Source organism: Metopolophium dirhodum, chromosome 5 (assembly GCF_019925205.1).
Source record: "Metopolophium dirhodum isolate CAU chromosome 5, ASM1992520v1, whole genome shotgun sequence".
NCBI lineage: Eukaryota > Metazoa > Arthropoda > Insecta > Hemiptera > Aphididae > Metopolophium > Metopolophium dirhodum.
Genome location: NC_083564.1, coordinates 20220849 through 20292937, shown reverse-complemented (window position 1 = coordinate 20292937; position 72089 = coordinate 20220849). Strand labels below are relative to the sequence as shown.

General features: G+C 29.3%; 4 protein-coding genes and 1 pseudogene across 6 annotated transcripts in view; 4 read left to right on the top strand and 1 right to left on the bottom strand.

Annotated features, from left to right (window-relative positions):
* Positions 1-1262, top strand: part of LOC132945629 (zinc finger protein 260-like) — a 13538-nt gene extending 12276 nt beyond the window's left edge. Inside the window, exons 5-8 of the mRNA XM_061015400.1 lie at positions 1-170; positions 844-943; positions 1011-1093; positions 1216-1262. The exon at positions 1-170 is cut by the window's left edge and continues 103 nt beyond it. Coding sequence (XP_060871383.1) covers positions 1-170; positions 844-943; positions 1011-1093; positions 1216-1262 — 400 coding nt within the window. The remainder of the gene's footprint in view (positions 171-843; positions 944-1010; positions 1094-1215) is intronic.
* A 2935-nt stretch (positions 1263-4197) lies between these two features.
* Positions 4198-14680, top strand: LOC132945776 (zinc finger protein 239-like). 3 transcript variants are annotated; one of them, XM_061015534.1, is made up of 6 exons: positions 4198-4735; positions 4808-5009; positions 5075-5348; positions 10118-10194; positions 10263-10352; positions 13155-14680. In XM_061015534.1, exons 4-6 carry the CDS (start codon positions 10148-10150, stop codon positions 14134-14136), a joined length of 1119 nt encoding a protein of 372 aa, XP_060871517.1. In that variant the 5' UTR covers positions 4198-4735; positions 4808-5009; positions 5075-5348; positions 10118-10147; the 3' UTR covers positions 14137-14680. The 3 variants fall into 3 exon arrangements, with proteins under 3 accessions (XP_060871517.1, XP_060871516.1, XP_060871518.1); XM_061015533.1 differs by having other exon boundaries at positions 4794-5009; XM_061015535.1 differs by lacking the exon at positions 5075-5348 and having other exon boundaries at positions 4794-5009.
* Positions 14681-20512: 5832 nt separating this feature from the next.
* LOC132945779 (calphotin-like) lies at positions 20513-22989 on the top strand. Its single transcript, XM_061015536.1, is given in 2 exon segments — positions 20513-20587; positions 22299-22989. Coding segments are annotated over 2 exon segments (378 nt in total). The 5' UTR covers positions 20513-20566; the 3' UTR covers positions 22656-22989.
* Positions 22990-27916: 4927 nt separating this feature from the next.
* Positions 27917-30229, bottom strand: LOC132945777 (uncharacterized; annotated as a pseudogene).
* A 1389-nt stretch (positions 30230-31618) lies between these two features.
* LOC132945628 (zinc finger protein 271-like) lies at positions 31619-35526 on the top strand. Its single transcript, XM_061015399.1, has 4 exons — positions 31619-31665; positions 31734-31823; positions 34541-34874; positions 34918-35526. Exons 1-4 carry the CDS (start codon positions 31619-31621, stop codon positions 35524-35526), a joined length of 1080 nt encoding a protein of 359 aa, XP_060871382.1.
* Positions 35527-72089: the final 36563 nt, after the last annotated feature.

Genomic DNA, 72089 nt, shown 5'->3' with positions numbered 1-72089 from the left:
TGATTTTGAAGGGTTGAAAAAGGCTGGTGAAATTTCTAAAGAGGATTACTCACGCCTAATAGAATTCATTGAGCCATGTCGCCCAATTTGGGATCACAAAATAAATTTGAGTGATAGATCAGAAAACGTTAAGGATCGTTTCTGGAACCAAGTGTTTGTGCAGTTTGAAGGTAAATTATTCCAAATTAATTAAACTGTAGACTATAATGTAATATTTTTTTTAAATAATTTAAAATAATATGAATTAGCTATAAAACTTGGTAGGTAGTATATTGAACATTTTAAGTGAATTATACAGTCAAACATTAAAATGTTTTGGCTATGCATATGTTATCAATCTCTCATAAATACATTTTTGATGGATTCATTATCTTATATAATATTAAAAATTACAAAATAAAAAAGGGGGCAAGTGAGTACTGCTGTGCTGTACCATAGGTGTCGGAGTGGACGTGTTAAATTTGAATTCAACTTTTTAAACTACCATGTACTTTGAAAGTTTTAGTGATTTAAATGCGCAACTTAAAAATATAACAATACACATCCATAATTCACCTTGTTACCAGAAACCAACCCAGAAGTTGAAAATTAGAGCATTTTCACTGCTCTGAAAGGTGATGACAGACAGAAAAGAAAACACACATCATTGTAAAATCAATATATTCATCGCTCTGATCACATTCATAAAAGGTGGGGAAGTAGGTACCGCTCGGCTGTACGGTATAGGTTTAAGGGTGGTAGAGTGGATTTAATTATACATTTAACACTTTAAAATAATGTAATTCCAGCTTCTAATTATGACTAATTTATAATTTTTTTTACTGTCACAAAAATATACAATAGAAAAAAAACTAAAACCTAGTGGATGTGAAGGCAAAAAGAAAGAATGGATTCATCTAAAACATTTAACGTTTTTGGAAAGTATGATAGAAAATATTAAACAGTAAGTTAATGTAGATACTATAATGGTAGTCTTAATTTTAATATATTATATTTATATTATGTTTCAGTACATCTTGCAACCTTGCAAATGATGAAACAATCTTATCCACTGACTCTGATATAAGGGAAAAAAATCCAAAGCGTAAACAAAGTGAGTTAATAGGCTCTTAATTTTTATTCAATTTATCATTGTATAATATTTAAAGTGTTTCATTAGAAACTTATTGATACTTATTTTAGTACCTATTTAATTTGTGTTTGTACATATTACAGGTGAAACTTTAAATGTTACTCGTGAACTTTTGAAGAAACTTAAATAGAGTAGACCAATACCACCAGTTCTACCAGTTCAACCAAATACAGGAGAATTAAATGAAAACGAAACATTTTTTAAATATTTGTCTGTAAGAATGAACGGCTTACCAAAAGAAACAATCACTAAATTACAGGATGAATTTCTCTCAGCTGTAAAAAGAGAACAATCAAACAATGTTTAATTTTTAAAATATTGTTGTCTGTGAACCTACTACATATTTTTAAATTCATTATCAATGTTTTTCTAGAGACATAGACTGAAAAGTATTATCAATAAGATTATTAAGTATTATATTATTACTTATTGTCAGAATTTTGCAATGTTACTGTAATTTAAATGATATTTTGTTACTTTAGTTCAAAGTTTTATGTTTTATTTATTACATTAAAAAGATACATTTATATCATATTGGAAATCAAGAGCTCCTTCTCCAGAAAAGTAATTGGTAAATTTTTCTCAGACATCTTTTCCTTTGTTTGGGGGGTTATTAGATCCCATTTGTAGAACTGGCAACAATCCACTTGCTTGATTATCTCTTCTTTTTTGTCTGGTAGTTAACTTATTGTCATGAACTGATTGACAGTAATTTTCAGTTAGGTTAGGTTAGGTTAGGTTAAATATCACTTGTTTTCGAGGATGGTTTTATCTACCAGGATATGGCCGCATTAAATTTGGAAATAAAGGGAATGCCTCATCTCCTACCAGGCAATATGGAAACAACTTGATAGAAGAGCACAATTTTGTTGGACATGGAAGTTGTAGTGTATTATTTAAAAGTCCTTTCCCAATTAGACTATCTTTAAATACACCACCATCACTATACCGGCCAGGTGCTCCAATATCAACCATAATACATTTATAATTAGCATCACAGACCACCAACAGTACAGTACTATGTGAACCTTTATAATTGTAATTTAACAAACCACTATTGAGATATGCCTAAAAAAGATAAATAATTATGTAAATCAATGTTAAAATAAAAATTCTTACTCAACTTAATTAATAAACACAATGTTTTCAATCAATAGCACCAATGCAATTTCCAAAATTCCATTTCTGTTCAAATTCAAGAGCAATTTTTTCCCAGTCTTTTTGGGTAGGAATGGGTAACATCTAAAAATATAATTTTATTGTGAAGATACATAATTTATTATTATTAATAATATAGTAATTTGATACACCTACTTTTGGTGCAAGAACATCCCATAAAACTGAACAACATTGAAAACAATTAAAACAATTTTTAAGCATAATTTAACTACTTAAAAATTAACACAATCCAAAAAATTGATTTTTGTTATAAAAATATTAAAATGTATACTACTGTTAAAATATGACAAAATATACCAATATTTGTTACAGATGATAAAAATTTAAACTATGTTTGATTAAAAAAATTATTATTGTTTAACGTTACCATAAAATATTTGTTGAATGTTCATCAATTAAATCATTAGAAATTTAAGTATGTACTGAGGAGATTCACTTTTGAAGCCCATCAAATCTTGAAATTTATTTATACTTTCAATGTCATTTTGTGTATTTTTATTGTCTTGAAATAAACTATGAATACAAACAAAAAAAATTAAAAAAATAAAAATTGTAAATATCTTGTGGTATTATAAGTAAAAATATACGTTTTATTTATATCGATCAACATTAAATATTAATATTAGTCTTATAGTATAATGTATTTATAATTTTAAAAATAAATTGAATGTAAATAATTGATATAGCAAGAAAACTAAAATAATATGTAGTTAGAATTGAAAGCTTCTCCAACAAAAAAATACCCTCACCTAACCTAACCTAACCTAACCAATTTAATATATTTTTCTAAACAATAACTTGCAAAGGACTCATATCATTTATAAATTGAAAAACTATAATAAATAAGCTGAAAAGTACGTACCTTTTACTCACTAATGGTTTTGGTTCACATAGTTTTAACCAGTCATGAACGTAATTGTTCAGTTGATTTTTTTCATGATTTACTCCGACATTATCTTCCTTTAAAGATCTGAATTATTAAAAAAAATATTAATTAATATGCATGCAATACAAAAAAACTTGTTATTGATTTCAAAATCAAACTTACCGATCAACGGACACCATTTTGAATGGAAAATACTCTTTGTCTTTGTCCAAATCATATTGTTCCGAAGAAGAACTTGTTGAAGAAACTGATTTAACCGAGGATTATAATTGTTTCCTTTAAAAAAAAATGATTTTTGAAAAATGTGGACATACCTGGTTATTGCACCGAGACCTTCAATTTTGTGGTATTGACAATTGACATATCGTGATTATCTATCTATATTATATATTGGATATTTGGTTCCTCTAATGATCTAGATAATATGCAATAACAAAGGTTTTTCTGATATTTGCATCTACACATTAATATATAATTTTTTTTTCAACTACAAAGCTGTTCTTATATAGAACTATATTAATTTATCTTTCACTGAGCTGTGTCCGCAATCTAACCTACCTGATAATATGTTGTTCGCATAACCATAAGCGAAACTCACAGGCAACGCCATGCGGGATGGCTAAAAATTAAAATATAATATGATATCGCTTTCATACCTATGCAAAGCGAATTAAACTCAAATAAAGTTAATTAATCACAATTTTTTTCCGGGCAACGCCGGGTTATTCAGCTAGTAGTGTAATTAATATTTATTTTATATATTCAAAGTAACATTAGATCGTGGAGCTGATTTTCGTAGCAACTGCGTGATATTACAAATTCGGTGTAATTTAGAGCGTCGTAACTATGTTCGAGGTAAACACTGCAACCCCTATATGTCCATGCGTGGTACCCCTGACCTCTCTCTAAGCACTGCCGTTGGTTGGCACCACTGCCTGACTTGCCACGTCACCGGTCGGCGTCGCGTCAGCTCGATCCCGCGCTAGTCTCTTTACTTTTTTACTCTAGGCCGTCAACCGATACAGTTATCACGCGCGCACGGCAGCTCTCCAACGCTCACGCTCATCAACTCATCCACGGTAAGACCCGTTACACACGCAACGGCTACGACACCGCGTTCAGCGTGACACGAGTACACGACGGCCATAGTCCATCGGTTTCGTTCCTTGATTACGATCACGTCTCACCGCGACCGTCACGGTTAAGTTATCCGACTTTGTATACGCAAACCTCGTGGAATCGGCAGAACGACCTATCCCTCTGTTACTATCTGTCTTTCGCCATTTATATTTCAATTTAATAAACTTAAGCTGCTAACGCAAGCGTTGTTTTCGTTCATTCACATACTAATACGTTTGAGGCACACGATCAGTCTCGTTAACCTCTACAATATTATAAACATTAAACAGATAAAAACGCGACGACGACGACGACCGTTGTACCGACAACTCGGTCGGACGGGATTACGACGACGACGATAGGTTTAAATCCTCGACCGGAATAATCACTACGATAACAGCACTACCTAACCTATATAAGTAATAAAATAAACAACAACAATAATCACAATAATAATAACAATAATGATATTTATAGATATTATTACGCAGATCTCATCGCCATAGAATGGTATCGGAGTATTATATACCACACCTCACCGCGATCACCTCTCAAGAACGCACGTAGTCTTTCGCGTTCTTTTTCGTTCGGTCGACGTCAAGACGACGTGCCATCGCCACCGCTGCCGATTCGATAGATGAAAAACGTCATCGGCCATTGTATTTCATCACAGCAGCCGACGACCAGACACGGGTAAGTATATCTTAATTTGTTGTTCTATCTGTAAGTATTATCTAAGGTGTCAATATTTGATACAGTTATATAGGATAGGAAGCAAACGAAGGTAGAGACGGTAGAGTGGCGAGTTTCCAGTTACTGGGTATTATTTACTAGTCACTACTTATAATTCTACAACTTACAATGGTCAGTACCTAGTAGTAAGTTGACCATTGTCCCTCACTGTATATTCGCCCCGCTGCCCCTGAATCCGCCACCGACGGCACACCTGAGAATCGCTGCTCCTGAGTAATCCTGCGCCGACAACGCTGACACAGACGCAGCATACCACGTACCGCCAAGACACCCGAATAGGTAAAATTTTTATAGAGTTTGTCAAAATCATGAATATTTGCAAATCAAATTGAGTTTTTCGATAGGTACACTTGTACTGTGCTGTCTACGTAAAACTATGTACTTATCATAATATACAAATGTGTCTTTTCTGTCTCTTAAAAAAAATTAGATAAATACTATGTAACTATACTTACACAAAATGCGCTTAACATTTCAATCAAAAGTTAAAATAGTTGATTACTTTAAGAGAAAAAGAATAATAATTCTAAACTGCATAAAAAATTTACATTTTCCCCATACTTTTGGGATAAATGAAAAAAACTATTTCCAACTGCAAGTGTTTTACCGAACTCACATAAGGGGAAAATTAAAATTAATTTATTTAATCAATTAAATAGGTATTTTTTAAATTTTTTTTACATGAATTAGCACAGTTTAATGGTTACTTACTATTTCATAAGCTTTCTAAATATTTAAACAGTCTTGTTTTTATATAATATAATATTTTTTAAATTTATTTTATTTATTTTATTTAAACCATCATAAATTACATAGAATACAATCATGGGAGTAATAATTAATTATTAAGAGAACAAATTCTATTCTATAAGTAAAAAAATAAAGTGATAAATAAAATAGAAGTTAAAAAATTTTTTAATAGAGTCATCTAGTAAGTTGGTAAAATACCCAGCTCCCTATAATTTTGATTCGTAGAACCGGGGAGGAACTACTTATTTAAACAAATTCTTATTATTTAATTCTGGTTTACTTGCAATTTATTTGAACAGTATCACTTCATTATTCATTGATATGGAGCAAAATAAATAAGACGCATTGTTTGTTTAGGTACTAATCCCTTTAACTTATACCCTTTATAAGTTATTGATCGTAACTTCCCAACTAGGTTTTGAATGTGAAGATATCCACCTAGATATCATACCTAGATATCGGGTACTAGTTACTTCTTAGATCACAATTCATTTATTTATGTTGTTACAACTGGTTATACTATCGTCCACTATCGACACATCTACAAATTGTTATAGAGTTAAGAGTTGTCATTTGGAGAACTTTTATAAATTGAGTAAATCATAAACATGGTTTTTCTTCATTGAGTGTTAAATTTCTGTCACATAAACATGTCATTGATAAACTTTGTTTAACTCAACTAAAGACCGGATTTATATTCCCTTAAAATACCTAAAATATGATGCTAGTATTTTCTAATAAAACCTTCAAATATTCTCATTATAATCACTAAAATATGCAAAAATAATCATTATTTGCTTTAATATGCATTTTTAAATTGTTTTTTCAATATTTGTTTAGTAGTAAGGTATTAATAACCTTTCAAAAGGTTGCTTTTTGGGTCAGTTTCATTAAAGTCTATAATTGGTTTTTTGTTTTGAAATTTAAGACATATGCTAACGAGAAATATTTTATAATGCTATCATTTTTTAAATTGTTAACTATGTTGATAACATCAATGTTTTTATTTTTTTTAGAAAATATTTAAAATATAATTTTTTGCAGAATAATGAGAGCTTTCAGCTTATATCTTCTACATATCGATAAAAAATCTATAAAACATATTTGACACCTTTTTTAGGATCATTCTTAACATCATATTTCTGTTTATTAAAGATTACAGTTTTAACGTCATCTTTGTTATTCAAGAAAAATTATAAATGAGTTTCGAGTTAATTTTGGATTGTCTGAAACGCTCTTAAATGTATTCTCATAATTGGTCTTTTTTGCGAATCTCAAGATTTGTGTATAGTTATTTTATATTTTTTATAGCATTGGGCTTATTTAGTATTATTTTGATTTTTGAAATATTTTAGAGATAAGCACTGTTTATGGCGGATAGATCATAACAAGGCAGATGACATCTACTCTTTTAATCTGACATATTAAGAAGTTGTTTTTTTTAGAAGTGAAAGATTTATTAATTTATCATAATATTATGGTAATCGATTTAGTAGAAATTATTTTCTGAAACTCAGAATAACACTCATTCGCGTTGCATATATTGTCCATTTTTCTTCATATAGAATGTTCTTAATAGAATCATGATCAATGAGAAAAAGCAATCTACTTTTATTTGTCATTTTTTTTATAACTTTCTTAATCCTATTATTAAAAACATTAATATCAGTTGAAGGTGATCTATAAATGCATAATAAAATAATTGTCATACCTGAATTAGTAAAAGTAAGTTTAACGATAATGGTTTCAACAAAAAAATCTACATTATAATTATATATAACATAATGAAAATACCATCATTTTTTGAATCTCTAAGGTAAACAAATTTTTACCCTGTACTGCGGGGAATAGCTATAGTTTTAAAAATAAATTTTTATTGAATTTTGTAAGACTATTGTTAATATATATTTTCTCATCATTCATTCCAATTTGAGTTATTATTCAGTCATTACCTCTGGGACACCCAAGTCTATAAAGTGATGATAACAATTTAACATAAAAAAATAACAATGTACAGTAAAAATTATAAACAAAATATTTAACAAACTAACAGCCTTTTTAGTTTTTAAATATATGAATTAAAGTAAGTTTGCGAAGACCATTGATGTACTCTACAAATATAGTATTTATCTAGTTATAAAAAAGTGTCTCTTCCATTCACCCATTATTTGAAACTGCATTTTAAGTGTCATTTTCCGTTGAATACAATTGGTAGTAAATATTTTCCATTAGCAAGCCCAACACAGAAATTGATTTTCGGCCACCTGCAATACAACTTTATAGTTAACTCAATACATTTTAGTCCAGTTGCTTCAAGTTTTGATAAATCTGCAGTTTTAAAACCGCTTTCATCGAAATTGAAGACAAATGTACTGTCAAAAATATTATCATCTATGTAAGACCGTTGTAATTTATCATAAAAATAATAATATTGTATTGGGATTCCTTGAATCTTTTATTAGTTTTTGTAATTGTTCTGGTTTTTAAAACTCAGGTTGGGTGACATTTCATAAATGATTTGTACCAATCATCTCCAGGTGTATTATTTGTAAACAAGGTAAAAATGTTATTTTAACAATATATTCTCTTACAAGTTCTTTCTACTCAGTTTTGTCACAATGTCGTACCATTTGTTGTACGAGGAATGGCAATCAAACATTTTTCCGTGTGATTTTGAACATCCAACCTAACAGCACCGGAACTGTTAAGGTATTCCAAAGGAACTTCTGACAGAACTTTAGGGAATATAGAAGGAGCTCCTATTTTATTCCTTACGTATTCCTAATGTCCGCACCTACGGAATTCCATAGGGAAGTACTTAATGAATTCTGTAATGAAGTACCTAAGAAATTCCTACTTAACATTGTGTCACAATTTCACAATTTTACAAATTCTATAGTTGATATAAACATACTTTTGTTTTTCGTAATTGCGTTAATATTATACAGACTGATTTTTAAAGCATGCTCACACTATTTTCTTATTTAAATTTTACATATGTGCATGTATATAATTATACAAATTCTGATTTTTGAAAACTTTTTTATACCATTTAAGGATTATGTTGTTACAAAACAAACTTTTGTATTTCAAATCCTCTTTTTACGTTTATTATTCAGCAGATATATTTTTTTGAGAACATTGATGCATCTAAATTAAAATTTGATAAGGTATGTGCCTCGTCTACAGAGTAAGGACCCTGTAAAGTATTTAGGCATCGATATTTTGAACCGTACGCATTTTTTCTTTACAGGGCACAGATGCTTGCCTATTATAGTGTGAGCAAAGAACTATAAAAGTACAATTAGTGTCAAGTTATAAGTATAAAAAGATTTTTTGGATTAATGTCGGTACTGCAAGTTAAGTTTGGTTTTATATTTCTCCACTGCAGCGGATCCACTGTTGGATTCAATGATCATGAAAATGTTGCATACTAAAACATATTATACATATTTTACATAAACCATATTTTAAGGATTATTATCCCTAGTATACACATTTTAATAATTCAGCAACTACTTATTAGAATTTTGATTTAGATACTTCTACATTTATAAAAATATCATCTGCTAAATAATTTGCAGTAAAAAAGGAAATTCTCATTTGAAAAATAAAAGTTTGTATAGCTACAGGACACTCTTTAAATAGTAGTACAAAAAATATCGGGAATTTGAGTATATGGTCTTTAGGTATACTAAAATATTTTAAAAATCAGAATTTGAATAATTAAAGAAAAAACTTTGGTGAGCACTTTTTCACCAAAATGCCAAGTAAATTTTGTATTTTATTATAAGGGCCCCTTAAAAAAACTAATCTATGGGCCTTTGGTGTGCCAGACCGACACTGGTAATATAACTATCAGAAGAACTTACCTAGTTATTCATATTTCTCTATTATATTATAACTATATAACTATATTTTTGTTTTTTCTATTGATATATGATTTGCTATAACAAGTATATAATAATAATTACAATTTTAAATTTTGAATTTACTTTTGATTTGAGTTGAAAATGGCAGTGACAATGGTGTGGCAGCGCCAACTGTTAATGACAATATGACGTTCTATTATTTTTCAAAAAACAATTTATGTAATACATTTGTTTTTTTTTGTGTACTTGAAATAAAGTGTACAACAGGAACTTAATAATTTCAGTTTTTTAATGGTTGGTGCCAAAATGTTTGTTGACCAAAAAATACTTTTTACTAAATATTTAGCGTGTAATGTTGTGTCCCTTCCCTTACCATATGCCAATTTGATTTAAAATATACATAATTTTAATGGTTTATGTCCACAGTAATTAAGATACCCTAAGGAGGACATAATTATGGAACCATTTAGAAAGTCTATTAATGATTCTGAAATAAATTCCAAGTAAACATATACAATATTAGGTAGTGAAACATTACAAAAGTTTATAATTTATTTTTTATTCAAACTAGATGTGATGATCAAGAATTCGATAGAGTTATTAAACAAGAATTAATTGAAGATACAGACAATAATGATGATAACCAATCATCACAATTTGGGTAAGAATTGTATTTACTTCATAAAATAATATGAAATTTAATGATACTAATCAAACTGATAAACAACTATACTTAACAACTAATTTTACAGGAATTATAATAGAAATAGAAGCCTTCCAATGATGGAATTCTACTAATATTTCTAACAGTAGTTATTAATTACTTAGGTTAATTTGTGCTTAGGAGATTGTTTAAGAGATCATGGCAACAATGTCTCTTTGTTAGTCAAACTTTAATGTATGGTATTGAACAATTTGTAAAAATTAACTTAATATGACTATAAAACATATTAACTGTTTAGTAACTGCATGTTATTGAAAATAAATTTGTTATCAGGTTAGAAGTTATTTAAAAAAAAAATTATTTATTTATTTATTTATTTGCAAATAAAACAATTAAAGATAATGTTTAACATTTTTTTCCTCACCTTATTTATGCAATGTTTGTGATAGAGGTTAGGAGTACTTAAGAAGTATTATTTAATGTGAAATTAAAGACTATAGAAAAAAAAAGAAAAATGTAAAAATTGTATAAGTTGCAATCCTTTCCTAGTCTATAATCTATTATTAATCCAAGATAGTTTAATTTATTAATTTTTTCAAGTTTTACACATTGTGGGTCACATTTGATATTTAAGTTAGGTTTGGTACACAAAGCAAAAACAAATTATGCCCATATAAAACTTTATTAACAGGTGAATTAAAATAAATAAATTTAGATTTTAGTATATTTAGCTTTAACTTATTCTTAAAAAAGTGTTAGATCTATAATTTTCACATGATATTTTATTGCTTGATTTTAGTAATGAGGTTATAATACATTTTTTAAACGCTAATGGAAAATGACCAATTAAAGACTTATTAAAAATTAACAATAATGTTATAGAAATAGATTTAGAAATTTCCTTATGAATGTAATTTGTCAAACCATTCTCATAAAAATAATTATTGTTTTTAATCTTATCAATATACTCACCAATCTCTTCATTACTAGTTGGATTAAGAAAAATATTACCATTGCGTTTTCCTTTATCATTAAATTAGACTGTATCATAATTGATGTTCTATTTCTGAATTTTTTCCTACGTTTACAAAAAAATCATCAAGTCCAATACAAAATTCAGTTTTCGATTCAATGACAATACCATCTTTATCTGTAATCTTATTAATTTTATTAATATATGTTTACTCGGTTTATCCGTGATCTCAAATAACATTTTAGATTCTTTTACTGACAGATTTATGTTAATTTAATTTATTTTGACAGAATATTTATTTTGATGATCTTATTAATAAGTTTAACATACTCCTATATAATTTGTAGAATTTCCTAAATTTTAAATCAAAGGGCCTGTATCTCTGCTAATACAAAAGTTTCAAAATTTTTTATTGTTTGCTTTTATCAATAGAGCTGGATGAATATTTAATAACTTCTTCCATTTTTCAACTAAAAATATCAACCATAATGTCTACATTTGAGGATTTAAAACAAGAATGCCAGTCTTCAGTTTTAATTAATAAATCTAAATGATTTATATTTATTTTACTAATATTCAATTTTTTTAGGTATTATGATTATTACAATTCTTAAAAATTGGAAGTACTATAGCTGTTGAAAAATGATCCGTTACATCTCATTTTAATTTATATGGAGTGATTTTATTTGTATCAATGTTAATAATGAATATGTGGTCAATACGAGTTCGAGAATAAATAATGACTGATATAATTATTAATAGATCATCATGACTTATTTTAGAGTTTTTCATAATACCGATATTAATATCTCCACAGATAATATATACGTTTTCCCCACTCAATCGAGATAAGAATAATCTTAAATAATAGTTGAAAATACCTATATTATCATTGGATGATCTACAAATACAAAATTGAACGAACCAACGATTATTTATTTTAAAAGTAGATTCCCATGAATTGCAATTTTTAGTTCTTGTTTTTCCGATTATTTTTATGTCTGAGGATTCTCTAAGCAATACAGTTACACAATCATATTTAAAATATGTTCCTAATAAGTATGACCATTATTTATAACCATTAAGTTTAAATTCGAAATCATTTCGTAGCCAGGTTTCACGTAATACAATAACACTAAAACAGCCGTTTTCAACTATCCTAAAAAGTTTAAATCACGGCTAACTTCCACGAAACTTGTCCGTTTTGGCATTTCAAAGTTTTAGACTATGCCAAAATGTCGTTGACAATTTTAAAGTATTTGTAAGCACGAATTTGAAATTTGTATGTCATCCCCAATCTAATTATCCTTAAAAAGAAGTTAGCCGTGCTTTATCAAGCTTTTTGAACTTTTACTGTTCCAAATCGTCCTGCGCAATTTGTAAAGTATTTTAAAGCACGAATGGAAGGATGAATTACACATTATAATACATACTTACAAATGACTAACAAATTGTTGACAAGATTTGGAGCCAAAGTATTCACATTGTGTGGCCAACATCACGGACCTAAACTTAGATTTAAACTTTTAAGGATAATTGAAAACAGCTGTACTTACAAATTACCAAACTGTGCTTACATTAACTTACAAATGACTAACAAATTGTTGACAAGATTTGGAGCCAACGTTTTCACATTGTGCGGTCAACCTCACGGACCTATTACAAAAATAATTTTGAAAGCTATGCATTGAACTAATTTACTATATTCTCTAAAGCATGATAAAATTTAATATTAATAATTTTAAATAATAGATAATGTGCATTATTATCAAACTTTCCTATTACAATCTGCATTATAATCATTTTCGAAATTATTTTCATTTTAGAGTTAAAAGCGAATTTGAAGGAGATATAATCAAAAATCATACCAAAATAAAAATCGAAAAGGATTTGAACGATGGTTATGTATTGGAAGGAACAGTTGAAACCGAATTCAACTCTTCAGAACTAATTATTCAATTGAATTCGGACACGACATCGAAATCAATTAACTCAAATGCACTCTTCACAAGACGTCCAAATATTCATACCAGCGGAAGAAAAAACTTGTTTTTTTGTGACAAATGTAAAAAGTCGTACTTTACTAAATCATTTTTGATTAAACATATATTGCGATGTACGGGAAAGCTCTATAAAACTGATGTACATGATGAAGGTGTTTATCAAGCAAAAGATTTAATGAAGCATAAAAGCACAAGGTATACTGGATTAAAGCCTTATGTATGTAATATATGCGATAAAAATTTTCATAAACCATCACTTTTAACAGTGCATTCAAGAAAACATAGTGGAGTTAAGCCATTTGAATGTGATTCCTGCGATAAAGCGTTTTTTCATGCTGGAAATTTAAAAAGACATAAAAAGACACATACTGGATATAAACCATTTGAATGTGATTCCTGCTATAAAAGGTTTTTTCAACCAGGAGATTTAAAAAGGCACAAAATGACACACAGTGGAGATAAACCATTTAAATGTGATTCCTGCAATAAATTGTTTTCTCGAGCTGAAAATTTAAAAATTCATAAATATACACATACTGGAGTTAAGCCATTTGAATGTGATATCTGTCAGAAAAGATTTACTGGAAAAGGATATTTAAAAATACATAAAAGGACACATACTGGATACAAACCATATGAATGTGATTCCTGCGATAAAAGGTTTTATCAACTAGAAGATTTAAAAAGGCATAAAAGGACACATAGTGGAGATAAACCATATGCATGTGATTGCTGCGATAAATTGTTTTCTCAAGCTGGAAATTTAAAAGCGCATAAAAATACACATACTGGAGTTAAGCCATAAGCATGTGATATTTTTGATAAAATTTTTTCCCGAAAAAGAAATTTAAAAGGAAATAAAAGGACACAAAAAAATTAATTTTTTTCTTGGTGTAATTCTAAAATAAATAATATTAAAAATGTGAAATATTATATCAGCATTTTTTATACACTCTGAACCGTATTTAAGGGGGGCAACGGAAACATTTGCCCCAGGTAACCAATTTTTGGTACATTTATGGTGCGGCCAGACACCAATGTGTATTGTATAAAAGAAATTTTTTTTTGGTAAGTATTTGTTTGAGTACCTCGGTATGTACTATACTTGGTCTTTTTGCATTGCATGACTATGGTACGGACATATGGCGTAATTTACTATTTTTGTCATTCATTGCAAAATATTCGTTTTTGTAATTTTTTTTTTAGTTTTCAATAATAATATTGTATGTTGTACATTTTGACAATATTTAAAATAATATTTCATCACTATCCGTGTTTTTAACAAATATATTTCATGGATTAAGAATTATAACTAAACAATTAAAAAACCTACAATTTTTTATTTTATTTATAATTATTTATAAATAAATGTTTTTTTATGTCCATCATTAATTATTATTAGTATTTCTAACGAAATACAAATTATTATTATATCTTGCGTTGGATCACGTTTATTCTTTTACCAAATTTACTTGTGTGAATGTCAAATTATTATCATACTAAAAAAATTATTATTATTCACTTGTGTGAAAGTCAAATTATTATCCTACTAAAAATGTATTATTATTCACTAGTGTACCTATCTGTATTTGAATACTAAAAATATCTTTTACTAGACTGAGTTTAATAGACTCTCAGCTTAGGTTTAAATGGTGAAAAAAACAACATCAGTTTTATATTGCCGGATTCCCGGCATATAAATCATTAACAGTTGTGTTTAACATACCATAAATTTGTTGGTGAAAATTAGTACCTTCGCCTAAACGACCACCAGTATTAACAGTTTAAACTCCTACTTACCTTATAATCTATAGGTTATACCTAATGTATGTAGGTATTACAGTTTCCATTTGTGTACAAGCTATAATAGGTATATCAATAAACTAATAGACATAGAAGATGTTATGGTGGGCCGTGGCTCTCCGCTTACTAACTGTCATAATTTTATTTGTCGTATGGGTACATATTATGTTGACGCAGTTATTCTGGGATTGAATTATTCATCTCAAACTCATAAAAACTAAATACCAACGTATCTCATTGGGGGTATTAGTTCGGCACAATCGATAAATTGGTAAAATTAAATATACAAAAATGTTCATATAATATGTTATTTGTCGGTACCTAAGAATAAACGAACAAATAAATAATTAAACAATTAATTACTATCCGTAGTAATTATTATCATTCAACACAAGACATGCATTAACGAATGTACCACAACGTTGTTTCTGTTTTAATTATTGTTATAATATTCACTGGCACTGTATGCAACTCAGTTATTATGTTATAGCTTATTGGAAAAAAAATATAGATCATTGGTTAATGTTAGATATAGAACAATACCTTAAGCTCGTTTATTTAATGTACACGTGTAAATATATAATTGATCTTCGTAACTAATTTTTCACGAATTAAATGTTCTGGTTTGGCGATTGACCGCGATCGGTCTCTACTTAAAATATAGATAAGCGCGAGCGACCCGCTGTGCTGATTACGACACGGTACGTTATTGGATTTTTAGTCTGCCAATAGGTGCGACCGAAGCGTTGCCCATCGCCGAGTCCTATAAATGCGACAATAGTCAGAACAAAATTATAAATTATAAAATAAAAAAGGTTTATTTAAGATATATGTTTAATAAATTATTCAAAATTAACATGATAATTTAGCGTGTCTTTTTTATTTACTAAATTTAAATACTAATTAACAAAAGTTCAAATTACCGTTTGTTCAATTTGGTAAAGGTTACGAGTGCCGTACGGCCCGAACAGTTTGGTCCTTCGAGCCGGATCTCAAGCGCTGTTAGCCGGAGTACGTGAACAATATTGGCCATTGGACGGAAGAAATATCGCCAGAAAAACCGTCCACAAGTGTGTTCAGTGCTTTCGTACAAAACCCGTAATTTGTCAACCCATTTGTGGTGACTTGCCAAAGGACAGAGTAGAACCGAGAAGACCGTTTGAAGTTTGTGGCGTAGACTATGCGGGACCAATCCTAGTAAAAACAAGTTTACGACGAAATGCACTAGCGACAAAAGGCTATATTTGTGTTTTTATTTGTTTAGCCACTAAAGCTGTGCATCTCGAATAGGTTAGGTTATTCTAACATAATTTTACTGCTCATAATGAAATACTTAATACATATAACCGTTTTAATAATATTGGCAGACACAAAAAGATATTACCCACCAGTGATAGAATCACAGGGAACTGCCTTACTCTTACATAGCGATATTGGCCAGAGCCTTACAATCATAAAATATATAAGTGGCGCCTAAACCAGAGTGGCTTAATATAATATAGTCAGCGCATAATATGCCTATTGTGCATATTATGATGCTTAAAAAATAAAAGTAATGATGTTACACTTATATCATGGAATGTTTTTATTTTGTGTATCTCATATTCTCAATATCATATTGAAGTATACTGCTCATAAAAAACATAACAAAAAACACAAAATACATGATTTTATAGCAAAAATTATAGCTAGGCACTGGTAGAATTATTTTAGCTTAAGTTGGAACTATGTTTGATTAAAATAAATTATAATTGTAATTTGTAGTATAATATTACCTTGAAACGTTTGTTGAATGTTCATCAATTAAACCATAAGAAATGTGAGTATGTACTTTCTGAGGAGATTCACTTTTAGAGTCCATCCAATATTGTAACTCGTTTATACTTTCAATATCATTTTGTGAATCTCTAGAGCAGTGGTGGGCAAAGTACGGCCCGCGGGCCAACTCCGGCCCACGAAAGAATTTAATCCGGCCCGCCGAGGGTCCATCGACACGGATAATATATGGCCCGTATAGTTTAAAGCTTTAACACATAATGTATTTTTTCTATAATTCTAGCCCTCCTATACGAATTTCTTAAACAATGTGGCCCCCCGTTAAAAAAGTTTGCCCACCACTGCTCTAGAGTCTTGAAGTAAACTAGGAATACAAAAACAAAACAATTTTTAAGCATAATTTAACTACTTAAAAATTAACACAATCCAACAAATTGATTTTTGTAATAAAAATATTAAAATGTATACTACTGTTAAAATATGACAAAATATACCAATATTTGTTACAGATGATAAAAATTTAAACTATGTTTGATTCAAAAAAATTATTATTGTTTAACGTTACCATAAAATATTTGTTGAATGTTCATCAATTAAATCATTAGAAATTTAAGTATGTACTTACTGAGGAGATTCACTTTTGAAGCCCATCAAATCTTGAAATTTATTTATACTTTCAATGTCATTTTGTGTATTTTTACACAATTCATGTGACACATAAATTAATACTGTATCTATGTGTGAGTAGTAAATGAACATTAGTGTGCGTAATCCGTTATCGCGTTGGTCGCGCGAATTCTGCTAATTGCTAATTGTGTCTTCCCAGTTAGCAGTCTTTGTTATCATTCATACACGAGTATTCATAACAAAATAATAATGTAAATAATAATAATATTATGTTGTTTGAGGTTTGTCTGTGTCTTTCGCTTTTTTACTTCACTGTTTATTTAAACATTAATTATTACTACCTATATTATTTTATTGCAATGAAGACTGCTACAGTACGGTATGGAATTAAATGCATTGTAACCTTATGTAATAATAAGATGTCAAAAAACCTGAATTTTTATAATTTTTTAACTACAATGAATAATTTTCGAGATTTTGATAAATTCTGTCAAAAGTCGAATTTTAAATGCTTATATTTTTCAACTATTATTGTCACAATATATCGAGAGTATTGTATTAATTTTCCAACCTTTTTGACCCAACAAATAAAATTTTATCGATATTTATAGAAAAAAAAACTAAATAATTGAAATTTTGAAACTTTAAAATGTCAATAAACAGCTCAAAAAGAGTCAAATTATTTTCAAAGTTGTATGGAGTATAGAAAATGCTAATATAAACATTCAGTGAAATTTTCAAGTATCTACAGTAACTATGATACTTATTCTTGATAATACGCACATTTGTATATGAATTTTTATTATGTAATTTATATTTTTTTTTTGCATTTTTGGTAATTTTTAAAGAATTGTTCATGTTGTAGCTTTTATTCAAAATTATAAAAATTTTAATACAACTTATATATTTTTATGAAAGGAAAAAAAGTCCGAGAAAAAATTATATAATACATATTAATAACTAAATAGAAATAAAAATATTTAATTAAAATTAATTCGTAAAAAATTATAAAACAAAAATATTTTATTATTAAATAGTAATTTTTTCAAATAATATGTTTTAATTGCTCTGTGCCTCTGTATACTCAAATTTACTTACTATAGGTACATGTGATAATTAACTTACATAGGTACCTATAGTAAGTTATAATAATAATAAATAGTAAAATATTTTTTTGTTAACCTTTTACTAACTCATTTTAATATAATAATTTAATATACAAGTAATTTTAAAATACAATTTATTAATTATGATAATGGTTGTGCATAATTAATAATTAGGTAATATAATATACAATATACCTTCCTAATAAATTATTTTTTCCTAGAACTATCATTTACCAATTTTACAGTGACTTATATTCAAAAACAGTTTTACTTGCCTAGTTTCAGTAGTAAGTTCTATATTATTCACATTATCTATCAAAATATTTTCGGACACTAGTTAATGTGTTTTTTCCTGTTACAATTAAAATAAAAGAATAATGAATAAGTAGTGAATAATCTTCAATTTTTTAGAATATTTATACTATTGTAATTTTTATATCTGTTTATATAATTACCTGATCATCGCAGCTTTGATCTATGTCACTTTTTTTCAATCTTGATTGTAAATTGTTCAATCGATGTTTTTTTAACCTAGGTGCACTTAACTTACACCTAGCTTTTCGCCCAAAACGCCAGTCTTTACCCATTTTGTAAATTAATGAAAAAAAAGCACAAACCACCGGAAACTCACAGGCAACTTTACTGATCAGAGTGTAGTGTTCAAATAAAATGATTCAGAGGTAGTACCTATTATATTATATGTTGGTTGTATTTAATTTTGGAAAAATATTATTATTATTATTGATTATTATTGTTGCCTATTAACTATTCTTGTATACCTATCCACTAATCCTTATCTGCTAATTGTTTCCGAGAATCGCTGTCACGTCGAGTCGGGCAACCGCGCCGGAAACTACTCTCACACGCGCACGCACATGTCAATACATCGCGAAAAATGAAATATATTCTTGTTTGCATGACTATAAAAACTACTAAAAGCGGTAGTAAATTAATCATACTTCCCGAAGTCCGATTGTAATTTCGAAAAAATGGTTGAATTTATAAACTTCTAGACTATGTTTCTTAGGAATCACTTTTTTTATTTAAAATCAGATGTGCCCAAAATAAATACAAATGTAATGCAATTATTTCATGGGATTTCTAAAAAAAAATGGTTATTTTAAGGTAATTTTAAATTGAAAATTGAAAATCGACTTCCTAAGAAACCTAGATATTTTATCAATGAATTCAAACATGTATAAGAAATTTAAATCGGACATTCCGAAGTATGTGTAATTTACCACCGCTTATTGGTCTAAAACGTATGAAAAATACGTGAGCTGCAGCCCCCTTAAGAGGTTCCGACCGAGTGATAGACATTACGCAAACAGTGCCGGATCTTGAACTCTGAGGGCCCCAGTGCAAAAAAAATATATAGCGTGGTGCTTTGAAAATAAAATGTACTTAATAATCCAGTTTTATGTAGTAGATATCGGTCAATTAATATTGATGTTTTACCTGGTATTACATGCCACGTGTACGGTGTACCTATAACATACTAACTTCTATATTTACAATAGTGGTATAAGTTTTAAATTTTAAATTTTGATGTAAATGTAAAACGAATTGATATTCATAAAATATATTATGTTATCTTTACTTTAATTTCAATGTATTCTGTATACCTATACATAATAATATGGTATAAATATGCAATGATTGCGCGGTAGGGTATTTCATGAGACTATTGGCTGATTGCCGATCACTTAACTTACCTATAGTACCTACTATTCGACTATAAAATATGACATATTCTTACATACAACATACGGTTTTGTATTATAAATGTAAAATTTAGGTGGTGGTGGCATAGATATATTATGGATGAGGCCATTTGTCTTTAATATAATATATTAATATCTATGGGTTAATATCGACTTCCTTCAACTCATCAACCTACCAAACCAAATATAAAAACCAAAAATGAACGCCATCATGAAAATCGTAAGTACAAGTATTTAACAGCTGCAATTATTTATTTATAATCATATAACACAGTGGCGTCCACAGGGGGGGAGCTAACGGGCTGAAGCCCCCCCCCCCCCCATTGCCCGTATTATTATTACTTTAAAAAAAAAATATTTATCAAGTTTCAACTGTCAACTATAGTAAACAAGACGTAAATTGCATATACGTCTTACCACAATGAATTCATTTTTGAAAAAAACATTGTATTTGCATACCAATTTTCCTAAAATTATCTGTAATTTTTCAGTAAAAGTATGAACTACTTGTATGAAAGACCTTGTATTAAATTTTCTAGTCTTAGCTTATACAAATTTAATATTTTATAAGTTTTGAACTACAAATTAACTGTGGTTTTGACGAAATTTGAATTTAAATTTGCTTATAAAAAATAACCATGATGCCTATGTATTGATATTTTTTTAGCTATAATAAAAACTTACGAATTACATTTTTAAGCTTTTTGACCGGATAAATAATTTTTATTGACATTTATAGAAAAAAAAAAAAAATTAATTATCAAATACAATCCAAATGAGGACGATATTATAACCAAGCGGTTACCAAACAATTTTAATAAATTTTCATTTTTTTCCCCAATTATTTTAAAAAGCACTGAGCATTTTCAATTTTGACCTCTTAACCAACTATATCTAATTTGCTTCCAAAAACATACATCGGACATCAAAGTTTATGATCAGTGCATTTCTTCTACCAGAAAAGTTGAGAAGTTACAAACATTTTCAAATACCTCAAATAAACGTCTGAAATTATTAAACTGGACAAAATAAAAATCAAATTGTAACTAATTTTCAAGTTCCCCCATTGAAAAATCCTGCATACGCCACTGCTATAATATTCAGATACTAAAACACTATTGATCTGATTATCAAACTTGTTTTGTGAAGTAATTATTTTTTAAGACATGTTTGCGTGTATGACATTTAGAATTTAATACTAAATCCAATGGTGGTTGGTTATATAACTTACACATCACAATTCATTTTTACTAAGCAATTAATAATAAACATCGGTTAGGAAGCCTGTTGATTCATTACAGTTTTTACACATTTTGTGAATTTAATTCGCTTCTTATATTATCAAAGGAAAAAATTCATTTACGATGAGTGGTGCTTTTCAAACACATATTACATCAATAATTGTATCTGGAAACTAAATAATCAATTTATAGGAACAACATTTTAAATTATGCCATTTTTGAGAAAATAATAATACAATTTGATGACGTTAGAAATATGATGCATTTGTGCGGGTGTGCAGAGCTTATCTTTTGTTCCTTGTGAGGTGTGACAAACTCGAGTATAAATATTTTTTTGAATTGTGACCGTTACAAAATAGTAGCAATCCACTCGATCGTTACACGGTATAATAGGCACACACATCATATCATGTGTTTAAATGACAAACATTTCTGCCTTAATAAATAATGATATTGTTCTGTTGTTCGGTGGTTCTACATTCTTCGATTTCCTAGTTTTTCTTACGCGACTCGCGTAAAAGTTGCCTATACCGAATCCCTTAAACAGACCACGGTGAATCGGACGACAATGTCATAATAAATAATAATATTATTGAATTTACAAACCACGTTATTATACATATTTACACGTTCTCTTAGAACACAAAATAAATGAACACTTATGATTTTTGTACTTTGTGTTTGGCGCAGACATTAGCCGCCGTTGCAGTTTTCGCGTCTGCCATGATGACCGCTTCTGCCAAACCAACTGAACTCGTGCCCGCCGCCGCCATCGCTCCAGTGGCCGTTGCTACGCCATACGCTAGCTCGTTCACGTCACACAGCGTGGCCCACAGCGTAGCCACCCCGGTCGTACCGGCCGCTCCGTAAGTGGCCGCCGCTCCTTACGTGGCCTCTCCTTACGCCGCGGCACCATACGTCGCTTCACCTTACGCGGCCGCACCTTACGTCGCCGCGGCTCCTTACGTGGCCTCTCCTTACGCCGCGTCGCCATACGGGGCCTCTCCTTACGGTTACTACCCGTACGCCGCTCCGGCTTACCTGTAAAGGACGTTCCGAACTAAGATGACCACCGCACAGCAGTCTCCACGCGAGAGACGAGACGGACGAGAGACGACCGCAACAACAACTGCTAACGCCACTGATTCTTTTCATTTTTATAATATTTAGATCGCATTTTTTATACAAATATCGTACAGACGATATAATATTATATAATTTGTAAACATAAAAACCGTAAATGTCACGGCGACACGAACATAATGTGTATCGTGCGTGTATATACATGCAAAAATATAATGTATCAATATTATAATATAATATACCTATAATATGTACATACTATGAAATGAATATTTGTTTGTTTGTCCTCTGTAATATATTACACCTTTTTTATATTCATCTGTTTATTTGAATTAATTTGATCGGTTATGAACCAATGCAAATTAGGGTGCAAGAATAGACACGTACGAGGCAGTTATACACGTGGCTTATATTTAAATAATATTAATCTTACTATGTAAGACTTACCGATGTTTCAAGAATTTTTTTCATCGGTTAGGTATAAGTAACCAATGTTTTTGTCGTCTTCCGTACTCTAAAATTTTTATTGATTCAACAACAATTAATATTGAACACATAATTTATGCTTTTAAACTATCATAATAATTTACGGGGGACGGAGTGGCTGAGCGGACTAAGGGGTCGGCTGCGACGCAGTCGACCCGAGTTCGATTCCAAGGCCATGGGCGGCGTTTTTCTTCGGACAAGTCACGGTGTCCGGAGAACAATTGTCGCCATCCCACACCCGGGCATGGCAGATACCTACTGGTGCCCAATCAAAAATTCTGCCAAACTAAACACATACGTGTTCCTCCCCCTATCGACTTAATATCCTACAGTAAAAACTTAAAAATAGCTAATGGCCTCAGCTGCCGGGCTCAAGATCAATAAAAAAAAAATAATTTACATTTTCGCTGAACTGCACAAATAGTTAAATTAATAGTCCATCATGATGCCAATAGAAAATAGTCTTATCTGAACTTTCAAGTGCTTATAAGGCTAGGTATTTAATTCAGATATATACTTCAGTTTAAATTGTGTAAAAAAATATACTACAACATTTTTAAATAAAACCGCAAGTTACAGAAAACTTATGTCTTAATATTATATAATATATATGTTAAAACAATTTAATTATATGCTGCTGTGCCTATATAATACATTCAATATTATAGGATTATACGCATATTACGTTGGGTACAGTCAGTGGCGTGGCGAAGTGAAATATTTTATCATTTTAATTCATTTTTTGTACGACCTACCTACCTAACCTTGACTACTTGATATAATACTAATTTTTGATTTTATTATTATTATTATTAAATAGGTACCCATTATATTCAGATGAAGTTATAATCTTGTACTACAATTAACTTAAAAATTCACACCAAACATTAGTCATTACCTGAAATATTTTTTGATCGATGTGAATGCACGGTGTGCGTGTGTATATCCAGCAGGCATCTCACTGTCGGATCGGCGAAGGTGTTATTAAATATACAAAAATAAATGATAATAAAATTACAGTAGGTTGCTACCTACCACTACATACAGTAGGTACGCTTTGAATTCAACGTTTATTTAACGACGGTGAAATCCAGAGTTCACTGTAGATCGACTTTCAATGGCATTATAAGACTGCTGGAATTTTGGAGTTCTCACGTGGGCGTCCAGTTCAGTCATATAATAATATACGAATAATGAACTTACTGTTTTATTTACTTCAATTATTGCATATCGATGTGAGCGCACACATAATGTGTTGTTTCTTTATTGAACAAAATAATAAGCCCATCGGGGAAGTAAGATAATTTAATATTAAAGTGGAATATACAAAAACGAGTTTTGTACAAAAGTTCGTTAACTATCTGGGCCCTGATAATTTTAAATCTTTGCTAATAGATGTGAAAAGAAATATTTTTATTGATAATACCAACATCAAGAAATGTTTTATTTAGTGAAATAAGTCAGTGATTATGTTTATGATTCGGTATTACACAATCTAGTATAAGAAACATTTGTATATTTTTTCTTTTGTTCTTATTATTCGTATTATCATTTATTTAATTGTGTAGTTTAATTCGATCACGTGACTCGCTTCATCCACCACAAGCTTAGCTTAAAGGTGTAGGTAATTTTTATTATTTCCCTTAATACTTTGTATCATTTTTTGTTAATAACATAATATAATAAAAATCTTCTTTAATAAAAAAAAAAAAACAAATCAATAAAAAGTCAATGCCAGTACTTATACCGTGGTATAATAATATGATGTACCCGCTAGGGCGCTAGCTACACAAAACGAAATACAAAACTTTGTGCGTATTACCATGAACAAATAAACAATAATAAATTCATGGCTAAATATATATTTACAACAGTTTCATACAATGATACATAATTTTTAGATTAAATACATTTAATAATACAATATTTAATAATACATAATGTGTAGAATCATAATGCGCAGTCTCATATAATACATGGTTTTTAGACAGCAGTCTCATATAACAATACATAATTTTTAGACAACAGTCTCATTTAATAATACATAATGTGAAGAATCATAATGCGCAGTCTCATATAATACATGGTTTTTAGACAGCAGTCTCATATAACAATACATAATTTTTAGACAGCAGTCCCATATAACAATATACAATAAAACATAATTTCCAATGGATCGTGATATGACGGTGATGGACGACGGTAATTTTGACCGCCCTATTAACTGGAGAAAAGACAAATTTAATGAGGGAAAACTATAATGCAATATTGCAATGAACGATAATTACTAAACGATATTCACTAAATCACATAGGTACAACGTGGTTTGAGAGTGCTGAAACAGGAACATAAAGACGCTGACTCAGCTGCAAGAAAAAACGAAGCGAAAAGGAGCCGAAAGCTGTACAAAACTAACATATAAAAAAAATCAGGCACCGAGAACTAATACAATTTAATATTTATTCGAAGAACTGACGGAGCCCGACAAACTAAACACGCGGCGGAGAACGGCAGTGTACAATGTAATACAAAGTACGTATGCGAAAAACAGCGTGCACGAACGGACCTAAAAGCGGGGGCGAAAAACGTCGGACGGACTACTGGCGAACGCGCACAATAATTAGGTTAGGTTGAAGCTATTTTTATAGTAATTTAACGGTGTCGAACGAATAATAAATTGTCCGGCGGAAACAACAGGTGGTGCGTTTCGACCGGCCTGGCACCATCATGCGGTACGCCAAAAACTGCAGGTTGACGGGCGGCTGACGGCGGAAACTGCTGCAGGTACCACTGTGGCGTACAACGGTGATGGAAGGGGAAAACTTGGTGAACATTATTCTATGTCCACGAGGGTTTGACAGATGCAAACCCTGCGTGCCACGTTCACCAAGGATTTCCAAACGAATCTTTTCGTTCTCTTCCACGCAGACCTCCGCCGACCAACAGACCGCGCTGCAGGGTTTTCCGGGAATTCCGCGGGTACCGGCGGGTCAGACTTCACGCCGCCGTACACGGGCGACTGGATTTGCAGCTCAATAGACGACCGGAAATGTTCACGCCGCCGTATCGGTAGCTGCAGGACAGGCGTGGGAGTGATCCTACGATCGACTGCCAGGTCCAGCGCGTCAATCAATGAGATATACCCGGGTGCGTCCGTCTTTGATATCACACAAAAAGTTGCAGCAGGCTCCGATGATGGTGCAATTATAACTACGTCCTGCTGGTACACGGGTGAGTTAATTATTCTCAATTCTGGTGACGACCGGCTACTCTTCTTTGCGGCGTGTCCGCTGTGCAGTAACGATGTCTTGACCGCGGCTATGTTCATGGGGTCAACTGCCAAATCCAGAACATCTACTATGGACCGACCCTCGTTATTGGCATAATACTGTTGGCATACGACAGTTCTCGATGTGGCGTCCATCTCTGTATATATATGACGTGTAAACGGACGGGCGAACAGGATGAGAGCCAAACACTTAATGACGGGTTTCAATAAACTATTTGTTACCGAAATCAATAAACTATAGTAGTAGACAGAAGTATTATATTGTGGCCAGTATAGTTTGCTTGTGGCCAGCTAGTAAGTAGCAAATAGTTACAATTAAATCATGTACTCAAACAATATAGTTTTATCAAGTAAAACCTACGAATGTTTTAAAAATGCTACCGGTTTCGGCGTAATCGGAATCGTATTACATTTTTACATGTACCTATAATACGGCTATGCATGATTTAGATTAATGAAGTCTAGATTTAATATCTACAAACTTTTTTTAAACAATTATATTTATTATTTGTAGATATTTTAGAAGCATAATATATACGAGATATTTAATACAATTGTAAGTACGCGCCTATCAAATAATGTTGACGTGGAATGCAAATTTCTTCTCAGTAATAATACAAATATTATGTTGATACTTCAAAATTATGTATCATGATACTGACCAACTCTGAAAATTAGTAGGTAATTACTAATCGTGAGTACGCGAAAAGCAAAAAATTAATTAATATCTAGTTGAATCTATATTATACATATATGTTTACCTAATATTATATACCTATTACCTAGGTAAAATTATTGAACTCTATATACTACTCTATGTACTATATACATTGTCAACTAAATAATGTGCAGTTAATTTTTTAAACATTTGACAATTTTGCAATACATTTTGATAGATTTGCCAAAACTCAAAAGTCAAAAGTTATGAAATCTAAAGGCTACATACGCACTATGCGGTTGCCCGCAATGCGGCCAGCCGTCCGGTTGACCGCAGTTTACGGTTGGTTCAGCGGGTAGCTGTAATGCTAAAAACAACTTTTAACAACTCCATTTCAACTATGGACGTTGAAGAAGTGATTGCTGTTTATTACATATACGATCGCTACATAAAAAAGAAAAAGAAAAAAAAATACTGGATACATCCTTTCCTACAAACCAAAGATGAAACCAGGCATTTTGACATATTTTTTGAAAACCTCAAAAAATATGAAGACAAGTTTTTTGGTTACATGAGGATGAGTTTAAAATCATTTGAAGAATTATTGAGGATTTTAAGACCATCAATAACGAAGGAAAACACACGATTCCGAAAAAGTATTAAGCCTGAAGAAAAGTTAACCATTGTACTACGGTAAATAAAAAAAACCAAATTATTTTTAAATTTTATGTTATAATTTTTCAATTTTCATGATTACAAAAAAGTAGCTACACACTAATCATTATTATTATTTTAACATATTTTACTTAAGTATTATCATTATAATTAACATATCATTGTCTTATGGAATTGAATTAAAAAGGTCAATATAAGAAGTTTCACTTTCATGAGATTGGTATGTGTTCGTTGAGTCTGCATTTGAGAGAGGTGATAGTGTATTATTTATGGCAGTTTCGTGATGTGGGGTGGTTGCAGGTATAGATATGTGAATAGGCGTATGGTTGTAAGGATGGTGTCTCATTTGTGCCGAATAAGGTCCACGATGTGCATTATTTTGAGTATTCCAGTCCCATGTATTTGGATAATTTTGCCTCTGAGCGTCTTGAATGACCTTTAAAACGTCCAATTTCGTTTGCATGCGCAAGTGTTCTGGTATTTTTTTAAAGTCTTTTACCAAAGACATGAAAAAAAGACGATCTTCGTCCTCTCCAACATTTTTAGTTTCTAAATTTTTGTTTAAAATTCTTATCAACTCTCTAGTCTCTACCAATGTCATCATTTTTATTTTTTTTGTTTCGTTTTGGTACCCACGAGGAATCTGAAGGATGAGCAGCTGTACGTTGACCTTCTACAATTTCATCTTCATTATGTGTTTCTATATTGGAAGTAATATTTGAACTTGTTAAATTAACCGACACCGTATCTTTTAAAAATAAAAGGTTGTCGTAGAAAACGTAGGGGCATTTTTTTTTTGCTTCAGAACCACTTTTATTCTCCTTTGCTTTGTGGGCCTTTACAAAACAATCTCGTATATTCCGCCATTTTTTCTGAAGATTCACGCCTGATAAAAATAATTGTTTCAGATATTTGGCAACAGGTTGCTCATTTGCAGAACTACATTATGTGTTTCGGATTGGAATTAGTACTGTCGCAGAAATTGTCCGAGAAGTATGTGCTGCAATATGGTATTGTTTAAAAGAAATATGTCTACCTGAACCAAAAAAAGAAATGTGGTATCAAATTGCAAATAATTTTTTTAAGAGAGCAAATTTTCGTCACTGCATAGTTAAGTATTACAGTGCCAACTGCTATTGTAACAATAAATTAGGAGCCTTCAAGATTTTTTACCCAACAAATAAAATTTAATTGATATTTATAGAAAAAAAAACTAAAAAAATTGGAAACTTAAAATGACCGTAAACAGCTCAAAATAAATAAAAATATTTTGAAAATGTTATGGTGTGTATAAAATGCTCATATTAATATTCAGTCGAAATTGCATGTATCTACTGTCATTTATTTTAGAGTTACACAAAAAACCAAAATCGATTTTGAGTTAAATCAGTTTTGCGTAAAAATTAATACCTTAATTTTTCATTTATTTTTCACGGTGCTTTTGAAAACTATTGGGAATTTTACATGATTTTACAGTGATAGTATATTATTTTAGGTGCATGCGACGGCAAATATATTAGAATTATAGCACCTGCCAATAGTGGATCAATGTGCTATAATTACAAAGGATTTTCTCTCTAGTTTTAATGGCAATTTGTGACAGTGACCATAAATTTGTACTAATAGACGTTGGAGCGTATGGGAGATTTGGAGACTCGGCAATTTTTCAAAATTCTAATTTTTATAAAAAAATTCAGTAGTAACGACTGAACATTCCCGATCCATCACCGATTTCGTCAGATAGTACCACTTGTTTGCCGTTCGTTTTTGTTGGCGATGAAGCGTTCGCTTTAAGTACAACTATGATGCGTCCATATGCAAGAAACGATTTAAATGTTACAAAAAAAATCTATAATTATAGGCATTGCAGAGCTAGGCGTTATGTAGAATGCACATTTGGCATATTTGCTAATAAATGGCGCATATTTCATATCAATGTAAATATTGATTTAGTTAATGATATAATCAAATCTGCTTGTCTTTTGCATAATTTTGTGAGAGATAGAGATAGTTATTCTTTTGAAGACACTTTAAACAGCCCATTAACCGAAACCATTGCATCAGATAGTGTTCGAAGAAATAACAGAACTGCATTGAGATACCGTGAATTATTCGCAGAATACTTTATGACCGAGGGAAGATTAGACTGGCAAGACAATTACATTTAAATTTGTATCAAAATAACTCTAAATAATATTAATAAACTAAATACAACACAATTATCTAATGTACTATATTCTACAATAAATTAATTAAATACTAACCGAGTTTTTTCTTTTCATCCGCTGATAATTCAGCGCCGTAAATATTAACCACTTCTTCCCAATCTCTTTGTTTTTTATTTCTGTCAGAATAATCTGAGCCCTTCGTGTTCCAAAGAGATTGCTGGTTCTGGATTTCTATGATAAATTTTTCAGTATCAAACTCCATTTCAAACTCCAATTCAAAAGCGAGGACGCGAGGTACGCCGATGACGGTTTACCGCAGACTAACCACACAGTGCGTACGCAGAACGTGCGGTCAGCCGTCGAAGCGGCCGCAACGATTCAAGCGACCGGAACGATTTGCGGGTAACCGCAACGTAGTGCGAATACAATTTTTCGGATGTACAGTATTTGCTCATAGTTTATCACTTGCGGTCAACCGGACAGCTGGCCGCATTGCGGGCAACCGCATAGTGCGTATGTAGCCTAAATCAAAATTCGAACTGGTAGTTTTTAAATTTTAGGTATAACTTTGTGAACTAAAGATAATACGTATATGGAAATGAGCTTAGTATAGATTTGGTGGCTTAGATGATTTGAAAATGTTAGTAGTTAATTGTATGTACTAATGACCATTGATCTATTAAAATAAAAATTTGTAAAAATTATTAAGTAGGTATACCACTGATAGTAGTGAATAGATATGTAGTACATCTAATATTAGGTAGATATTTATAGTTTTTTATTGTAAAACCATATTTTAGAATTATTATCCTCAGTATACACATTTTAATAATTCAGCAACTACTTATTAGAATTTTGATTTAGATACATCTACATTTATTAAAATATCATCTGCTAAATAATTTGCAGTAAAAAAGGAAATTCTCATTTGCAAAATAAAAGTTTGTATAGCCACAGGACTCTCTTTAATAGTAGTACAAAAAATATAGGGAATTTGAGTATATGGTCTTTAGGTATACTAAAAAATTTAAAAAATCAGAATTTGAATAATTAAGGAAAAAACTTTGGTGAGCACTTTTTCACCAAAATGCCAAGTAAATTTTGTATTTTATTATAAGGGCCCCTTAAAAAAACTAATCTATGGGCCTTTGGTGTGCCAGACCGACACTGGTAATATAACTATCAGAAGAACTTACCTAGTTATTCATATTTCTCTATTATATTATAATTGAGTTATATATTTTTATGTGTTTCTATTGATATATGATTTGCTATAACAAGTATATAATAATAATTACAATTTTAAATTTTGAATTTACTTTTGATTTGAGTTGAAAATGGCAGTGACAATGGTGTGGCAGCGCCAACTATTAATGACAATATGACGTTCTATTATTTTTCAAAAAACAATTTATGTAATACATTTGTTTTTTTTGTGTACTTGAAATAAAGTGTACAACAGGAACTTAATAATTTCAGTTTTTTAATGGTTGGTGCCAAAATGTTTGTTGACCAAAAAATACTTTTTACTAAATATTTAGCCTGTAATGTTGTGTCCCTTCCCTTACCATATGCCAATTTGATTTAAAATATACATAATTTTAATGGTTTATGTCCACAGTAATTAAGATACCCTAAGGAGGACATAATTATGGAACCGTTTAGAAAGTCTATTAATGATTCTGGAGTAAATTCCAAGTAAGCAAATACACTATAAGGCAGTTAAACATTACAAAAGTTTATAATTTATTTACCATTCAAATTAGATCTGATGATCAAGAATTCAATAGAGTTATTAAACAAGAATTAATTGAAGATATAGACAATAATGATGATAATCAATTATCACAATTTGGGTAAGAATTGTATTTACTTCATAATATAATATGACATTTAATGATACTAACCTATCTGATAAACAACTATACTTAACAGTTAATTTTACAGAAATTGTAGGTAATAGAAATAGAAGCCTTCTAGTGATAGAATCCTTCTATTATTACTAACAGAAGTTATTAATTACCTACTTAGGTTAATTTGTGCTTGGGAGATTGTTTAAGAGATCATGGCAACAATGTCTCTTTGTTAGTCAAACTGTAATGTATAGTATTGAACAATTTTTAAAAATTAACTTAATATGACTATAAAACATATTAACTGTTTAGTAACTGCAGGTCATTGAAAATAATTTTGTTATCAGGTTAGAAGTTACTTTTTAAAAAAATATTTATTTATTTATTTATTTGCAAATAAAACAATTAAAGTTAATTTTTAACATGTTTTTCCTCACCTTATTTATGCAATGCTTGTGATAGAGGTGAGGAGTACTTAAGAAGTATTATTTAATGTAAAATTAAAGACTAAAGAAAAAAAGAAAAAATGTAAAAGTAAGTAAAGTAAGTTGCATGACTATCCCTACATATCACTACTTATTTTTGTGTTTTTCATAATACCAATATTAATATCTCCATAGATAATACATACATTTTCCCCACTGAATTGAGATAAGAATAATCCTAAATAATAGTTGAAAATATCTATGTTATCATTGGGTGATCTACAAATACAAAATTGAATGAATAAATCTTTATATATTTTAATAGTAAGTTCTCATGTTCTCTTGAATTCCAATTTTTAGTACTTGTTTTTCCGATTATTATTATGTCTGAGGATTCTCTAAGCAATACAGTTACACAATCATATTTAATTTATGTTCCTAATGAGTATGACCATTAGTTATAATTAGGGCTCGGATGTTGTTGCATTTGCAACTTTGTTTCTATTGTTCGGATTCGTTGCTAAGTAGGTTATAAATTTGTTTCAAACGAGTACCAATTAATATATAAAAATTTTAAGTGCAACTTTTTGCAATTTTTGACCTTTTTTCAATTTTATTGCAATTTTGTTGATTGTCGTCATTTTCAATACAATTTTATGTATTTTTTTGTGTTTTCACTTTTTTTTGTTAGATTATAAAGGTTTAATCTATGGTTATGTCGGGCTTTGTTGGTTGTGACTCGTGACGGCTTATTTGACCGTCGTCGTCGGCGGTAACTGGAAAAACCATTTAATATAGTAGATATCGCGGTCATCACAGTTTGAGAACCTGAAGAAGTCGTTTATACCTAGTACAGTGCAATAATTTTTAAGGTAAGGTAAAGTTTTTTAAAAATAAAAATAAAAAATAGTTTAAATAAAAAGTTTTAAATTTTGATAAAATTATTTGTAGGCTTCTGAAAAAATAAGAAGACCGGACAATTTACCAGATTTTTAATGACAACTGACGAGAATTTGAATTTGAATCTTTTTTATTATCTACTCGTTTAAAACCTACCTAATAAAACTTTATAATATTACTTAATAAAATGACTTAATCCATTTCATAAAATAATTTGTTAATATATTTTTTTAAATTTTTTGGTACAAAATATTTTTTTATTGCAATTTTTAAGTGCAATTTTGGGTTTTTTTCACAGCAATAATGCAATCAATTTTATAACATTTTTAGTGCAACAACATCCGAGCCCTAGTTATAATCATTAAGTTTAAATTCGAAATCATTTCGAAACCAAGTTTCACGTAATACAATAACACTTAAACAGATGTTATGAATAATCCTTAAAAGTTTAAATCACGGCTAACTTTCTGGAAACTTGGCCGTTTTGGCATTTCAAAGTTTTTGACTCTGCCAAAATGTCATAGACAATTTTTAAGTATTCGTAAGCACGAATTTGAAATTTGTAAGTCATCCCCAACCTAATTATCCTTAAAAAGAAGTTGGCCGAGATGTATCGAGCATTTTGAACTTTGACTGTTCCAATTTGACTGCGCAATTTGTAAATATTTTCAAGCACGAATTTAATTCATCCCCACTTAATAAACCTTAAAAAGAATTTGGTGGAAAATTGTAAAAGAAAGCCTAGTTAAATAAAAAAAATATTTATAGAATACAAAAATCTTATATTATTATTTTTTTATATTGATTATATAAATATATATTTTTTTAATTTAACTTGGCTCCTTTTATTTTAATTCGATTTTTGATTAAATTACAATTTTATCTTCTAAGGTTTTTTTAATTTAACTAACATTTTGTTATTCTTTTTATATTTTTATCCTATTAAGATGTTTTTTTTAATTAACCTAGGATTTTTTTTTATTAATTTTCAACCAACTGCTATTTAAAGATGATTAATAGGGGGATGACTTACAAATTTTAAATTCATGGTTACAAATACTTACAAATTGTCAACGACTTTTTGGCATAATCAAAAACTTTGAAATACTTAAATGGCCAAATTTCGCGGAAGTTATAGCAATGATTTAAACTTTCGAGGATTATTGAAAATAGCTGTACTTACAAATTACCAAACTGTGCTTACATAAACTTATAAATTACTTACACATTTTTAACAAAATTTGGAGCCAAAGTTATAAAGAACTAATTTAATAAATTGTCTAACGCATGATTAAATTTAATATAAATAAGTTTAAATAATAGATAATGTGTATAATTATCAAACTTTCCTTTTACTATCTGCATTAATCATTTTCGAAATTATTTTCATTTTAGAGCTAAAAGCGAATTTGAAGGAGATATAATCAAAAATTATACCAAAACAAAAATTGAAAAGGATTTGAACGAAGGCTATGTATTGGAAGGAACAGTAAAAACTGAATTAAACTCTTCGGACCTAATTTTTCAATTGAATTTTGACACGACATCGAAATCAATTAACTCAAAAGCACTCTTAACAAGACGTCAAACTATTCATACCAGCCGAAGAAAAAACTTGTTTTTTTGTGACAAGGTTGTGACAAAGTCGTACTTTACTAAATCATTTTTGATTAAACACTTATTGCGTTGTACGGGAAAGCTCTATAAAACTGATGTACATGATGAAGGTGTACTGGATATAAACCATATGAATGTGATTCCTGCGATAAAAGGTTTTTCAACCAGGAGATTTAAAAAGGCACAAAAGGACACATAGTGGAGATAAACCATATGAATGTGATTCCTGCAATAAAGTGTATTCTCGAACTGAAAATTTAAAAATTCATAAAAATACACATACTGGAGTTAAGCCATTTGAATGTGATATCTGTCAGAAAAGGTTTACTGGAAAAGGATATTTAAAAATACATAAAAGGACACATACTGGATATAAACCATATGAATGTGATTCCTGCGATAAAAGGTTTTATCAACCAGAAGATTTAAAAAGGCACAAAAGGACACATGGTGGAGATAAACCATATGCATGTGATTGCTGCGATAAATTGTTTTCTCAAGCTGGAAATTTAAAAGCGCATAAAAGGACACATACTGGTGATAAACCATGTAAATGTGGTACCTGTGATAAAGAGTTTTCTCATGTAGGAAATTTAACATTGCATTCAAGGTCACATACTGGAGTTAAGCCATTTGAATGTGATATCTGTCAGAACAGGTTTTTTCTAAAAGGAAATTTAAAAAAGCACAAGAGAACACATAGTGGAGTTAAACCATATAAATGTGATAACTGTGATAAAAGGTTTCCTCGAAAAGGAGATTAAAAAATCCATAAAAGGACACATACTGGTGATAAACCATACAAATGTGATATCTGTAAAAAAAGTTATGCTTGAAAAGGAGATTAAAAAAAGCATAAAAATAAACATACTGAAGTTAAACCATAAGCATGTGATATCTGTGACAAAAGGTTTACTCAAGCAGGAAGTTTAAAAATCCATGGAAAGAACATACCATTAAAAGGCTTTAAAAATGCACATTTCTTTGTCAGTTTTGATAAGACCATAAACTACTAATTTTTTATGTATTAAAAATAATGTAATCCAAGATAATGTAAAATAATGTAAGTATAATCATCACTCTATTTTTAAAAGATTAATTTTTGTACATTATGTTTCTCTGCTAATTCACAGTTATATTGCTTTTTTTCTCCACTAGCAGCTATTATACTACTATCTAATTTAATAATTTACACATTTTTTCGAGATATGTTTAATGTTATATTTCTGTTAAAATCTATGTATTATAATTTTAATATTAAGATTTCTACTAATAGTATTCAACAAAATATGTCTAAATAAGGAAAAATTGAAACCTTGAATGTTTAGGCTAAACCGGTTTTCGAAGAAATTGATTTTGTTCTGGGTGGAATTCTAAAATAAATTTTATTAAACACGTGAAATGTTCCCTGAATGTTTATATCACCATTTTTTATACATCCTGTACCGTATTTAAGGGAGGGGGGGATTTGTCACGGGTGGCCATTAATTGATATATTTAGGGGGCGGCCAGGCACCGGAGTATATTGTATTAATGACATTTTTTTTGTTAAGTATTTGTTTGAGTACCTTGGTATGTACTATACTTGGACTTTTTGCATTGCATTACTATGGTACGGACATATGGCGTAATTTACTAATTTTGTCAGTCAATGCTAAATATTCGTTTTTGTAATTTTTTTTCAGTTTACATTTATATTGTATGTTGTACATTTTGACAATTATTAAAATAATATTTCATCACTATCCGTGTTTTTAACATGTATTTCATAGATTAAGAATTATAACTAAACAATTAAAATACCGATAATTTTTTATTTTATTTATAATTATTAATAAATAAATGTCTTTTTATGTCCATCATTTTAAAATTTATTTCCTACCATGTGTAATATTGCAGAATTTTTGGCTTTCATTATCATTAACACACAGTCCCCGAGCATACCTTAAGTCAGAATCATCTATAGTTAAGCTTACTTATAGGGTACAATTCCCTATTATTAAAACAGGTAGCACGCGCTAATGCAGTAATGATCGCAGTATTATGTAACAAATGTCCCCCCCGACCATTATGCAGTGTTCAATGTTGGGACACAGAAGCCTACGGTCACTCGGCACCGTTCGCACCTTATGTGTCTCCCAGCGGTACACATCGACAGGGCTTACTGTTCCCCGCAAATAATTAATGAATTAAAATATTGAAAACGACGAAACTGACCAACCACTATACACAATATTCATCGTCACCTGAGCTCCATCGTCGATGGTCGAACACTTCTTTTTCAACGACTGCTGACCTAGACTAACGCCACACACCGTCACGTCTCCAAAACTTTCATTTTTAAGACACCTGCACCAATAAACCTCGTGGTCAACCGTCAAGTAGTCAACACGTACCTTGATTATCAATTTTGTTTTCAACATCGACCATCCCACAACAATTATGGGCTAAGTCGACGACGTGGGCCTATAGATGGGCAAAGCTGATTCATATCTAGCCATTTCAGTTTTCACCGAATCAAGTCAGCGTCAAATGTCGTAATATAAAATTTCTCTTGGTCCCCCTTTTTAAGCACGATTTGTAGGCGTCGCGAGACGCGGGCCCCCTCTTTTCCTTTTTCCCTTTTCTTTTCTGTCGCAAGCCCCACGCCTAGGCGGAAAACATAAATTAAATAAAAAAATGGGATGCGTTGCATGTATTACTCCCTGTAACGGTTGTAACCCTGTGAGGGCTACCACGAGCAATGTGCTGTGTCGTGAGTATTGTTAATTATTATTAGTTTTTCTAACGAAATACAAATTATTATTATGTCTTGCGACAGATCATGGTTATTCTTTTCCAAATTCTCATCTTGTGCTCGCTAATGACTTATTATATTTTGTGCTCCTGCTATGTGCCACAAAATTATTATTATTCACTTGTGTGAAAGTCAAATTATTATCTTACTAAAAATTATTATTATTCACTTGTGTACCTATCTGGTATTCTTCAGCTTGGGTGGTCAGTAATATCAAGAGCTTTTCTCCAACTTGGTGTTCGTCTGGTTCGAGAGTGTTGAAGATAGTGCGGCCATGTTTCCAAAGGTTGAGTATGAAATAGCGGACCAGTCCACCAGAGGTTAATATCCAGGGTTATCAATTATTCCTTTCGGAGTCAAGCCACGAGTGGCACAGTCTACTGGATTATGTGCAGTGGGTATATGTCTCCATGTCAGACGAGGTCATATGCTGAATTTGAACAATGCGATTCACCACAAAAGTTTTCAATCTTGCTGTTGGCATTTGGATCCATGTAACCACCACTGTGAAGTGACAACGGGCAGTGACGTTCGTGATCGGCAATGAAGTTAAATTGGTTCGTAAATATTCAAGATGCCGGGCGAGGAGTAAAGTGTCATAAAATTCAAGTCGTGGATTCAACAATTTATTTTCTGTTGCTACTTTAGACTTTTCCATAAGAAGGTAACATTGAGTGGTATTGGCTGATCGTACCAGAAGATAAACTTCTGCAGCGTATGTTATTTCTGAACTGTCACAGAACCCGTGAAGTTCATAAGTAGCTTTTTCTGTTGTCACTTGACGTGATATTTTGATTAATCCTATGAAGGGCAGCTCTTCATGATATTGGGATCATATTATGGTGGCATCATCCGGTATCTGATCATTCCACCCAACTCCAACAGACCACAAATATTTCATGAGACATTTTAGGTTAGTGATGACTGGTGTCAGCAGTCTGATCGGATAATAAACGCGCGCAATAATTTCTGCCAAGATGGCACGCTTATTAAAGCGTACTGGATTAGGTTGATACTGGTATGCTAAGATGTCGAAGTTAGGTTCCCATTTTAACCCAAGATCTTTAGTATAGTCTGATGAAGGATAGACCACCCGTACTCTTGTGTTAGTACTTCCTGGCTTCATAACAGCATGATGTGGAATATAGTATGTTGACAAAGTGGCATCGGTTGCAGTGGTTTCAACTCGATTCATGTGCCTAGAGTCGAGATAATCGTACATAGCCTCGTTATAGTCACTTCTCAATTGCGTTTATTTAGCCAAACGAGATTCTAATTTTCTAATTTTTGTCGTGGCAAGCCTAATCGTTTTCGGCAAATTCGGTAATAAAACTGGTCTGACTTCCGCTGTCTAGTAAAGCTTCTTGCTGATGTACATTAGCATCTTGAACGTAAACGATTATGGTTGACATCAGAACACTTGTATTATAAGGTCTGTTATCCAAAGATGAAAAGCATGTGGACAGGGTTGGTGGTGTGACTGGAAGGTCAACTGTCAGTTCAGGTTCAGAATCTTGCGTGTCAAAATGTAAAAGTGAATGGTGACGACCCCCCACCTTCAAAATAAAGCTTGTTATGTTTACACTGTGAGACCATGTGTTCACTGAAACACAGAAAAACGCGATTTAAATCTCTAATGGTCAAATATAGTTCTTTCGGTGTTTTCCCTTTGAAGACGGCGCAAGCGATTAATATATGGCCTGGTTTCGCCTTACAAACTTGTAAATTGACGTTGGTTCTCACTTTGGTAGTTGTGTACAGGTAATGCTGACTTATGGTGTTGTTGTGAAGTGTGTAACGTGGTCAGTTTTGGTTGGGATTTAGTGTTTGCCATCTTTTCACGCCCATTAGACTGACGGCTGGCGGATACAGCTTTGCAAAACTTTGTTAAGAACGTAATTAATTCATCCACACTAGAGTCATCATTGGTGTCTACTAGTAGTTCCCATTGAACTTGTAGCTGCCGATCAATCTTCATCTGGAACAGATGTAGTAACATGTTGTTCCATTGATCTACTGCATAACTTTGGTTCTTGAGTAAACTAATCGACTCTGAAATTATGTTCAATATCTTCCGAAAGGATTTCACATCACCAAACACTGCTTTCGGCATGTCCCACAACTAATCAAAATGACTCTGAGCAATAATACGACGGCTTGAGTAATGATTATCCAACATTTTTAAAGCTAGATTATAATTATCACCACTTAATGTCAAGTTGATGATAATCTTCAACGGTTCGCTCTCTAGGTATGCTCTTAAATAACTAAACTTAACGACTGGTCGGAAATCTGAGTTGTTGTGTACAGCTTTGTCAAATAAATTACGAAAACCCGTGTACTCTTTCACATCCCATTTAAATCGTGGTATAGACAACTTATTTAATGGTATCGACTGGGTATTGATACGAGAATAACTGGCTTCAAGAAACGTTTCATCTGCCTTGGAGTGCTGCTTGTGCGTTAGTATGTATTCGTCTGCTACAATCATGATACTGAACTAGGCCTCGTAGAATTTTTCTCGTAGTTCTTCAGGCGAGGTTTTTTCGTCAGTCGTCACCCTTCTGATCTGGTTTCCCTAGCTGCTTAATGATTATTGAAATCTGCGTTTTAAATTCCTCTTGAAGACGTAAGACTGTTGCGTACATCATCCGAAATTTCATTTTCGCTGTTTGGTTGGTAGGGGTAGTTGTCAAATCGTCTCCAGCATTACGCACTCGGTTAATACGTTTTTGTATATCCAATAAATGAATTTTTGCTTCTTCAAAAATTTCCATCGTAATATAATAAGATTTAATATTCCGAATTAAATCGATATGTAATGTATCGATAAAATTTCGCAACGAAAATAAACGGTATCCGTATCTAAAATAATCCATGGTATTGGCCCTGACCTAGTTTTTTTTTTATGTATCGGTCCCGTACTTTTGCAATCACGGCGGCACTAATTAACCTAATTAACAATAATTCAAACACACTGCGGGTCATAGTCCAATCCACTTTTACTTTATATGGGTATAAACTGAAATTCATCAGCTGAACTACCTAAAGTCCTCTGTCTCACTGCATATTGGCTACGACTTCAGAGACGTTTAGCCCACCAGCCAATGGTCTTCGGTGAAAGCAAACCACCGGGAGTAAAAGAGAAAAATGAAGCGTTACTTGCACCGTCAACTGCAGCTACCACCAAACACCACACCACCACTCCGCATAGTCAAGCATTTACCCGGTTTTTATACTGTTTTATTATTAACTATATGTACTATTTGAATTCTTCCTTGCTAAAAAACCAATTAGTTTAATCATTACCCAGTCAAACACAATTGTTTATGATTTATAATAGTAAGCCGCAAATCCGGCAATATATTGATAAAACTGATGTTGATAATTTCACCATTTAATCGTAAGCTGAGAGTCTATTAAAGATTATCTATACAGTCCACTATTCTCCGAAACAGTTACTATGTTAAATTTTTGAAGTAAAAGTATCAAAAACAACAAGTGTAGAATTTTTTATAATACATGCTTTTATTGTTTTAGATACTTGTACAATAATAATTAGTTTTACATACATTATATTATTATCTACTAATTTCAGTATTCTTTTACATTGATACTTTTGTTTTTTTTTTTATCAGCTTCTAGTACATATCTATCATAGCTCAACAATTTAAGAACTTATTGTTCAGAAGAAAACGATCTAACAAAATAATTTCAAAAATCTCAGTATCTGACAATAGGTAAATTTAATGAAAAGTACCTATAACATAGAAAATCCAGCTACTCTGGTGAGGGCTTAACGATGTTTTTCAACTGCTTGTAACAAAGTCACTTGAAAAAGAGTTTCCTTAATACCCGATAATGTAAGTTAAATCGCATTTTTGCATCAAAATTAACGTTAAATAAAATTATTCGTTTATTATTTCCGTACATATTTATAGTTAACTTCGTGTTGTAAAATATGTTGTTCTTCTATTCAATAAGTAAATAGTAAATACCATAAATTATAACATATACGATACTGTGGGTTTGCATTATTTGCATCGACGGTCCAAATTATCGCTCTGATTCCATGAATGAATAAAATTATAATAATAAGTCATAGGTACATGTTAGTTAATAATATTATTAATGATTAAGCAACGAGTAATAAGTATACAAATGTTAATAATATGTTAATGTATGTTTAATAAATTATTCATAAATAAATTAATGTATTTAAAATTCAGATTATTATTTTTTTTTATATAAAATTGATTTTTACAATAAAATAAATTAACTCATAAGTTACTGAATAATATGGAAATAATTATGTAGAAATGTGTTTTAGTCAATATAAATCTATTCTACGTACGAATCACCGGTCGTTCGTATTTGAAAATTTGAAACTACATACCACAGTAGCATGTAACAATGAAACTAATAATTAATGTAATAATAATAAATTAAGAAATGTGATAAATAATATTTCTAGAAATAATAAAAATTTGTTTTTGCATATTTTAGTAATAAAATGGATATTTTACAATTTGTTATTGCATATAATAAATTATAGCGCTAGTTATTATGGCATAGGTATGGGCAGTGTTGTAATAAATACTTTTAAGAAGTAAATTCAAATTTCAAAGTATTTAAAATACCATCTAAATACTAGAAATATTTAAGTATTTGAGTAATACGCAAATACTTTTTAGAAGTATTTGTAATATTCTTCAAAAACAAAAAAAAAATTCTTTTCAGTTCTGATATTATTTGTTATAATCAAAAATGTATTTGTTGCATTTTAAAAACATAATTAGTTTAATAACCAAAATTCTGATCAGTCATGCTACTTCTTTTTAGTGTTAGTTGCACCACAACAATGAATTTTTCTTTACAGAAAGTTATATTAAATTAATTCAAGGTGACACTGTGAATAATAAATATTAAATAAAACTATTTTTTTCTTCATCAACAACAAAAGCCATTAGTTAATTAAAACTATTGTAGTTTAGGGTAATCAAGTGAGTGTATTTTACATGTTTACATAGTATTTCAAATAAATAATATCATTTTAAAATTTGGTGGTTTTTTTTGACATTTTGGGCACACAATATTAAATTTAAATATACAATATTATATATAATAATAGTTCATAATAATAAAATATGTCAATATGGAAAATATATATTAATAATACTAATACCGGGAACATATTTTTTTGAATAATAAATTAGTAATAGCATTTTATAAAACGATAAATATTAAAGGGGAAATAGTTTAAAATTATTCAGAGGCCTAATTACAATGAAAAATTACGTTACAATATAATAATAATAATAATAATAATACAAATAAATTAAAAAAACAATAATAATAATAGTAGGTAATAATATTATAATAAATTATAAATTATGAAAGCTTATAAATTTGACAGCTACAAACACTTTAGTGACGAATACGCGTATAATATGTCTATGTCTATGTCTGTGAAACAGACTACAATACACTACATTACTCCGATATAGATACAGTTTGGAAAAATATTTACTCGGATATAAAAATATTTCAATCTAGAAACTAATCAGTCGTAACAACCATACATAAAAGAGCGTTTCTATATACACGCGTTTTTTTTTTAAATTTGGAAAGTCCAAAAAAAGTTTAAGTTGCTTAAGTGCATAATAAATAAACATGTGGTTCACCGTTCACGGCATGCATTTCGGACAGACCCCTCTAAGAGGTGGCATGCAATTCGGACATACCCCTCCAAGAGATGGCATGCAATTCGGACAAACCCCTACAAGAGACGGCATGCAATTTGGATATTTTTTTTTTTTGCCATGCAATTTGGATGCAGTTGTATTAACGGGTGTAGACCGTTAGGGTGAACCGACCCCAATTATAGCCCGTTTGGGCGAATAGATCTATACCGTTTGGGTGAAGGTTTGTTTAACAAAAACTACCGTTTGGGTGAGTGTTAATTCTACTAAAACTACTGTTATTGGAGGTTTGTGCGAATAAGGTTTAAACAGGTTTATAAGTAAATTAATTATATATATTATATAGTAATGTAGTACATAATTATTCATAGTATTATTATTCAGTATTATTATTAATTATAAAAAATAAATAATAATTAAAATAACATATTATGTCATACCTATAATATTATAATAAGGTTGAATTGGCTTATAAATAAAATTATTAATATTAAAAGCGATTACTAATGATTAGCAACGATATCATACTGATCTAGATTTTTACCTCGAGCGGGTAAAAAAAATTCCACTTGTCCAAACGGTATAAATGATATTCACCCAAACGGACCATTAATTTGTTGGTAAAAATTATTATCTTCGCCCAAACGACCACCGCCCTAACCGTATTAACAGTTTAAACTCGTACCTACCTTATAGCCTATATAGGTTATACCTAATGTATGTAGGTATTACCATTTCCGTTTGTGTACAAACTTTAATAGGTATATTAATTAACTTATAATGGACATATGAATATCAATAAATATTCATTTTATTTAAATCAATGAATTTGTATTATAAGCTACATACCATATAATAATATTATTACTTCATTTTACATTATAATTTGTACATGATTCTAGAACATCGGTTTATTTTAAAAATCTATACAAGATTACACACAATTTATTATTTTTGCATAGATATTAATGATATTTGAACAATTAATACACTTATCATGATAAATAACTTGAACGAATTTTGTCTAGCTACAAAAATCTAACCTATCACTAATCACTGTTATACTCACTGCAGTGGTGGCACCAGATATTTTTATCTGGGTGGGCCAAGCTGGGGCCACTGATTTAAAGGGAGGGCCAATGACATAACAAAATTCGCCTTACCTATCGGGTGCAGGTAACAACTTACAATATTACATGTTAATAAGAAATAAAGGTTACTAACGAGTGTAATACCAGCTAATTATTATTATCATACATGGTGAGCCAGCCGGGGGCCGAGAAGATTGTATGGTGGGCCACGACCCACCCTGGCCCACCCCTATCGCCACCACTGACTCACTGTCATAATTTTATCAATCGTATGGGTACATATAATGTTAACACAGTTATTGTGGGATTGAATTATTCATCTCCAACTCATAAAAACTAAATGCCAACGTATCATTAGGGGGTATAATTTCGGCACAATCGATAATTGCTAAAATTCAATTTGCAAAAATGTACCTACATATAATATGTAATTTGTCGGTACATAAGAATAAACGAACAAATAAATAACTAAGCAATTAATTTCTATCCGTAAACCGAATTAGGGTAAGATTCCTTACATTCAACACAAGCTCTTTTCTGACATGCATCAATGAATGTACCACATCGTTGTTTCTGTTGTAAGTATTGTCATAATATTCACTGGAATTGTCTGCCATTCATTCTGCTTATAGGTAATACGCAATAGGTATAATAGATCGTTGATTAATTGTAGATGTAGAACAACACCTAAAGTTCTTTTATTTAATGTACACGTGTAATTTATTGATCTGCGTAATTAATTTTTTACGAATTAAAATTATATAGCTTACTAAACAATATTAATATTTAATGATTTATAATAATAATTTAAGTACAACAACAATAACAATATCTATAAATGTTTAATAATAATCTAGTTAACGCTAGTTGAAAAATAACAAACAAATAGTTTTATCATATATTTTAATAAATAATTTAAAAATTTAAATCAATCGATGTATATTTTGATGCGAAAATACAAGTAAACTCAAATTGGCGCGTGATACGGAAGCGGTTTTTCGGGTGACTATATGTTACCAGTAGTTGAAAAACAAGTAACAACACAATCAGACAACATTCACATATTTTAATGTACATCAGTACCTGCATCACATAACACGATACTGTACGGCTTATGCATAATTATTACGCATTTCGAGTTTTTCGAACGCAAATGATAATGATGTAATAATATAATGTACCTATTTATATATTACAATATTATCAATACGATAACACGACACTGTTAAATATGCCACCATGCTAAATTACGGTGCAGGGGGGGGGGGGGTGGACTGTGAATCGAGCACGGCTGGTGGCAAAGGCCGAACTCTAACTCTACGCTTTCCGTTCCAATCCGTTAACGTTACCACTGCTTTTGTACCGTCATACGATCTTCCTCGTTTTGTGAACCAAAGTCGAAGTAACACAGCTATATCACATTTTTCATTTACAAAAATCTGGTTGTGTTTTTTCCAACGGATTAAGCTCGGTCTTCGGTCATCGCCTGATCGCCACACGCGTGAGAATCTACGACCGGACCACGTGGACCATTCACCGTCACCAATCAAGTCTGCGTCAGCCATCATGAAGTTATTGTTTGGGTTTTTAATCATTATGCTCACTATCCACCTCAGCATTCAATATGGTCTGTCCTACAGAACGGAATCTGCATGTGAAAATGGTTGTCATCCAACTTGCATTTCGGGTTATGGACAGTGTGAACGTGTATGCGCTTATACTCATAGCTTGTGGCTTTGTCTATGCACCCAGCCCCAGGACATGTCGGAGCACGGAAAATTGTAAAAAATGTTTCTTAATTATAGTAAAATAGTAAGAAATAATTAAATAATTAATTATAAAATACTAGGGCTGTGGATTTGTAGAAAATGCTTACTTTTTAGATAATTGATTTTTGATTTCTCTTTCAGCCATATTATATAGGTAATTTTTTCTTTTTTTCGATTTTTTTTAATTTTCTTCTTACGCACTTTTTTTTTTGTAAGCGAATAAAAATAATTAAAAATATTATATTCTTTTCAATACAATTATATAGATAGAAGTTAAAAGATTTTTAATTATTCCTCTAAAGCAATTCACAAAGTTTTTTATTGCATTAAATTCATAGCCCTGCTTGAATCGAATTCAATTTAAATAGTTCTAGAATCAAAGAAACATTTTATAAACAACTTCATATTCTTAGGCCGTTGACTAGTAGTAGTGTTAGTAGTAAATAATCATTGTCCTATTATAGCTATTTATATAATATATATCAAGATATGTTCATTCACTGATTACGATGTTTTTACATTCTTTGCTCCCGATATATTATATTATTTCAATATTATTGTTGTATAATTAATTGGTTGGTATAAGTACTTTAATTTTTGAGCTATAAAAGATAATATATATATATATAGTACATATAAGCTGATAAAAAAAAACTATGTAACTACGAAAACCATAAACTGAAATCTGTAATCACAATAATGTATTTTAAATTAATCATCATTGTACAAGTATATGTGAAACAATAAATTCATGTATTATAAAAAATTAACTAACACTTATGTACCTACTACCTACCTATACCTAAATAATATGAACACATTTTGTCTTGCTACTAAATAACAACGTATCATCGACAAGCCAGGGCTAAACGAGTTAAAAAGTGAAAGTTAAGTTATATTTTAATTTTTAACTGAACTGATTTTCATTGATATAAATGTAATGAATAACGAGTTAAATTTAATCAAATCCATGTTACGAGGCTTTATAAATAATTAAATAATAAATATAAATTAGTATATAAAAAGAAAATTTGAAGTTTCCGTATAACTTTTAACTTAATTTAGGAGAAAAAAAATCACCTCTAAACTATAAACTTTTCAAAATATTTTCTATCAACTTAACCTAGCTCATCTAAAAATCATCATTAACTTTCCCAGGCTTGTCAACGGGTATTAATTTGGCACCGACACCGGCAATAAACGGTAAAATTTAATTTGCAAGTACCTAAAAATAAACGAACAAATAAATAATTAAGCAATTATAATTATTATAACCTAACCTAACCTCATTGTACTAAAATCTGATTAATAAAAAAAAACCAAACATTCGTATGTACCTTATAGATAAAGAAAAATAAATAAAGAAAAAAGAAAAAAAGCCAATGCAATTAATAATAATATTTATTATTATTAAAACTTACAGCAACCATTATTTTATAAACAAATGTTTTCAAAAAAAGACAATGTAAAAACAATGCAAAGAATTTGTCCACCGAAACGTTTTTCAAACTCATGACCACTGTTTAAATCCCTTGTTTGAGAGCCTCTCCAAATTGGACGTCTTAATTACATTTTGTTGCATTGTGTTTACATTTTTTTTTTTTTGGAAATTTTTGTTTATAAATAGCTGCTATAGATTTAAACAAAAATAATTATTATTAATTGTTTTTTTTTCTTTTTTTTACTTAATTTATTTTTCTTTATCTATACATACGAATGTTTAGTTTTTTTTTTATAGATAACTAAAAATAAATAAAGTAAAAATAAAAAAAGGTGGGTGAGTGGATGTCGCTCTTCTGTACAGTAGGTTACAAGTGGGTCACTGTAATGTATGGTGTTAAATTTTAATTCAATGATATAATATTGTATAAGAAAAACGATTCTGAGCGAAAACGGTCAGTCAGCCTATGATATTATACCAAGTATATTTGATGATATTATTGTGAATAAAGTCATTTATATATAACCTATTTACGTGGAGCCTTGTTTTAAATTTTCAATCCTTAGCCATAAAAGTTAAACATTTTAAAAATTTTTAACTACAAAATAATTAATAAATTATAAATTTGATAAATGTTGTCAACATTTGAACTTTATGAGCAAATAAAAAGAAATTGTGCCTATGTATTTTTAATATTTATCAACTGCTATTAGAACGATATATCAGGAGCCTTATATTAAATGTTCACGCTTTTTTACCCAACAAATAAAATTATATTGATATTTATAGAAAAAAAAACTAAAAAAATTGAAAACTGACAATGTCCGTAAACAGCTCAAAAAGAGTCAAAATATTTTCAAAATTGTATTGTGTATAGAAAATGCTAGTATAAACATTCAGTGAAATTTTCAAGTATCTACAGTCATTCATTTTTTAATTACAATAAAATAAGAAAATTGTTTCATGAGAAATCGAGTGAATATCAAATGTTGTAAAAATATAGATTTCAGACGCTCATAAAAATTTAATTTGAGTTTCTTGTAGACATTTTTTTTTTGATAAAGGTAGACAAACTTATGAGTAATCTTATATTACATTTTCAAATCTTAGATTTAAAAAGAAAAATTTTTATGAATTCTCAACTCAAAATAATATTCGTGATTTTTCCGTATTTTGTTAAGATTTGAACTTTAAATACTTATAAATAAAAACTGTGAGTAAGGATTTTTAATATTTTTCAAATATCATAGTAACATTGTAGTAGGAGCTTTGTATTAAATTGTCAAGCTTTTTCACCCAACAAATAAAGTTTTATTGACTAAATACTAATAAAATTGGAAACTGAAAATGTTCCTAAACAGTTCAAAACAAATCAAAATATTTTTAAAATATTATCGTGTATGGAAAATGCAAATATAAACAACCAGTGAAAATTTGTTACACCAAAAACCAAAATCGATGTTCTCAAAAATAGATTTTGCGTAAAAATTCCTGTTTTTCCTTAATTTTTCTTTTGTTTTTACGGCGCTTTTGAAAACTACTGGGAAATATTTACTTTTGACTCCCCCCCCCCCCCCAATTATCAACTAGATTCACTTTCCTATCAGAAAAATACTGTTGAAGAAAATCCAAGCATTTTACTGTCCTAAAAGGTGATGAATAAAAAAAAAAAAATCACATCATATTATTATAAAATCAATACATTCATCGCGTCGCTCAGAATCTAAAAAACAATGAAATTTATAATAATAATAATTATTATAAGAACTTATAGCAACCATTATTTTATAAACAAATATTTCCAAAAAAAAAACAATATAAAAACAATGCAAACAATTTGTCCACCGAAACGTTTTTCAAACTCATGACCTCTGTTTAAATCCCTTGTTTGATAGCCTCTCCAAATTTGACGTCTTAATTACATTTTGTTGCTTTTATGTCTATATTTTTCTATATATATTTTTTTTTTGGACATTTTTGTTTATAAATGGTTGCTATAGGTTTTAATAAAAATAATTATTATTAATTGTTTAGATTCTGAGAGGAGTGATGAATGTATTGATTTTTGCAATGATGTGCGTTTTATTATTTTATTTTTTATTTTTCTAAAACTTTATTCTATTATCGAATAAGTAATATTCTGAACATTTATAGGGTATGGTTTCTGACAGCAATACATTGGATCAAGTAAGTACATTTTCTACTGTACGTAATCGTTATACCTATATACCAATTAAGGAAAAAAAGGGAATTTTTAACAATTTTTTTTTTGTAATTCAATAAAGAATAACTATTGTAGAATTGCATGGAAATAGTTTTCACCACCTTTTTTAGTAGCATTTATTAGATATGATAATAATATATATTTCGAAATATTCTAACTCTTCTTGCGCTATTGCCTATTTGTTAATATTTGAAAAGTTTGACCTTTTTACATTTTTTCGTATTAGGTTTAGGTATGTAACATAATTTTTTTGTTTTGGTTTTTTCTTGTAAAGTTGTATTAAAAAATACTCAGACACAATTTTTTTTATAAACTTGTACACAAATTATTTAAAACTTTATAAAAGGACATCAAAATCGCAGAAATATGTAAATAATTTTGTATTTAGAAGCTCGTGACATTTTTTACTTTAATATTTTAGGATTGAAAATGTAATACAGGATTTCTCATACTGTATTCACCGTAAACAAAATTAGAACAATGATACATACAGTTTTTATGAGAGATTGAAGTTCAAAAGTTGACAATATTGAATATTTACACTTAAAGTAACGATTTTTTGTTTTTAAAATATATTATGAAACTTGAAAGATAATGATGAATTATTTGATGAATAGTTTTTTTTTCATAAACAATAAGATTTTCAAAATATTCAGAAAAATTTAAAGCTAACTCCGCTCAAAATTGTTTATTAATAATGTATCACAATGATTTATCATTCAATTCAATTTTAACTCATTCATTTCTAAGCACTATTTTATGATCAGGTACACTCAACACCTATTTTAGAGCAGAGTGACTTATTGATGGGTTATTTGTCATTTTAACTCGAAGACTTCGAGGAACTGAAAATGATCTTGAAAATTAACCGTCGATACAACTTTACTTGTTTTATATACAGTAATACAGTAGTTTGCAGTGGTGTACCTAAATTGCCTATACGTTACGCCGCGTAATACAAATACACAATATTATAATATAATAAATTAATATTATTATTATGTTATAAACTTATAACATAAACTGTCGGTATTCACGGTTGATTGTAAAAACGTGGTATTGCAAAAAATGTGGAAATCGAGATAAACATCGATTCTTATGTAAAAGAACACGAGGAATTCAAATCCGGTGCAAAAATCGTTCTTAATCGATTATATCTATGAAAAATATCGATTTAAAAATCGTCATTCAATTCAAAACGTGTAATTGCCTCTATTTGTATCAAGTCAAAACGTGGTATTGCAATGTTCCAACAAAAACGCAGTATTTCCCTTGTTTTTTCTATAGGACTACATTCTATATTAAAACAAAACGCTGGATTGCCATTCTATAATAATGTACTTATGTACCCATTACAGTCAACTATTATTTAACTTTTCAGTGTTTAAATGTTTATTATATTTAACATAATGATTTATCAGAATATTTTTGTTTTCATGATAATTCAAATTTATAAAAATAGAATATAGGCATTAGTTCATAATGTTTATAAAGATAACGTGGTTATGTGTTATCAATCTGTTGTATAATATTATTAGTAATGGATTAGTATAATAAATTGTGAAAGTTCTAAGTTGTATAAATCTATAAGATAATATTAAATAATTTATTTTCTGTCTCTGTTTATTTTTAAAACTATATTATAACAAAATAGGAGAACAAGAGATATTTTAAAAGCTGCTCAAAAAGTAAGTAGGTACCTACATAAAACATTTTATCAACTAGTATAAAAGTACCTATGTGTTCTCTTGTATGATAATCTCATTTAAAAGAACAAAAAAATTAAATTACAAATAATTTATTGTTATAAACATTAATTGAATGTTTCCTTCTACCATTAATATATCTAATTTTTTTATATGATACAATAAACAAACATAGTAAGATACTAAGATGCTAAATTATAACTTTTAAGTTATAATTATATTAATATATTAATATGGCATCTTACTATTGTTGTTATACCTACCTAGCTACCTGTACCTAGGTACATCATTATCTCGGATATTAAAGATTCTGCCATTTATGTTTATTTCTGTATACCAGTAAAATTTAATAATACCTAAATTAGAACAACAAAATTTTTATAATGCATAATTATAGTACACCTACTATTATACTATATCAAATATTATTTTTGAATAATATATTATATTTAAATAAATCTATCCTGAGTTTAAAACTTAGTTTTAATACTTTGAAAAATTGTTCACAGGCCAAAATGTGGTATTGCCGGCAAAAGCACGTTTTGTACTGAACTTTAGTGATGGTGGGAAAAATGCAATATTGCCGGTGTTTAAATTCAAAATGTGGTATTGCCGGCAATACTACATTTTGGCCTGTGAACACTTTTTCAAAGTATTAAAACCAAGTTTTAAACTCAAAATAAATTTATTTTGACACCACCAATCGTTTTTTTTTCATTTTTTACATTTGATTACACTAATTGCAAGTGTTAGTTCATGCCATAGGACGTGATATAATTTTACTTAATTTGTGAACATTTTGATTTTTGGCAATACCAAGTTTTGGATTTTCGCACTTCAATTACCTGTGCAATTAACAGTGCTACTTATACTAATAGCCACCGAGCAATACAAGTATTTAAAATCGTATTTTCATCAGGAATCCTCGTGCGTTTATTTAAAAAAGAAAATATCACTTTGATCGTAATATTATATTATCGTGCATTATGATCGTTTGATCTTTGGTCTCATTTAATGTACAACATAATATATTAATATTACTGGTATCATAAATGAAGCTTTTATCTAACATTTCATATTGTAATGTGCAGTGTGTATGAGATTTGTTTCAGAACATTGTTATCTTTAGATCGTTCCACTCAATTGACCTACATTTTTCCTCTCTGTAATATTTAGAGTCTATATCAATCATATCTATTGTAAGTCGTTTTTTATTATAATTCTGGGCGGGATCAAGAGAACTATATATTAATTAATATTAAAGCAATACGATGAAGATTTTTTTATCCGGAAACGCATTGTTATTCGGTTAAACCCCGGTTTGGAAAAAGTTTTTTAATTTTAAAATAAATATTATGTTTTTGGGCTAAATACATGTTTTGTGTTTTTGAACGATTTTTTGTAAGGTTTTCGTTGTCATGGTTACTTTTAGTAACAAAACATATTTATCATTCGTATATTCTCCATGTAGAGGAAAAAATATATCGAGTAAGCGTGTTATGTTTTTTTCGTTTTCATTTATGATTACGTTTTTGGTTAACGATTTTAAAAACGTTATTTTTCTACAGCGTTTTCAAATAATGTGTTTGATTATTTTGTTTTTTAAATTCTTATAATAGTAAACGCGCAATATAGGTATAGGTATAGGTACTTAAAGTTAAAATTAATTATTCTTGATAATATTTGAATAATGCTGAATTTCGTTTTCGTTTTAATTTTTGTGTTTGCTTAATAACGTCTTTTAAATTCGTTTTTCATCCCTGCAGGTTAATACTAATAACGGAACATCTCATAGTCACCAACTGTCGCTAAAATCGATTTGAATAACAATAATGTTGTTCAAATAATAGTTTAATCGCACAATTCAATCACTAAACAAACATTATATTATCATCATATTGTTTTACAATCAATACCGAACTCGAAGGCTATATAATAATATTATGACAACTGTCACATATAACTGTTGTTTAACGTATAATCATTATTGTAATCAAAATGCACATAATTACCTAACGTCAAAATCTATGCGCGCACCAATTTCAATTATTAACCGAGTGCGATTACGATAGTTTTAGCATTTAAAACTGCTCAATATTATTAGTATTCACCTTCCTGGGGTCAACCCAAACGTGCAATACACACAATGCGAATGATAAAATATATTTTTATAATTATTCTTTTGTAGTTGAATTAACATAATTAATAATATAATCATTGCTGCGAATTTAATGCATTTGCATTTTTTGCATTTTTTTTTGCATATTTTACCGGCATATAAACGCTAGCTTCCACCACGATATTTTCGTATCAATGCTTTTTATCTTAATATTGAAGTTTTTGTTTAAAATATGTCATTTATTGGTAGCTTCTATGAAACTATTGTACTACTTTAATTTAGTTGATTTATCTTTTTTTTGTAACTGTTGTTAATAATACAAATCTAATCTAATATTCATATTGTTAAAATTTCAATAATTATACAATATAAAAACAATTTAATTTAATTTGTAGTGCATTGTGCATTTCTAACACCCAAACGTTGGTTTAATTTTTTTATACCAGTGTTTGAACACCCTAATAGATCCAGCACCCTTAACCCTTAACCCGAATAAATTATTCTGGTGCTGAGCCCTGGTTTTTAGTGCATCAAATTCACAGGCCTGAATGTAATATATCGTATCATGCTCCCACTAATTATTAAAATACATTTTTAACATTAATTCAGAACCTTTGTCAACGAATTTCATCACGAAAGCCGCCAATAGAGCAGGAAATTTACTCGTGTTTCTAAATTATTGTATCATGTATACATATAATAATATATTATATTATTATTATTAACCCACGATGTTGCGTGTAAACTAGACGACCCAGTATTTGTTTCAAGACTGTTTGGTTGGACAATTGTCCTGGCACGTGTTCAGACATTTATCGAAACTTTAAACACTTTTTTTACAATAATAATTTAATTATGTTAACGTTTTCTCTGCCAACAATTTTATTTTATCTTCAATTCATAGATTTTATATTATTTTTTAAATTTTGTTTTCAAAGTGCAACATGGAACGTCACGCTTAGATATTGTACGGGCTGTCGATAATGAAACAGATTATTTACCCTTGAAGTAGTATTATAATTTTATCATAATATACAATATTGTGATCTAGGATGGCAGTTATTTTTCTCGTAGTTGGTCTGAAAAATGCATATTTTGCCAAACAGTTAAATGTGCAGCGCCAAAAATAGCAACGTTTAATATTTAAAATAATAAAGTTCACCATTTCCAGGCAAACGTGGACGTATATATAATAATACTTGAAGTTTCGTACTTAAAAAAAACGAAACGTGTAAAAAATGTATTGGTTTTCGATTTCAAATCGAACCAAAACGAAATAAAAAATAATGTCTTGTCGAAGCTGCAATACGTGTTTATTAATACCGCTATTGATATGGCGTGCAAAATGTTACGTCGCTATATCGGTTATCTTATATTATGGTATTATAAATCTAATAAAACAATAATTATATTTACCGAACAATGATTTGACCTAGTTTTAAATTACCTATATATAATATAATATCATATATTATAATAACGTGCGATATGTGCACATGCAGTATGAAACCAGAACAGTATAATGATTGTGTTTTGATATTATATCGTGCAATACACATCGGTACGCAGTTACGACGTCCAATTAATGCATCCTCTCGACACGCCAGTAATTCGTAGGGTTCTTAAATGTTTTTCAATTGAGAATATTATTCAGCGCCATCGACAGTCATACAATTTCGATCGTTGTAAGACACGCCACAGCGTTTGTGATTTAAATTTGTGGCGATCTGTGCCTACGCTTTTTGCGTGGCAAATATTCGATCTTATAATTCACCCATTCTTCCCGTAATTATATAAGTTATGAGTACCTAAGTTATAAGTCCAGGGCTCGGAACTCCGTGCATTTGTACGTTTCTCAGGAAGACGCACATTCAAATTCCGATTCCATACAAATTCGTTTCATGATACATAATAATATTATACTGTCGAAATTCAAAAATGTACGATGTATATTTTTACATATTTTATTAAATTTTTATGATATTGCATATTGTATAAAGATTTTAAGCCCATTCTTAATACGTATATTATGTTTATACATTAACAACAAACAAATTTCCAATAGTAGAAAATTATAATTTAAATAATTTAAAAATAAATAACCGCCGTCACCTTATCTACATTTTTAATTATAATAGTATAATTATTCACCTATATTCATTACCAAGTATTAATCGTAATTATGATCGTCTCGGTCTATTATTTAAACATTTTTGAACATTGATAGATATTTTATTTTTGAATAAACATGATAACACGATTTTATATTATATTCTTTGTATTTGATACATTCAATTTTTTTTTTAAGTATGGGACTCTGGGAATAACGCTTCGAGATCTACAAATGAAAAATATACACAAAAAGTTTGTAGCAAAAAATAATATTAAGTTTTTTTTTTTTTTTAATGATTATGCTTTTTCTAAGTTTATTCATATATATGAATACACATTTTATAAAAAATTAATCTCGTATTTGGCCTTTTTTTAGAGCATTAAGTTCCGAGCAATGGAATAATAACACACTTCGCACACCGTCGTAATAGAACAAACAGCATTATTGTTTATGCATATTATGTCCATTATAACGGACGGCTTTGTAAGCACACGATATTAGAAATTGAATTGTTTTCTCTGCAATTGTTAAACAATCTTCCGGAAGAATTGAAATATGTTTTATTATACTAAACCCATACTGCAGAAATCGTATTGATAATTCTATATTAATGATATATTTTTACTTTGTATAAATATATAATATTATATACAATTTCGAATAATATTCTTAATTGTGCTCGTAGCCTATTATAAATCATCGTACTATGTACCTATAGATCAATAATATTATGTTGGTGAAAAAAGGCTTAAGTCAAAAAACACTGGTTAAAAAAAATCGTTTGGTTGGACATTTTTTGATTATTCTTAAATTATTTTTTTAAAATTGTGTATAAAATTGATTTTTAAATAGATTTTATATTCAGTTTTACAACGGCGTTTATTTTATTTTATTATTTTTTTTTTTTATCTTGTATACAAAATGTCTACTAGAAGGAGTGCTTTTATTTTAACATATAGTAGGTACCTTATATTTTTAGCAAATTGGATGAAGATGGTACTTGAGAGAGGTCATTTTTCGATTTTCTCAATAGTTATTTAATGCCACGGTAAAAACTACCAACAAATTACAAAAAACCACTAAAAATGGGATTTTAATATCTGAAGCTTTGCTTATCACCATAGCAACGAATAAAAAATAATAATATTATAATATTAGCTTAATTTACAGGCTAACAATATATAAAATATCCAGACTGACAAACCGTCTCCGCTCAGAATCGGTTTTCTTATCCACTGATATTATATCATTGAATTAAAGTTTAATACAATCCATTATACATTGACCCACTTGTAACCTACTGTACAGCAGAGCGACATTCACTTACCCACTTTGTAATAATATGAAGTGTTAATATTTTAAACGACTGTTATCACGTTGAAATCAATAATTGCATGTCTTTGCCCTTTCTCGCATACCTATAATTATTATAGATTACTCATACCTAATTAATATTCCAATACATTATATTAATCTATGCACATAATATATTGACTTGTGTCTTATCGCATACGAGTAAAAAATTTTGTTTTTGTTAGAAAGGACACATGTCATAAATATAATAAATGGGAAAATTATTTTTTTTTTTTTTCGAAGTATGTGCTCACAATTTCATAGCATTGCCTTATTCAAAAATAATTAATATATTATGTAGTTAGAATAAATTACGGAAATCACCTATAAGATAATTATTATATTTTATATAATCATAAATAAACATATTTTGTTTTATTCATTAAACTTTTTCAAGATCCTTCTGATGATATATTTATTTATTTATGTCAGCATAGTTCGATTTTATATTATTAAATTATATTAAATTATAATAAGAAGAGCTGATACGTGTACCAACGAAGTTAATAGCTCGTACCTACAGGTTTACGGAGTTTCTATATTCACTAAATATAATATATAGGTGTATTTAAGTTATACTGCCAATATATGAAATGCAACCACGCAATTTAAAAATATTGGAATAACACAGGTAGCAGGACGATTATATTATTATGAATGTCATGGACATTATAATTTATTATTAATAGGCAACGTTTCGGTAGTGCACCATACTATATTATTCCATTATTTTAATATACAACCACAAAATATCAAAAATATATTTCGATTTTACATACCATGGCAATAAATTACACTATAAATACGTTCCAAGTCTCAAGGAATCTATTGATATAGTTTTTATTGAAAACTTTCTAGTAGTTTTTGAGTCATTAGCTAACAAACAGAATAATATCGTTCTTATATTATGTCGAAAAAAAAATGTAATATAATTAACATGATTAACGACTATGATGTGGGTTTTCAGATAAACAGCCAAATAAATCCGAACGAAGGAGTGTATTTAAAACTATTTATTAAGCAAACATATTATTATCGTTACATTTTAATATAAAATATTTGAAAACATGTCGCAGTGGATGGGAAAATTTCCTTAAATAATTACCCATATTAACGTTTCGAGTCACACATATATTATAGCGGCTGAGCAAGTGCATAAATTAATATATGATAATATTATTGTACCTATATTATAATGCGGATGAGGGTGATCTGATCGAAAATCGTAAAAACGAAGGCCAATACGATCGCGAAATGTCATGCGATTGTTAATGTGTTTTTTATTTTCCCTGGTATGGATGGTGTTCGATATCCTATAGGAAAGAAAACAATAATTATTACAATTTAATGAGTGTTGACAAATAAAAGTAAATATTATGATTAAATACCATCATAGATGTATTCGCGCTGTAACACTGTGACCGACAATAATTAAACTCCACAACACTACGACATGAGACCGTCACTTTAAGTGTTGAGATTTGAGGTTGATGGCAAATTGTATACAATTATTTACTAAACGCTCGTTAATTATTCACTACGAATTTCGCATTACATAACACTATACGATATTGTTGATCTTTATTATAAATGTATATACGCATTTAAAATTGAATGCAATCGGGAATCGCTTTTATCGTATGCAAATCATGGTAAAATTGGTCTATAAAAACAATAACATTAAAAAAAATAATTGTATTTTATGGACCGCGATACCTGAGTCATTTAACCTGCAACAGAATATGGAACAGAAATTTAAAGTTTCAATGAATTTAGACGAGTTCACGTAATCACTCATTAAATTAAAATTAAAATTTACAATTGAAAGAAAAATGTCTTAAAATGTTCTATTGCAGGAGTTTTCGAATAATCGTATTCACTATATAAAAGGTGGGCAAGTTAAAGAAAATAATTAACTGTGGCAAGTTAAATTAGTTAAATTAAATTTCCTTCAGTTTAGTTAAACGTTACAAAAAAAAAAATTTAACTAGATAAGATTAAAGCTGAGGTAGAAAATAAACATAACTTGACTCAGTTAAAAAAAGTTATTTTTTTTTTCAAGTTACAATATTTTTAAGAAAAAAAATGATCAAAATCGAAAAAGAGTCATCGAATCAGTAAAGTCTAGTTGGTTCCGCAGACACAAAAAGAAAATTAACTTAACTGCACGACAATGATAATTAACTATAAAAAGTTAAGTTACAACTATAAACATTTTAACTGAATAAGTTAGTAAGTTAACAACAAAAATAATTAACTAGTTAAGTTAAAAAGTTAAAAAAACACTTTTTAACAGGTTAATGCCTACTTTTGACTATATAGTACCAGCTATACTAAGCGTTGATTTACTTGTTAATGTTCAATAACTATGACACTTTATACTAATTATTGCATTATCGAACCTAAAAATAAAACATATAATAATAATATTATACAAATTAATAAGTGGTCACGTTTTAAAATCACACGCGCATTTACGGTGGTAATCTGCAATTTTAGGAAACTTTAACCTTACATTTATAATATGAATTTAGGTCATTCAGTAATCATTAAGATCGTAATGTGGGGTCGTACAAATTGAACAACAAGAAATTAGTTCATGCCATTGATAGTGAAATCGGTTCACATAATATATGTTGTTGATAACGAACAAAGTTGCGACTATGCGTAGGAATAACAATTTTTTTACGAGAGACAATAAGTTAAACAATAACGCATTCACACGAAGATAATTCATATTTTATATGTTACGATGAAACATAATTATATTATAGTTGTAATTTTAGATTCTGATCGGATCGATGCGATTGATTTCAATGAGGTGTTTGTTTTTTTAGTGTATGTGTACTCAATTTACAGTAGAAAAAAAATACTTAGATCTTCGATTTTATGAGTGGTTTTTCAGTTTTTGATAGAAAAGTGGCTCTAGTTGGTACACTATTGAGATGTCAAAATTGAAAATTCCCAGTATTTTTCAAAATAATCCGGAAGAATAAAATAACTATGGAAATTTATTTATTTTTTGTGTAACTCAAAATTGAATAAATGTCAATACTTGTATTCAATACTTATAGCTAAAGCTTCAAAATGTAATAGAAGGTTTCTCATAGATATACTCATTTACAGACTGAAAAATCTAAAATATGTATGAATGTGAATTTTTCAAAAACATTATTTAAGTTTAAATTTCATATTTAAACGATGAATAACGATTTTTAGGTATTTTGTTGTACATAAATCAAAAACATTTTTTCGTGGGAATTTTAAACTTTTACGTTTAATATGTATTAGTATATTTGATATAAGTAGGTACGTCACAAAAAAATTTTCAAAAAATGATTGACTTATTTTATGCTACTGCTATGTTTTTTATACCGTACCCATTACTAATAGAATATATAAATGTCTGTAACAATGAATAACAATATATTTATAAGATAAGAGGCCGATGAGTGAGACCAGTTCTCTCCGCTCAGAATTCGTTTTGCATATATTATTATATTATATGCGCAATGACTATTATCATTGAATTAAAATCGAACACATACTTTACAGGAAATATATACACTCGAGGAGATATGTACACTCGACTTCTGCTGTTCAGCAGAGTGGTTACTACTTTCCACCTTTTTAAATTTGACAATTAGTAATTGTAATAAAATACCATAAGTTAAAATATATTACAATATTTTTATATGAAAAACAAAAATGGATTGTGTCTATATAGGCCATTATATTAAAATTTGACCAAACAACAGATATGAACGTTTTCCAAACTATGTAAATAACTCTTTTTACAATAAGTTGGTATAATATTATGATCTCAGATTTCATGAGCCAACCGTGCCGACTGTAGCCAGGCCAACGATTCATAAAAGATACGACATTATCGAATACATGTCATCAGTATTATACTGATAGGTACTTAATGGTATACTTAGTATAATAATAATATTTTTCTAACGTGAGTGATACAATAGTTCACAATCAATAATAATACAAAATAATTACTATAAATCTAATCGAAATAACGGCTGACCATCTTATAAACATTTCACGAATTTTTTTATCTCAAACTTATATACCAATTTTATCGAGAACAGTACATTATTATCGTATAGTATACTCATTCTGAGTACTATACAAATTGCGATTCATGAAGACAACATGTTGATTAGGTACAACAAAATCGTTAAAACATTTATATTGAATATAAAATATTATATAATTACATGTTAGTATTAAAAACATAAATATATTATTTAATCAGATGCAGTGTCGAGATGAAAAAATCTCGATATTTTCAATTATAAATTGTACTACTTAATAGAATATTTTCGTGAACTATATGATTATCATAAATATAATATATTTTATACACGGCATTATAATATAGGTATTAGGTACTAAACATCAAGGCTGGTTGAGTCAATAAATTATTTAAAAACGGTTAATAACGAATGTTAATGACTTTCAATAGTTATAGGTATTTAGTTAAATTACAGTATAATACAATAATATGTTTAAATGCTTCAGTTTAAAATGTACCTATTTAAAACCATAATACGATTTTTCTTAGTATGGTTTGACTTCCGGACGACAAAATAATTTATCATGTTTATAATGACATAAAATATATTGGTAAATTTTACAAATGTAATTTAATTGCGGGGTTTCGGTTCGAAATTAACTATTACCTATACTCGTTATTGTATTATATCCTATATGTTCCCATATAGGAAGCCGGGTCAATGAAAAAAATTACGAAAGGACCTCGCGTAGTTAAAAAAAAATAAGATTGGCTTGATTTAGTTAGAATGTTAGATAGGTAACTTACTACTTGGCACTTGCTAATACTATTACTATAATAGTTTGAATATTGCAATTATTATGATACGTATAAATTATACTTACATATTATATGATAATGTTTTGTGGCGTATGCAAAACGAGACGGTATCAACCATTTTTATAGACAAATAAAATCACCGTACATTTTGAATAATTTGTTTGCTAGACTAATATACATAATAATAATATTATTCTACTATATCCCAAGGCCTTAGTGCGCAGTTTTGCGTTTTGCTGCATATAATAATAATATTGTAACGATGGCACACGATGGCATTATACCTACATAATATAGGTACTGCCGCCACAGAAACACAACATTTTACAAACATCAATTAAAACAATGTTATTACAATGAACTGAATAGGTACTTATCCGATTTGTATATATTTTTGTACAGCCAAGATTATCGATTATTCAAAGTCGAATAACCGAGAAAATAATAATTTCGATTATAGTCGGCTTTACGACGTCTATTTTTACTTCATTTTTACATCGTATTCTAATTACAAAATATAACTACAAAATATTATGTGTTATACTTATAATATAGCCCAAAGGTGGGCAAGTTAATGAAAATAATTAACTCAAAAAAAGTGTATTTAAGAAAACACAAGGTCGATAAGTTACAAGTTAACTGTTTTTACTGTTAACAGTTGACAAATCATAAATTCAACTCGAAAAGTTAAAAGTTAATATCGTGGAAAAAATATTGACTCAACTCAGCTTAAAAAAAAGTTAATCCACATTTTTTAATTGGTAATATGGAGTTACTTCGTTCTTTCTAATTTCCTAAATTATAATAAAAAAATTTCTTGAACTTTTACTTTTATCGAAATGTACAGCATGATTCACCAAGCACGCTCACCCCCACGTTTTCCTTTAATTATGAAATTATTTAAATTCTGATTTTTGAAATTTTGAAATATACTCATAGACCATATTTTCAATTTCTTGAATTTTTCTGTACTACTTAAGGAGTGTCCTCAGTCCTGTGGCGATATAAACTTCTGTCTTTCAAATGAGAACCCCATTTTTTACTGCAAATTATTTAGTGGTTAATTTTTTTGAAAATTAAGATGCACCCAATTCAAAATTTGGATGAGTAGTTTCTTAATTATTGAAATGTTTGTATTAAAGATAATAATCTTTAAAAATGGTTTTACACAAATATAAAATAGACGTACCTAATATTGGAACTTTAGTATTTAATATTTATTATACTTGGGCCATTTTTACAAATTATTAATACTAATGTCTACAATTTTCAAATCACCATATCCCCCATATCTTTTAAGCCCATTACCACGAGTCTCTTTTTAAACTTAACTTTAACTTTTTAACTAGTGAATGCCCTGCCACACTTGTTATATAATAATGATTTATAGTTTAGATGAAATTCCCAAGAAATAGTATTTTAATCTGTACCGTGGAAAAATGAAGACTATGCGTAAAGTATAACGTTATTTTATTTTGAACAATTATAACGCCGATCAGTATTTATAAAATAGTGCACTTAAATTTAATTACAGTTAATTAATTATAAGAATGATAAGAAAACAACAACAGTAAAACGGTATATAAATAAAAAGAATAGTTAACTGTAGTCATACGCTGTTATTAGCAACTCACATAATTTTAGTTAATGGTGCATTTTTAGCAAAGTTAGTTCGGCAAACTGATATGAAAAAAAAGTCATGGAATCGCTGGCATTATCAGGGACGCAAATATATGCCGATAGTCGTTCTAATAAGTTGGGGGCATACATTTTTTCAATTATGATTTATTTACACATACTGGCTTGCACCCAGATAAAAAAGGGTACATAATATAATACAATAATTATTGTTCCATTGATAAAACCACAAATAAATTATATTATAATATACGTTGTTTTCATAGGCTTACTCGGGGACTTATATTATTTGAAGATTTTTTTTTGGTGGGGTGGAGGGAAGGAACGTTAAAAATAACAGCTATGGTAAAATAAAAATCCTGATTGGAATATAAGGAATCTATTTCCAAAATGTTTGTTTCATAAGACGCAAAAAATAATTTTTAATTATCTAGCTGTATGTTGGTTTTAGATTCTGAGCGGAGCGAAAATGTAATGGTTTTACAATGATGTTTATTTCTTTTTTATTCTGTAAACACTTTTTCTCCCTCTAAACTTACTCGAAAGTATTAAGTATAGGATCTTTTCTGAAAGGTAATGTTCTTGAGCTGATACTTTAGAGAGGTCATTTTTCGATTTTCGAAACGCTACTCAAAATAAAAGGTTAAAGGAGAAAAAACGTTCGATTTCACGATTTTATAATATTAAATAATTACGGACGACGATTTCTACCAGAAATATTGCTTCAAATGAAAAATAACAAGAGAGATTTTTTGTTTTATTTTGGATTTTTGTTTCTTACGGTTTAAAGTTCGGAAAATGTTAGCCATTTTTGAGCTATTTAAAGACATTTTAATTTTTGGAGTTTTTTTTTTGTTGTAATTCGGTTAAAAACATTCGTAAAAACTTGAAATTTGGGTTGTTTACTTATATTAGCCTTACCTAGACATAGTAAAATTTTCAAAACATTTGAGCGACTTATATGAGCTTTTTCTTTTATTTTATATTTTTTTTAATTTTTATAATATTTCCTAATTATAAATTATAATTATAATTATATAAATTACCTATTTCTTTAAATCGTTCTTAAGCTGTTCTTAAAACGCTTTGTTTATCACCATAGAAACGAATAAAATTAAATAAAAAAGATTCCCTCGTCCGCTCAGAATCGTTTTTTATCGAATGTAATCATTGCATTCAAATCGAATACATAGTAAAATTACACTATCCACCACTGAAATGCGCTGACCTACTTTTTTTTTGTTTAAAACTATTCTGCAAATAAAATATAAAACAAAAAAGCTCATAATATTATTATAATAAATTATACCAATATTACATCATAACATAGTTATGGTGTGTGGATTTACTATAAATTAACTGTGCACTCCCATATTGCGTAGCCGTCGATGATGGTCTTTATAAATGTACCTACCTGTTATTTTTTTTTTAACTGGGAAAACAAAATATAGAAAAATGATACATGGGAACAATACATTTTTAATAAAATAAGGAAAATATACATATTATGTAAAAAAATAATAGGAACGATAATTTGTAGGAAAATAATAACCTGGAAAATATAATAAAGGAAAAGCTTTAATTAGGGAATTATAAACCAGGAAAACACAATTTCGGAAAATATAGTTCGTATGGATTTAATATCCAGAAAATAAACGGAGAAATAACTTATAGAAATTTAAAAATAAGGAAAATATTCTACTCAGAAAAGTAATATTAAGTAATATAATGTTGTAGAAATACTAATTATACCTAATTCCTGATTATTACTTTCCTTTGTAAATGTTTTTCTGGAATTTAAATTCTAGTGAACAATAATTAATAATACACAATAAACATAATATTTCATAATTTCAATAATTTTTTTTCTGATGATGTGGGTCACGCATAGTTTTGTGTTTTTTTTATAACCATACAAACTTTATCCTAAATGGAGCGATGAATTTATTGATTCACAATGACTTATGTATGTATATTTTGATTTCATGAAATTTTTTAGAATAAAACAATGTTTTGATCTTCAACTTGGAGGGTGGTTTCTTGTAGAAACTTGAATGTGGTTGGCACTTTTAAGGGAGTCGATAGCAAAAAACTAACCCTTTGCAACAACGTGTCTTCTTGGTTGTTTCAAAATTTTATTAAATTACAACCGGCATCACCAGTATTATAAAATTATGAAATAATACAAACACGAAACAATTATTAGGTACTCTACAAAAGACCTATTGCAAAATGATTAATCTTACAATCGACAATCGTAGCCCACGATGATAAAAAAAATTACATTTTTGTTTAATTTTCTCCCTATGAGAATTTGTTAAGATTGTAGCTAGGATTTACGAGGAAAATAATAATAAGACTACAACTATCGATTATAAAATTAGTTGTTATTGTATTTGATAACGTCGTCATCGTCGTTTTTGTCTGGTAACTTGTCATCGGGTTCGACGAATTTTATTGAATAGTTAGTTTTTTTTAAAAACTACGTACTATTTTAGTATATCATTATTCGTTATATTTATTGTTACACTCGTAAACATTGTACGATTGGTCCTATGGTTCCGCCACTGATCACTGATCAGTGGCCATGTAATCGTATCGTGTCATAATCCTATACCTTCGGCTTATTATTTGACTATTTTTAATTAAAATTTTGATCACATAAAATAAAAAAATAAAAATGGAGAATGTATAATATAATTATATTATTGTATGATAATGTATTTTTTTCTATGAATTTTTATACTAAACAGAAAATCAAATACTTCGACAAAGAAAACGGTTGAGTATTTTAAAGTTCCACCAAATGATTCGCTATAAAACATATATGCTTAAACGTAAAACAAGAAAATCAGTTTAGATGATTTATAAGGCAAAAAAAATGTTTTATGAACTTTTTTTTTAAATACAAATTGTGTACTCAAATACTTTTTTTGCTGGGTAGGTATTTATTCGTATACGTATATTAAATCCTTTTCAAAATGAGTATCTGTATTTGTAGGTACTCGCGAGTACTTTGAAAAATATCTTATACAAAACTGGTTCCGATCAGGGATGGCTCCAGGGGGGGCATAGGCTCAGCCCCCCCCCAACCTGTATTTTTAAACAACTTTATACTATTAAAAACAAAATTACAAAAATAAATCATCGACATTTTTTGAAAATTACGACGTGTCCCCGCCTTCTCCCCCCCCCCACCTATAACCTAGTCTCTGGAGCCACCCTTGGCTCAGATAATGCATAGGTACTAGATAAACTAACGAAGTCTGCAGCGATTTAGCAAGGTACTCACTTAGCTCGGGCGTCGACCCGAAGTTGCATGTTCGCGTTTTCGATTGATCGGTAAATCGGTTTCCTATACTGATAAGTAATAGGTTTATAAATTTCCAAGTCGACGGTGTCCACTTCGGCACTTCGCAATGACCATTTTCTCCATTTTCTCCAACAAGGCATTTTACGGTATTTCGGCGTTGGCACCCATTTTTGGGTTAATGACATGCCTGAGGTGCGGTACGGGTATTCGACTTGTAGTTCAAGCTAATTACACAACTACAATATAATAATTGCAGTCCGTAACTCAGAGTACCTATAACAAAAGAGCCGTATAATTAATAAAGACAAGATAATTGCCTGAAAATGTATGCACACGGTTATACGGGTATGTATAAATAATTAACTGTTTGTTTTCACAAACATAATTATTATTATTTTTCAATCAATCCAATTTACAAATTTAGTAGCAAAGGTAATTAATTACCATATAGGTACATAAATTTACAATTTGGTGACCTGCATGGTATTTCAATTTCTACGATTTTTTTTTTTTGTTTGCGTTGTGTTTTATATCAATTGTATGTAAGACGTTACAGTTTTTATTTTTTTGTCATACAAATGAGTTTTCTCAAGAAAATTATATTTAGATTTCAGGTTTTATCGGTAATTAGTCCAAATGTGGCGATCAGATTGTGATATTTTATCCTGGATTTTATCCGATCTCGATCTGTTCCACAGGTTTGGTATTAAGTGTTATCATTATTATTATTATTATTATTATTATCTAGCCACCGAGTACCCGTGGCCCGTGGGTGATTCCGGCGTGTCCTATGCGTAGCCTGTTTAATCAAATATTATTAACGTAGCGATCGAGCGGTAAACATTTAATATATGTTTAGAGGAATAAACTCATAATTCATAAAACAAACATCAGAAAAATCCCCTCAGAAAAGAACAGTTTCCGAAATGAAATACAATAAAAATATTAACCCCCTTACCCACGCCTTTCTGTAACATTTTTGTTCGCACCGCTGCTGCTTCTAATAACTACACGTTTTCGTAAATGTCAATAAAATAAATAGGTACCAATTTTAAACTATGATAGAATTAAACTATGAACTTCAATCCCTTTTTCAGCTACCTATAGTATACTGAAAGAAAAAACACTTATACGTATTACATAATAATAATGTATAAGTATAATACATAATTAGATCAAATCGAATGGGTGCTAAATCACATTCGCGTGTGTTTGTGAAAAAGAAATCCCTATTCTTTCTGCGGTGCTCAGCAAACACAATATTGTATTATTAACACTAATAGTCTTATTTTAATACCAATAGCTATAATGTTCTTAAATAACCTTTAATTCAGAAGTTTCCAAACTTTTCACGTTACCACCCAATTTGTAAAAAAGTTTAAAATTTGGTTACCCACAAGTGACAACCTACTATTCCTATGAAATTTTTTATTCATTGATAATCACCAGGGTTGGGATTTTATAGCACTTAAAATTGCATAAATATGTGCTATAATACTACCTTAAATATTGCTAAATATACAATAAAACAACAAGATATTCAAAAAAAAAGGAAATTTATTAATTTATAATGTTTTAATCACTTGCAAATTATTATAGGTAGTTACTTAAGATTTGAAATAATTTAGCACTTAACGCTCGTTCGTTGGTAATTGGAGTAGAAATCGACAAAAAACACCCAACAAAATTAGCAGATAACAAAAATTAGAACCAAACACCTAATACGAAATTATCATAATAATTCGATGACAAAAATCTAAAAACACGTTTACTAAAATATATTTTCAGAAAATAATATGACCGATTTTGATTCAATAACAGGTAAAAATGCAAAAAAAAGTCTCAAAAAGAACTAAAAACTAAAAAATTACAAAAATATGCAAAAAAAAGCAAAATTAAATTTTTAATTTGAGTTCTCTGTACCTTGAAACACATTTTTAGCTTACTCTGCTATTTTAGCATCTCAAAAGAAAGATACAAAAATGCTATAAAATCCCAACCCTGATAATCACTATATGTTTGCGATACATTTTGTGTTACACGTCAGTACGTCACCGGTGTACTATGGTGATCATCGGGGATAATGATCAACAATAAAACTAAATCCCAAGTTTTCCAACATCGGTGTAAGATTTAGTTACATAGAAAATACTGTGTCATATTCATTTGAATTTATACATAATATTACAATATGTTTTTTCTTTTATAATATATTCTAAAGTAATATATAATATTAAATATTAACCTATGTAATGAAAAAAATATAAATATTCAAAAACTTTATGTGACCCACCAAAACGATAATTGTGACCCACTTTTGGGTAGCGACCAGCAGTTTGGGAACCGCTCCAACCAATATATTATAGGGCAATCATATTCACAAATCACAAACATTGACAGTATTACGACTTGTAATAGATTCTATTTTTCACGTTTACAGCCATATCATAATTGTAGTTTTAGATTATTGTAATGGTATAAATCGCGTCGTCTGTAAATTCGTAATTTACATGAAAATAAATATTATAATCATGTTGAACTTGACATACGCATACACCAATATTATAATATATTTATTTTCATGTAAATTACGAATTTACGGACCAAGACATTTATAATAATATAATAAACGTTTGTATAGGAACAATAATGGTATGCATGCAGGCTATAAACGTGAAAAGGAAAATTGATTACAAATTATAATCCTATTAATACTAATGATATGATTGGTCAATACTTACGACATATAGAGATATAATATTAATTCAGTCTTGTTCAGTAATCGAATACCTACGTTTTGAGTTTGAGTAATTTTTTGGTATTTCAAATGTACTTTTCAAATACTTTTTGTTACAGTCGTATTTCAACGAACAAACTCTTTGATTCGTATATTATAATTTTAAAAATTGGTCTTAAAATAACATTTCATAATGATTTAAAGAATGTTTAAGTTTTAATTAAATACGCAGATGAAACAATATCTAAAATATTCATATTTACCTTGCTTAAGTTTAACTTGACAATTATATAATAGGTATGGGACATCTGAAATTATTGAACCTAATATTAGGAATGTATTTAATTATTTAATTTTAATATTTATTAATAATTTTAAGTATGCATTTTTGATAAACGTTCAAATATTTTAATATACCTACTACAAAAAAGTACTTGTTAAGTATTTGTATTTATGTTCAAATATAAAGACTATACAGTATATTCTTCCAAAGACTCAATATTATATTATTTAAGAACATTATAGTTGTTGCGGTACAAAAGTAAGACGCTTCGTGTTAAATGTTAATAATATATTTTGTTTGTTTAGCATGACAGAAGAAACATATACATCACCTAAAATATGTCGCTTAGATAATATTATATTATTATTACGTTGGAAATTTATGTTTTCATAAAATAAAAGTGTGACAAGATTAGTACTGCTGACTCGACGCATCTATGCATAGGATTACAATATTATTTAATATTATATACATTTATCGTAACGGAACTACATCACATTTGAAAATAAAAACAAACCATCAAAAGCTGAGGTTTTTATTATTATAATAGTTGTTAAATTGAAAAACGGATGTTCAATTGTATTAGTGAATATTTAAATACGTTTAAAGCAATGGTTTTTATAGTATAGCAATTATGTCATGTGAATTGAAGCCCAAAGCTACAAATTCACTACCATCGCAATAACCTTGTTTATTTCGTTTTAAGGTCATAAACATTCCAAATAATTAATAATAATACAAAAACTACGTCTTAATACTGTAATTTATATAATACATAAATATATGATTGGTGACAATGTCAAGCCTCTATATATAGGTTAGTTAAGTTTTTGAAATAACCAAAGCCGATCACATTACAAACGATCATGTGGGAAAATGTAGCATTTTTTCTCGATTTGTGGATGATAATTTTTCCTTAACGCATCCTTTTACGCTTAAGGAAAATACCACGATACAAATAAATACAAAAAATACATAATTTGAAGGCAACAGTTGTACACAACTAAGACTAATAAATATAAAATATATAATATGACGATATCTATGCTGCATAATATGCAATATACAATATTTTAAACGAGACAGAAAAAATATTATTGTAGCCCAATTTCGTATAGTAATTAATATTCGAAGTCTTCTGATGACATTTTTACAACATTTTTAATTCGTCCGGTAGTTTTATCAAATTTCAAATGATCCGTCAAATGAGATCCTGCTTTGCGTTGTTAAACAAGTCAGTGGTCCACCGCATGCATCTCCAATCTTTCCGTTTGGTTTCTTTTTTTTTTTTTTTTATCGAGTGTAACACTATGAACGCAGCATTTTTAACATTTGATTCATGTTCATATATAGTTAAAGTATTTTTCTTAGAAAATATGGTTGATAAATTAAATTTTAGTTTGTTAAACTGACTGACGAGCTATGGTTGATTAGAATAACGTTCACCGAACAATAACTAAATAATGTCTAGAACGCAGATTTGGCGCTTACATTTACAATTATTATGCTTGTGCGTGCTTTCGTGTGGACGCACCTTAAAGTCGTTGTCTAAAGTCAGCGTTTTTCGACCTGTGGTACGTGTACCACAAATGGTATGCTAAGAAAATCTCACTTTACAAAAAAAAAAAAAGAAAGGAACGTTCAACAGATCGTTATTCATATCGAATATATTAACTGCTTTATTTGATACGAATAATAATAATATAAACAGTAAATGTATTTCATTTTATTTTTGTGCATTAAATGCTATTATAATATTCTCATCATTTTGAAGTCTCTTATAAAATAAAATCCCGCGCGTACATTTTTGGTTAGCAAAAAAAATAGATAATTAATTGGTCGAGTGGTACATGACAATTTTAAAACTGAGTAGGTGGTAGCGGATATAAAAAAGTTGAGGACCATTGGTCTAGACGATATAATAATATTAGGTATATCCAGAGGTATATCCGTCTGGCTGCTTATAAAAATAGATCCCAAAACAATTCGATGATTTACGTCGACGGACGAGTGGGTTTAAGAGATTTAAGGCCAAACGTACGTGCACAAAAGGACTTATAAACTAAATTGTGTGTCTCGCAGTGAACAACTGAAATTTCTTTGTATTTGACGGACGTCTGTAAGTCACGCTTTTTTTATCGTGGTTTTGTTAAAATAATAACTATTTTTGATCGTATATAAATTGTTATTAA

Coding starts and splice junctions, on each gene's coding strand:
- LOC132945776 (XM_061015534.1), top strand. CDS start 10,148: ATGGAACCATTTAGAAAGTCTATTAATGATTCTGAAATAAATTCCAA. Junction 10,195..10,262: donor GATTCTGAAATAAATTCCAA/GTAAACATATAC, acceptor TATTCAAACTAG/ATGTGATGATCAAGAATTCG. Junction 10,353..13,154: donor AACCAATCATCACAATTTGG/GTAAGAATTGTA, acceptor TTTTCATTTTAG/AGTTAAAAGCGAATTTGAAG.
- LOC132945628 (XM_061015399.1), top strand. CDS start 31,619: ATGGAACCGTTTAGAAAGTCTATTAATGATTCTGGAGTAAATTCCAA. Junction 31,666..31,733: donor GATTCTGGAGTAAATTCCAA/GTAAGCAAATAC, acceptor CATTCAAATTAG/ATCTGATGATCAAGAATTCA. Junction 34,875..34,917: donor CTGATGTACATGATGAAGGT/GTACTGGATATA, acceptor CTGCGATAAAAG/GTTTTTCAACCAGGAGATTT.